The following is a 72,089-nucleotide window of genomic DNA, read 5'->3' as shown; positions in this document are numbered from 1 at the left end:
CTAGCTTAACCAGCTTCATCCGAAAGAACATGCTGGTCAACAAGCTTCACTAGCAAGAACCAGCCTAAACCAGTATGGGAAATGCATGCTGGTTTAGCTGGCCTATTAGGCAGGGCCATGTTAAAAAACATTTATACTGAAATGACACACTGCACTCTTGTCTGAGACATTCAACATTGAACAGTATCCATTTGGGTGACAGAATTAAACTTGAACAGATACATTTATACTAAATACAACTAAAATAATAATAATAAAAAAAAAAAAAAAACAGAATTTAAACAGCATTTAAATAAATATTTCACCAAAAAGCAAGTAGACCTATAATCCCCAGCAGGGGCTTGAATCAGTGAAGCGTTTATTAAATTTTTTCATTTACATGAAAACATCCCAACGAACAAATAAAAGTTGAATGAAACACTGGAATGGCCGAAACGATTAACAAGAAACAAAAAGGCATTAAAACAGCAGGGTATAGCATTTGGTTATATTTCACCATGGGAAAAAATTGTTATTGGACAGTAGCATGACAACTACTGCCATGCTACTGGAAAATATATTCAGTTGCATTGCTACTTTTAATTAAAGTATTGACTCCCCATTACTGGTATGTAACATGTTGTTTAACTGTGTACTTTGGTTAAAGACGCCTCTCTAAAAATAGATTTATTGGTTTGTTGGTTAGCAGCATCATTCAAAGCAAATAAATGATAAAACCTAAGGTAAACTAGAATTAATCTAACATTAGCAATTCTGCTAGCTTTATTGAGGTATTCACCATATGCACCAGAGAAACTAGCGCACAGCCATCTTGAACATTTTGTCGGAACTTCCGGTCTAGCGGTTGCTTTATAAATATCTATGGTGTTGATGTCAAAGTGTAATAATTAACTAGCGAAGTGGATTTATAGATTGTAGAGCTGCCAAAATGTATCATGAGTGTTCAGGGATGTCATAACAACTAAGCAGAGAGGGGAGATTTTAAAACAAGTGTACTTCATTTATAATTCTACAAGATCCTACCTTCACGCTGTGAACGTCATGACATGGCTCTGTGTTAATGAAACTTTAGGGTAGGGTTGCACCAGCTCTGTGTAAGTACTCACATAAGTTGGGATGTAATGTACACACTAAGGGCTTAGTAACTACTAGATAGTTTTTAACTAAGTCAGTGCTTAATTTGGTTGCACCACCTGTTCTTAAGGCAAGACTTAACTAGTAGGTCGTAAGCTCTCCATAAATTAATGCGTAGTCGCATAATATGACGTTTAACTTAACTGATACAATAAGCAGCCTTGAAATGTGTACACGGAAGTGTTAAAAAGCCGGGAATTTCAGTCTGATCATGTTGCGGTTGATGTTCAAACCTTGTTTGCTCGTGTAACTGTCAGCTGCATTAAATTAAATCCCCATTAATATACTATATGTAATAAAAGTAGATTTGAGTAAATAACAACATATAGGAACTGTATCTAAAATAAATAAGAGGTGATAAATAAATATGAATACAACAGGCCGGAAAAATAGTCATGTATTAATTTTAATATCCTATATATATATTGATTGTGTTGAAACTTGACACCGGGCGACACATTCTGAAAATTGCACCGTTTGAACTGTTTCATGCTGAAGAGCTGTTTAAAAGTATTTTTTATACTGTATGTCAAAAGGATTGAAGCCTGTCACACAAAACATGAGCTTTCTCTGTAAATTAAGGCTTCAATCCTGACTTTAAGAATAGATTACGTGCTCGTGCACAGGAATGAGTTACGTTTGCAGCGCACAACCAATCGTGTGAGAGAACGTGATTCACTTCTCACGAGAGACTCAGCGGGATAAACCTCTCTGCTGAAAGCTGATGATTCTGAAAATAAGAATTTAAATTAATTTAAACTGTGCACAAGACATTGTTTTAAAATTCAAATGCATTTACAATGCTCAAGAGTTCAGCATGAAATCATTAACATTTAAAACACATGATTTACACACTACAAGGGATAACTGTAAAATTATGAAACAATTAAATCATTTACACAACAAGAAGCAGCAGCAGCTGAGAGCTCAAGAGGATTTCTGCAAACAAATTCTTAATGTGATACAAAAATATAAAAATGTCTAGGTTATGGATGTAACCTCCATTCCCTGATGGAGGGAACGAGACATTGTGTTGGAGAAGCGACACTAGGGGTCTCTCTTGAGTGCCGAATATGCCTCTGAGCTATGAAAAAAAGCCAATGAGAAGTTGGCAGACAGTATTTGCATATCCCGCCCCCTGACATAATGGGTATAAAGGTGAGGAAATACTATGAGTTCATTCAGGATTTTTCTGAGGAGCCGGAAATGGTCCGGCCACTACAGTGGCTCAGCTCAGTGATGTGGCCGGGAGGACACAACGTCTCGTTCCCTCCATCAGGGAATGGAGGTTACATCCGTAACCTAGACATTCCCCATCTGTCGCTCTCTTGACGTTGTGTCGGAGAAGCGACACTAGGGGTCCAATTTAAATCATGCCATGTGCTGAGCCATGTACGTGTTCTGCTGACTTAGGAGTGGGCAGGTATTTTACATGCACAGGCGACCAGCTGTGTCAGACTGCACATACCCTTCCCCAATGCCCCAAAAAAGTTGTCGGAATTCTTCTGGTTACCCTAGACAGTGGAACAAGGTGACGCTTGCCAACCTGGGAATGGGCCGAGACTGGCTGGGCCTCTTTTCTCTCTATGTTTCTCGCATAGAGCAATAAACGGCCGGGGCCCTTACATGCATCAAGGGAAGGGGGTCTTACCCAGTTTCCTATTCTTTCAGGGGGAAAAGACCCTGCGGAGACCACACCTGCCCGGAAGGGGAGGTAAGAGTGGTGAATATGTCACATGGGTTATTAGGCGACATGTGGAAAGTGGCGTGGTGGTAGATCCAGCCTCAAGGAGGGGGGAGTTGCTACAACACGGCGACCAGAGGACAGCTGGGGACTGCCTAAGGAAAACGCGGTTCCACTTTTGTAAGGGGACCGTACCGCGGATAATACACACAGGGGGAGTCCGCATAGGAGTCCTTGACCCGTGGAGCACCTATTCCAGTACAGGGTAGATTAAGTACCCATAGTGGACTGGGTCGGCAAGTTCCTCCACTGAACTGCAGACCCAAAAAGGGCTAGGGAGGAATAGTCCATGGATCCTATAGAGTGGGATCTCCTGGGAGAGAAAGCGCACAGTTTTACCTCTGCCAAGGGAAATGGTGCTGGGAGCAAGCGATCCACCCGACCAGTTTGTCAGCGTGCCACCGAGTTCTACCGGCTCGGACCTGAGAAGACACGGGATGAAACTGACTCAACCCGGAGATTGTAAAATCTTGCAAAGGTATTAGGTGTTGCCCAACCCACAGCTCTGCATATGTCCACCAGGGAGGTACCCCTGGCCAGTGCCCACGAGGACGCAACACTTCTTGTTGAGTGTGCTCGGACCCGCAAGGGGGCACGGCCTGGGTGAATGAAATGGCGTCCATGGCCCAGTGGGAAAACCTCTGTTTGGAGACAGCGTTCCCTTTCCGCTGTCCACCAAAGAAGACAAAGAGCTGCTCAGAGCATCTAAAGCTCCGCGTGCGGTCCAAATAGGTGTACCGGACACAGCAGCGAAGGGGCTGGGTCTGCCTCCTACCGGGGCAGCGCTTGCAGGTTCACTACCTGGTCTCTAAAGGGCGTGGTAGGAACCTTGGGCACGTAGCCTGGTCGCGGTCTTAGGATCACATATGTGTCTGCCGGACTGAACTCCAGGCAAGTCCCCGACCCTCTTGATGGAGGCGAGTGCGATCAGCAGGGCCGTCTTTAGGGAGAGGGCTGATTCTAGCGGCTCGAAGGGGGATCTCTGAAGACCGGCGAGGACCACCGAGAGAGCCCAGGAGGGTAATAGGCTTGGCCAGGAGGGATTTAACCTCTGGGCGCTTCTTAGGAACCTGATGACTAAGTCGTACTTACCCATAACTTTGCCGTCTACAGGGTCATGGTGAGCTGCGATAGCGGCAACATATACCTTCAAGGTGGAAGGGGACAGCCTCCCTTCCAATTTCTCCTGTAGGAATAAGAACACTGACCTAACAGCGCACCTCTGTGGGTCTTCAGCTTGGGAGGAATACCAATTTGTGAACAGGCGCCACTTTAGGGCGTGAAGTTGCCTGGTAGAAGGGTCGCTGTTGGCTCCAAAGGAGGAGACGACGGGCGAGTCATGACATGTGGCGGGAGCGTATGCCGTCTTAGCGATTTATGTATGCTACCATGGTGGTGCTGTCTGACCTGACTAGGATATGTTTGTCCTGAACTAATGGGAGGAACTTCCACAGGGCAAAGAAAATGGTCAGCAACTCTAGGCAATTGATATGCAAGCGCAGCGGGGCCCCTCTCCAACGGCCCGCAGCTGCTTGCCCATTGCATATGGCGCCCCAACCCAATCTGGAGGCGCCGGTTGTGACCAGGACGCGCCGGGACACCTACTGCAAGGGTTCTCCTGCCAGAAGAAAGCAGAGGTCTGTTCAGGGTTTGAATGTCTGGCGGCAGGCGGGGGTGATCGTTACCCGGTGTGTGCCGCGGCGCCATGCTCATCTCGGGACTCGAGTCTGAAGCCAGTGCTGAAGCGGTCTCATATGCATCAACCCCAATGGTGGGACCACCGCGTCTCATTCGGGGGGGCAGGTGGTTCATGGGGATGTAAACAGCGAAACCGAGCCCGCTGCCATCCCCAAATCACCTCCATCGTCAGCCGGGTTGTCCTCAATCACGTGGGAAGAAGGAGCGACACAGGGGGCGGCTGGAGTGGCGTTCCTTTTTAGAAAGGAAAGCCATGACCGTAATGTTGCCATGGTGAGGTTCTCGCAGAAGAACAGGAACCATCCACAAACGCTGCCTCTGTGTGATCGTGGCCCAGACACACAAGGCAGCTTCTGTGAACGTCAGGAGTGGAGGGAACTCAACTGCATCTAGGAACTACACAGGGGCGGAAGGGCATCTATATAAAGATGCATCCTGAAAGGACATTCAATGCCGCTGTGTATTCTCTTTTATGAAATGCGCTGTTGAAGCACCCAGGAGCAAAGCTGCAATGCCGTGCTGAGAAGGAGAAAGCCGCTGATATAGGCCATAGAACCAACAGCATACGCTCTTGTAGAGAGAAAGTGAACAGTCTTGTGAATACAGCTCGCTGATCACACAACCGGTTGGCTCCAAAGAAAAATTCTGAATGGACAGAAGCATATCCTTCCCTTTATACCCGTATGTCTGGTGGGCGGGACACCATTCTCAATGATGGTTACTGATTATTCATCTTGTTGACTGAAAATGGTCTAGGAATGACTTGTACAAGATTAAAGCTAGAAAAGCTATGATTCAAGACCTTAGGGACATTTTGATAGTTTTATTTCATGCTATTTTAAATTAATTTTTCACTCCACAGTCATCCATTTAAAATTTAAATATGACAGAATGAGGTTAATATAAAATAACTTTTGACAAAGCCAGTTCCTGCATCTCATATTCACAATATGAAATTCTTGAAGGGCTCTACACTCAAAAGTCTTCATTAGGCAATTTTGGCAAGGAATCTTTTCTCCATCTGCTGCTGTGGCAATATGCACAAAACTGCATATTAATAATAATAATAATAATAATAATCTCCCTTTATTTTGACCAAAAATCACAAAGATCTCAATATGCTGTGACATTATCATGGATGGCTTCTTATCACCTCAAACTAAACACTGACAAATTTTGCTGCTTCAGTATTTGTGTATTATTTTTTCACATGTTTCTATGGTATACTGGAAAACAATGATAAGCATTTCATAAGTTTGAAAGGCTTTTATTGGCAAAAACATTCAATTTATGCAAAGAGTCAATATTTACAGTGTTGACCCTTGTTCTTCATAACCTCTGCAATTCGCTCTGGTATGCTGGATATCAGCTTCTGTGACAAATCCTGACTGATGGTGATCCATTCTTGCCTTATTAGTGCTCATCTGCTTGTCCACTCGCCTTTTGAGGATTGACCACAGGTTCACAATGGGATTAAGATCCGGGGAGTTGCATGGCCACAGATCCAAAATTTCAGTATAATGAACTCCGAGCCACTTCATTATCACTCTTGCCTTGAGACGTGAAAATGCACGGATCATCACCAAATTGCTCCTGGATCATTGGGAGAAGTTGCTCTTGCAAGATGTTTTGATACCATACTTTATTCAAGGCAGTGTTTTTGGGCAGAATTGTGAGAGAACCCACTCCTTTGGATGAAAAGCAACCCCACACATGGATGGTCTCAGGATGCTACACTGTTGGCATGACACAGGACTCATGGTAGTTTTCACCTTTTCTTCTCCGGACTATCGATTTTCCAGATGTCCCAAACAGTCGAAAAGGGGCTTCATCAGAGAAAATAACTTTGAACTAGTCTTCTGCTCTCCAATCCTTGTACTTCCTGCAGAATTTCAGTCTGTACTTGATGTATTACTTGGAGAGAAGTGGGTTCTTTGCTGCCCTTCTTGACACCAGGCAATTGTCCAAAAGTCTTCACCTCACTGTGCATGCAGATGCACTCACACCAACCTGCTGCCAATATTGAGCAAGCTCTGCACTGATGGTGACACTATTCCATAGCATACTCCTCAGGAGAAGAGGGTCCTGGTGCTTGCTGGATACTCTGGGATGTCCTGAAGCCTTCACAGCAGTTGAACCTCTCTTCTTGATGATCTGGTAAATGGTTCTTTCAGGTGCAATATTATTTGCAAAAATTTCCTTGCATGTGAGGCAATTTTGAATCAACGTGACAATGGCTGAACGCCTTTCTTTATAGGTAACCATTGCTAATAAGAACACAATGATTTGAAGCACTTCTTCCCTCCTTTTTATACTCGTTCACACTTTCCCAGGTGCTGCTGATATGATTAGTGAAATTATGTTAGCTGGTCATTTTGTGCCAGGGCCAAAAAAACAATAATTGTTTTGTTTTATAAAGTAATTTTTTTTTTGGCTTTTTGCTATTATTTAAAATGCATCTGATCACTCTGCACAATAATCTAGAAACAATGTGAATCAACACCACAACTGAAACATTTATGTCACTGCCAATATTTTTGGCCATGGCTGTACATCTGCTAACTGTGCTGACGTAACTTGTTCAAATTGAGTCAGGCAGCTGGACGGGTAAGGAATCAGTGGTTGATCAAATTGTGCAGGTACAATTGCACCTTTAATCTTCTCAAAATTTGTAAAGAAGTTGAAAACATTTTCACAGGTCTCTTGGGTGGCATCAAGAAAATAATTTATAGTTCAGTTTAAAACAGAATCAATTGTTTTGAACAATACTTTTGGTCGATTTGCGGTATCAGAGATTAAAGTAGAGAAAAATTTTGCTTTCGCTTCCATTACGGCTCTCTGATAGTTAGTTAAACGCTCCTTTAAAATGTCATAAAAGGCTAATTTCCACTTGTGCTCAGCTTTTCTACACTCTTGTAATAGAGTTTCATAACAAAGTTCGAGAGGAGTATGTTCATTTAATCTCACCAATCTCATCGCCAATGTAAGCATATATAAACAGCTCCTTACCTCCATGGTGGAAACAATTCTTCTGGCATTAAGCCCCACCCTAACCTGAAGACGTCCATCGAACTTGAACTCTTCGCCTCTGATGAGGAATTCTTGACAGTTCTTCACACTTTACAACAGCTTGATGAGTCCTGGATCATCTCACCTTCTCCCCAAAGCTGTTTCTCAACCTCCAGACGTGAGTCAGTGTCGCCAAGCCATTCGCTTGGAATCATCTATCCTCTGGCGCAGGAACACATCTTCTCCTCCTCCCTCGAGATCTTCTCAAACCTCCATGAACACCACCTCCAATGTGTCCAATTACCCAGCCATTCTTAAAATTTCCAAGTGGACCATTAATGGCTTGCGACATGCTTTAGCCCTTTCCCCGCACCAGGTCTCATTCCTTTTTGTGGTGAAGCATTGTAGCGACTGACTCAATATTCCTACCCAAACACATTGCTTTCTGTGTTTCAGGAGGCTCCGAAACTATAGACTCGCTGACAGGTCTTGGCTTCTTTGGGGGGGGTATTTGAGCTCTGGTCAAGTCTCGAGCCTTGAGCCCTCCTCCAGGGACAACGAGCCAAACTCGTTTACACTATAATCACTGCAGGATTAAATGAACCTATGAACTACTGAACTGATATCTTTCGTAATTCGACATTGCACTGGTTTATCTGTATTTGTATCTGCCATACAAAGCCTTGAGTCTACTCAAAACCCTTGTTGCCTGAATTTCTCAAACTCTAGAAATTCTTAAATTTAGGTTTGTCCCTCAGCTGCTTATTTCTGCCAGAATCAAATTCAAGACACTGCTGTTGGCATACATTTTTTATGTGCATTTCTAAAAATTAGACTAAAGAAATTATGAATCGTTGCACATTTCCATCCACTACGTCATGTGCATTATCTTGAGGGAGCCTGCCTTTTCTTGATGGAGAAGTTGAATGACCTCCTTTCTTCGAGGAGTGTTTTATTTGCATGATTAGAGCAATTGTACCTTGTTTTGGTAAATGCTGCCAGGAGACACCACAGAATAAATGTAATATCTGATATAAAGGGCTGAAATGGATGCAATGCCTATCCGCCGCCAGCCTTCACATACCTGGGAGAACCCACTCTCAAACTGTTCTGGCAGATTATGAGGACCCACTTTAACATTCAGCTGTAGGTTAAACACTTCCGAATGCCAAGGGCTATGCACAAAGAATCATGTGCCAATGTTGGATCTTTTGTTGGGCCAGTCACATCAAGGTATCGCACACTCATAACATGTGCATGAATGGTCAAAACACTTAATCGTTTTGTGAATAAACTGTTTCCTTAATGTGAAACTCTTGAAAATCCACCTCCTCTTATCGCATTCAATTTTATGCGAATTTTAAGAGTTTTCGCATATCAAGCATTTCCATTTAAGATTTCTTGGAATGGAAACCCAGCTACCGATTTGATGTCAAATAAACCCTGGCATGACATGTCTTCATGCATCATATTTGAATGTATGAGAGCTTGAATTTGCCCCACAACAATGGAATTTTCTGTAGAAAATAGAAAATAATTGTAAAGTAAAGCTAGATGTTAAATACATTTTACAGCTCTATTCAATCAAATGCGACAAATGGCTTTACTGTGGGCCAAAGAGATAGGACAGCCTTGGATCAATGCTATTTCCTCAAATAATTACATAATTGTGTGGACAAATTGCTACTATTTGCAATTCCTGACAGCATTACCCTCTTAAATGAATCAGTGCTGTGTGGTTTGACTGGGCGTGGTGTGGAGTATGGTCTAGTGGGCAAAGGAAGCAGTCTTATTAACACATCAGAAAAACAAACACAGCACCTGCCTGTGGCTCAGCTGGCCCGGCTTAATTCACTTTATAGCTGGGCTCATAGGAGGGGGGTAACGTGCCAAGCAAGTGATTATAGCCTTAGCACTGTGGGAGCCTCTCTCTCTTTTCTCTTTCTACTTGCCTTGACAATTCAATCCCAGTTCACCATTCTGAGTCCAAAGTTTTAAGTCAAAAAATATAATTTGATGCTGTTATAAAGAAACACATTAGTCCAAAACCAAATTTGTATATGCTTGACAGTATGAACTGAATGTCCATGTGCAAAAATCTGTTTTCATCTGTGTAAGAGGATTACCTCTATCAAAGGAATCATAAATTGTACCTTTCATCCCTTTTTACATTCTTTAACTTCAAGCGTTGTCCCAATTGCAATTACAATTACAATTGTCAATAACAATTTAGATACCACAGCAAGAATTGTGAATATGCTATAGAACTACTTTAGCTTCTTAACAAGTTAAATATCAAGGTAAATAATAAATTAAAACCAAAGCATGTTTCCACTTATGGGTGCCTTTGCACTTGGTTCGACTACATGGACCGAACCCAAGATCAATTCCTCCCCCTCCCGCTGCCCGCACTGGTCTGAGTTCACATCATATTATTTGGGTCCGATTACATTATCAATGTAAGTACAAGAGATAATTATTCACCACTGTAATTAGGTAACTCAAGAAGGCTTCACTGTGTTAAGTGAAATATTAAAGTTTGTCTATTTGGATTTACCACGAAAACTTGCCATGCACAGGACAACACTTGTGTTTGTCTCCCGCAGATGCATTGAATGCGCAATGATGTGATGAATGTAAGCGTTTATCTGCCATGATCCTGCGGATGTGTTGCAAGAATTCCCTCTCGAGAGGTCTCTCCTATTGCGCAAGTAGCTTACGCTATGGGAAAACTCAGTTTCTCGAGAAATATTGATGTCTTTATGTAAAACGCATTGCAGCTGCACAGCATACAGCAATGAGCGAGGCAGCTCGGTCATAGGCTGTGCTGCGGCAACTTGCTCGAACCAATGACGGGGCGACTCTGAACGCGCGACCAATGGGCACGCGCTTCGCGCTCGCGCGCTCAGAGCCCGCCAAGATGGGCGTGGCTAAGGCTATATATTAGGCGCCCCGTCATGAGAGTTCTTTAGATTTAATCTCCTTCAGCAAAGACCTTCTCTTCGCTGGATCCTCCGGATTGTTGGAGTCTTTTCGCCCGCCGTTGACAAGCCTACAGCAGGACTGCTAAGAGGACGCCGGCGCCTTCAGCCACCTTCGAAGCCTTCTGCTACGCCATCCGGAGCGCATCACTGATATCCTTTTTTTTACTTACAAGTGTTCGCCTCTGTGACGCTTTTGATTTAAGTAAAAGAGCAATTTTCGAGGCGTTGTTCCAAATGCCTTTAACCTGCGCCTCGTGCAGAGGCCCTCTTCCTGACGGGGACCGTCACGTTATCTGCACTCGCTGCCTGGGACCTGACCACGCAGAAGCTGCTCTCATTCAGGGCGGATGCCCCGAATGTGACTCCCTGGGCCTCGCCGAGCTGCGCTTCGCTTTGCGCCTTCGGCGCAAACGAGCCTGCTTCCACCGTGCTGCCGTCTCCTCCGTTCGAGCCGCGCAAGAAAAGCGCCGCTCACAGAGGCTGCCAGAGCACGCGGAATTCAGTGACGTCACACCGGGCCAGTCCCGCGTGCTTCACCACTACCCAAGATCTCCCGCCGCCAGTCCATTTCACGCAGGCGGACCAGCACCCCTCCAACAGAGCGGTGGGTCTCGTCTCGTTCGGCGCGTCAGGGGACGACGGTGAAAAGGATGACAGCCTTTCTATTGACGCTGCATCCGATGACTGGCCGGGCTCGGCCTTCGACCCCGCGCCGTCGACATTAGCGGACACTAGCACGGGCACCAGCATGGACTCTGAGATCGTCCGCATCCTGTCCAAAGCCGTGGAAGACCTCGGCCTCGACTGGTCTTCTCCGGAAGAACCCGCCCGCAGCCGGCTGGACGAGTGGTTCCTGCAGGGGCGCCGGCAGGCCCCTCGACAGAGACCCTCCCCTTTCTTCCCCGAAGTTCACGACAAACTCACAAAGTCTTGGAAAGCCCCGCACTCTGCTCGCCTGAAGCCTTCTTTCTCTTCCTCGCTCTCCTCGGTGGACGGCACTAGAGAAAGAGGCTACTAGGGAACCCCGCCCCTCGAGGAGGCTGTGGCCAACCATCTGTGCCCACCCTCCACCGCTGGATGGAAAGCCAAAGCTTCTCATCCCTCGAAGCCCTGCCGATCTACCTCAGCTCTTGCCGGCCGCGCATACGCCGCCGCCGGCCAAGCTGCGTCAGCGCTTCATTCCATGGCTGTTCTACAAGTTTATCAGGCCAAACTTCTCCGCACCATGGACGAGTCGGGACCTGAACCTGAGGCTTTCAAGGACCTGCGCAGCGCCACTGACTTAGCCCTGCGAGCCACAAAGGCCACCGCCCAATCCATCGGCCGGGCCATGGCTAACCTGACTGTCCTTGAGCGCCATCTGTGGCTGACGCTAACAGAGATGAAGGACGCGGATAAGGCGCCATTTCTTGACGCGCCTATCGCTCCAAGCGGCCTGTTCGGATCGGCGGTAAAAGAGTTTGCTGAACGCTTCACTGAAGCTCGGAAGGATTCGCAGGCTATGCGTCACTTCCTGCCCAAGTGCTCCAGCTCGTCTCAGAGCCGCCAGAGACCGCCTCAGCAGCAGCAGCGAGCCAGGGCGGCGCCTCCCGTCTCCCAGCCAAAGAGCAGACCTGAAATGGATGCTCGACGCCGCTCGCATTCCGCTAACTGAAGGAAGCCGCCTGAGCAACGGGGTCCTCGGCCCAAGATCGTGCTGAACCCGGAGCCTCGTAAGTCTTCCTAGCAATAGGAAGAAAAAGAGAGAGTGCGTGTCTCGCAAAAGCCGGACCACTCTCTCTAAATGTGTGAAACATTACCCAGTCCCCTTACAGGCGGCTGGAAATGTCTGTACAGCAGTCAATGGGCTAGTCACAGAACTCGCTCACCTGCAATCAAACGCCGTTTTAACGGCAACACACAGAAATCACAAAAAGAGTCATTTTCTGCCTGTGTCACTAAGGGGTCACGTGTCCACCCTAAAGTGTGCATTCCCACGTATCAATACTGTCCAAACAGTGCCGAATATTCCCCAGCTCCAGCTGGACGCACCATATATGTGTGCCTATTGTCATGTATGCACCACTACACGCAAGCACTGTTCCCACAGTTATAAACACTTCCCCAGTAAAAGCGGGAAATACTATAAAGGTAGCGCGTGTGCCTGCTGTCCTGCATGCACCCCTACACACAAACACTGTATGCATAGCCAAAAACCTGGCTTTATGAAAGTGGCGCGCGTGCCTACTACGGTATATGCACCCCCACCCATAAGCACTGCCCATACAGTTTCAAACAGTTCTCTGTCTCATGCCGCAAGCATCACAGATGCGACGCGCGAGCCAAGAAACTCCCCTCTAAGAGCGGGAAGCTTTATGAAAGTGGCACGCGTGCCTATAACAATGTATACACCCCCACCTGTAAACACTGTCTATACAGTTTCAAACATTTCTCTGTCTCATGCCGCAAGCATCACGGATGCGACGCGCGAGCCAAGAAACTCCCCTAGAGTTTCTCCCCAAGAATATATGAAGTCTCCAAAATGACGCACTTCTAACTCAAGCAGTCAAATTTTTCTACCGTCTTCTCATGCCATGGGTCTTGCTCCTCCCCCTTCATGTAACTCACGTTATGACGCAAACTTATCATGCTCAACAGTCACTGGTCAACAATAGTACATTTACATTCAACACAATTCTCATTGGATATGAAACAAAAACATGTAGTTGTATCACATTAAAATAAACAAATAAAATGAAAAGCACAAATTTCTATATATTAAAATACTTCAAAATAAAAGGCATAATTATTTTAGGGGTCCCTACACAGGTTTTTACAGGCGCTATTTTCTCGTCCCGAAAAAGGACGGTGGCCTCTGCCCCATCCTAGAACTCAGACATCTGAACAAAGCTTTAATGATTCGCTCGTTCAGAATGTTAACGACCAAACATATCCTCGCGCAAGTTCGCCCCGGGGATTGGTTTCTATCAGTAGATTTGAAAGACGCTTACTTTCACATTCCGATAGCGCCTCATCACAGGCCTTTTCTGAGATTCGCTTTCGAGGGACAGTCAGACCAGTACACAGTACTACCATTCGGCCTATCATTGGCCCCCCGTACATTCACAAAATGTATGGACGCAGCACTTTCCCCCCTGAGACAGCGGGGAGTGCGAATACTGAATTACCTCGACGATTGGCTAATCACAGCACAATCAGAGAGTCAGTTAACGACGCACAGATCTTGGATTATCAGCCATCTAGAATGCCTGGATCTGAGAATCAATTTTGCAAAGAGCGTGCTATCCCCCAGCCAGAATATCTCCTTTCTGGGAATAGTGCTAGACTCAGTGCAGATGACGGCGCGCCTCTCATCAGAGCGCGCGCTCTCTATTCGACGCCTTGCAACATCATTCAGACCGGGCGCGCGCGTCCCATCAAACGATTTCAAAGGATGCTCGGTCTCATGGCCTCGGCATCAGCTGTACTCCAGCTAGGATTGTTGCACATGCGTCCTCTCCAATGCTGGCTCAAGAGCCGTGTCCCCACTCACGCGTGGCGCTCGGGCCACTTTTTAATCAGAGCAAATCACGGCTGTATAAAAGCCCTGACGCCCTGGAAAGCCGTCGACTGGTATCGAACCGGCGTGAGTCTGGGCGTGAACACACGGAGAAAAATGATCACGACAGATGCCTCCAAAATAGGATGGGGGGCCCTTTACGAGGGCAGGCCTGTCTCCGGCTTTTGGTCAAACCCGGAAAAGCGCCTACATATAAACTGTCTGGAAATGAAAGCGGTCGCCTTGGCTCTCAGAGCCCTGCTTCCGTACCTGAAAAACTAACACGTCCTGGTCCGAACGGACAACATGACGGTAGTATCATATATAAATCGCCAGGGTGGACTCAGGTTGAGCTCCCTGCACTCTATGGCCAGGGAGCTCATCTCATGGTCACAGCACCACTTGCGCTCGCTGAGAGCAGCGCATGTGCCAGGCGTCCTGAACCAGGGAGCGGACATGCTGTCCAGAGACAAGGTTCTCCCAGGAGAATGGTCTCTCCACCCCCTGACGGTTCAGTGGTTATGGTAAACCTTTGGCAAGGCGGAGGTCGACCTCTTCGCCTCCAGGGAAAATGCGCACTGCCCCCTTTTCTTCTCAAAGAGCACGGACGCGCTCGCCCAGGTCTGGCCGAGCCGCCCCTTGTATGCTTTTCCCCCGATCGCGATGCTACCTCAGGTCATCAGTCGGATCAGGGAAGTGAAATGTGCAGTGCTCCTGGTAGCCTCTCTCTGGAAAAACCAGACGTGGTTTCCAGAACTGATGCAGATGATGCAATCTGCCCCCTGGCCAATTCCGCTGAGGCTAGACCTCCTCAGGCAGGCCAACGGGATGATTCTTCATCCCCGCCCCGATCTGTGGGCCCTCCATGCATGGCCCCCCAACGGGTTCCCGAGAACCATCACGGAGGTGCGAGCGCCCTCTACGAGACGCTTATATGCCCAAAAGTGGAAAGTGTTCAGTGACTGGTGTGATACCAAGAGCTTGAATCCCAAATCGTTCGAGATACCAAGTGTACTCACCTTTTTGCAAGAGCTGCTGGAGGCGGGCCGCACACCCTCCACGCACAAAGTCTATGTGGCTGCCATAGCAGCATCACAACACAATCCTGAAGTCAGTTCGCTTCAGTCGATTGAACCTAAAGAACTCTCATGACGGGGCGCCTAATATATAGCCCTAGCCACGGCCATCTTGGCGGGCTCTGAGCGCGCAGCGCGCGCCCATTGGTCGCGCGTTCAGAGTCGCCCCGTCATTGGTTCGAGCAAGTTGCCGCAGCACAGCCAATGACCGAGCTGCCTCGCTCATTGCTGTATGCTGTGCAGCTGCAATGCGTTTTACATAAAGACTTCAATATTTCTTGAGAAACGGAGTTTTCCCATAGCGTAAGCTACTTACGCAATACTCGTTCCCTCCTCTCAGGGAACCGAGGTTACGTTAGTAACCGAGTCGATATGAAGTGTGAGCGTATTTAAATGTATGTTCTTGCTTAATAAGCCGACAATGCTTAATAAGCCGACAAAGTGTGCGGTCATGTAAATGCAATTAACCTCGTTCCTTAAAGCCATAAATGGCTTAAGAATAACCCGACTGACATGGTCGTCGTGTCATGTAAAGACCTTACCTGGTGTTCTTACCAGCTCATCCAATGTTTGCATGTGTTGAGCACATGCCTCTTCAAAGTTTGATGTCAAATGTAAAAAATAACACGATTATTTTAAATAAAATTTAAATATGGATTTCTTGCCTTGTCAGATTTTTTAAATAGGCTGATTTTAGAGAGTAATCAGTGTATTGGTGTGCATGCAAACGGGTTCAATGTGAACTGCTCGCTAAAGGCAGTGTATTTGGACACAAGCAGGTAGGAGAAATACATTATATCATAATAATTGCGATCAAGAGCCTGCAAAGAAGCGAATTATACATCATCATAAGCAGTTCACATCCGCGATTTGGTAAGATTGCATTCACATGAACCGTACACCAGACCACCTTTTGAAGTGGACCCTGCACCGCACCACCTCGGTCTATTAATGGACTATGATCTTGAAATGGAATACATAGACTAACAATTGCCAACAAAAGCCTTCATCAGCCAATTAACAAGGACTATTGCACCTATGTGAAATTCTGCAGTTAATCCAGGATGGACTTCAAAGACATTGGTCATTAATCTTACAGTTCAAACAAAATCTATGTTTAAACACTGACCCTTAACACTTACTTAGATTAATAATTTTAAACCATGACTTTAACTATACATAAGTAATATTTACATTTACATTTATGCATTTGGCAGACGCTTTTATCCAAAGCGACTTACAGTGCACTTATTACGGGAACAATCCCCCCGGAGCAACCTGGAGTTAAGGGCCTTGCTCAAGGGCCCAACAGTGGCATCTTGGTGGTGCTGGGGCTTGAACTCCTGACCTTCTGGTCAGTAACCCAGAGCCTTAACCACTGAGCCACCACTGCCCCATTTTTAATAATAATAATGTGTATTATTATTTACATTATATTCATGATGTTAGCAAGAGGGGAACTGACCCCCACAGTGAGTCTGGTTTCTCCCAAGGTTATTTTTCTCCATTAATCAACATCTCATGGAGTTTTATGTTCCTTGCCACAGTCCCCTTCAGCTTGCTCACTGGGGTTATTAATACAATTAGTATTTAATTACTTATTTTTAAACACGATAAACAATCATATTTTATCTAATTACACAATGATGATTAATCGACATTATAGACATTAGTTTTATCGTCTGTTAATGTCTGATCTTTTGTAAAGCTGCTTTGAAACGATGTGTGTTGTGAAAGGCGCTATACAAATAAAATTGACTTGACTTGACTAATGTGAAAGCACCTTAAGTGTTTCTCAAATAAGTAAACATTGTAAACAGTATTTATTAAAGTTACATTTTAATCAAATTTAATATTAGAATAATCATTTTTTATATAATTTTTTTTAAAATAATTTTTTACCAAATGAAGCGCTTCTGTAAAGATCCTCACAGCATAAAATTTTTTGTTTTTATATATATAAAGTGCTGCAAAACAGAGCATCACATTATTAAAGGAATAATGAAAAGAAATATTCCTTTTAATACATTAATGAAAACTTAAATTCAGTACAACAGCACTAATGCTTGTGATATATTCACATTATTATTGTAGTTATTACTTATTATTATTATTATTATAAATTTTTGTTGTTGTTGTTTTCATACAGTAATATATTTCTTCGACAATTTCTTTAATTTCAAGTGTCTAGCTTTCATTTTGATTCAAGCTTCTATTTTGACTTGTGTTTTTGATGGAAGCTTCACACTTTCAGATAAACAGTTTGCTACAAGGCCCAGCGTTATTATGCTGCAATTTAATTATATAAAAACATATACAATGCATGTGCTGCTTGCTTCACAATGATTGAGCACTCTGTTCTGCCATCTCCTACAACATTCAAAGTGTGCATGATTTTCTTAATATGTTTTCAGGGTATTAGTGGCTGGTTCCACACATTCACTTTGAAGGGTGGTTAAATAATCACACAAGGACATATCACAATTTAATTTAATAAATTGTGCATTATTGTTATCCCCCAAATATGTCAAATTCATGTGTGTAAGCATTTCAAAGCAGTCGTGTGTCAGTCAAACATGGGTATCGAATTGGTGCTCAGTACCACAGAAACACTGGTATTGTGACATCTTTTTTATTTTAGTATCAACTTGGTACAGAGGAATCTGTACTTTTGACATCTCTCGTCACATCTCCAAATGACTTCATATTCCACCCACCTGACCTCATTCAGGTTCTATTAACTGCCAACAGCAATAAATGTGCTGTTGAAAGCTGTGTATCTAATGATGAAACCTGTCTTCGCATTTGTTCTTCAATTGATTCACAAGAAAAATGGGTTTGATTACATGCCATCTAAGGAGCATTTTATGGAGCTAAATTCGTGACTAAAGTCTAATGCATAAAAGCATGGTGAATTGCTCTAATTGGACAAATAAATGCATTGTATTATTATTGCTTGTATTTAAATGCGTTGAATTTACAGTACTTGCATTTAAATGTATTGTGTTTACAGTGCTTGCATTTAAATGTATTGTATTTACAGTTCTTGCATTTTGGGAGGCTGAAATTTAACCTGGTTGTATTTTTAAGCATGGAATATTACATTTGGAAACATTTCACAACTCATTTCAGTATTAAAATAAAAATAAAATAAATAAAATAAATATTCACCTTCCAAAGTTCGTTTCCAAAAATATTCAGTTAATTTGAAAATACTATCTAGATTTTTCAACAGGTAAAATTCAGCACGTTCTATTTTGCTTAACAAAATTAACTTCCTCAAATTCAGTGGTTCAAGTTTCAGTTGGAAATTCAACCTTCCTCATCCGGGAACTATAGGAAAAGAAGCAGAGTACCGATCCACAATCTCAACCTGGTGCTATTCATTCTCACCAGTATGTGGTGCAATGCGGGTGTTACAAATCGGGTGTTGACTATTGAAGACCAAAACTACAGTTAGAGAGAACAGCCATGTGCATTTTGATATTTGATATAATTGTTTATGGGTAGAAAATAGATAAATATTCCACATGTGGGTGTGTATTTCTACTGACTGTTTACCCCACATCATCATCAGTTCCTCAAAGCCGTGCAACAGAATAATTATCTACCACTGCTCAACTTTTAATGCAACTACATATTATCTCTCTCTCATTAAGCAATCGGTCTAAGGAATGCCTGTGACACAAACCGTAGTAGTTAGGGAAGGGTCTATAGACAGGTCTTCGTGCCAACATTCTTCTGCGCAGGCATGGGTTCTTCAACCTACTTGTGCCAGAGAAATATTAGTTGTCTGTTTTAGAAATAGCCTATTGATGTCCTTCACATCTGCATGCAAATTTACTTAGCCTACTTCTTAGACACACAGCCTACTTTCAGCTATCAAAATCTCTATCAAAAGGTGTGGTGAAGCTGCAATACAGTGCAATACAATACATTGGACTACACAGAGTGGATGCATTTATGATGTAGTGAAGTGCTGATCATTATGGATGCATTGGCTTTTAAAAATGTCGATACATTGTCCAGGTTATTATATAACTGAGATGTTTGAAGAGCTGATTGTTGTGTAAGTAGGCATGATGTAGGGTGACCAGTCCCAAATTGGAAACTTTTTTCTCATTTCACTTATTTGTCAATGACTTAAGTAGAAAATTAGTATCACTAAAGTATTACTTAATCTCTTCGGTGCATTTCCCAAAAAGCATCAAAGTAGTAAAGTAAAAACATTACTACAAAGTAATATTTAAAGAGGGCTTTGAACCACTCTAATGTCAGAAGTGCAACTTAAATGTATCTTTCTCCCATTTTCACAGTTTATCAGAGAAAAAAAGAATGATTCACAGCCAATCATGCAACAATTTACTGTGCTCATATCAGATTGCTGAAAACATGGAACAAAAGATAAAAGTCCCGAACTACAAGATCCTTCGAAAATCTCATAAAAATATATTATTTGAAAGCCATGGCTTGGGAGCATAAGAGTACACAAGTACACAAGCCAGGTTAAAATAAACTGAAAAATGAAATTATTTCAATGGATGACAAAGCTAATCATAAACCATACCTAAAAATATTTCAGTTAATTTTAATGAAATTATAAAAAACAAATAAAAACTAAATTTGCATCTGGAATTTACTGTAAAATTAACGTTAAAAATGTATATTATAATTAACGTTAAAAATGTATATTATGTTTAACAAGAGAGTACATGTACATTGTACTGTGAATTATTGTTAAAATGACGGTTAAAAAAAACAATAGTCAGGCTTTCCCAGAATTCCCTGCATAACCAAAAAATGTCATTATATTTTATGGGATAAGTTGTTTCTTCTTATTTTTTATATCAGTTATGTAAATTGGGTGTTCTGTGTTATATCTGATGTAGTTTAGTTAATGTTTACTGCATTATTTAAATTTCACATGTGTTATCCTGATGGTGTTTAGTGTTTGTGTGAGTGAGACTGAGCACTCTCTCTATATGTTGATTGGTCATTGCTCTTGGTGAGGCCACTACTGATGAACTTCATGTCATCATGTGCCCTTCTGTATATACTGCTGTGAATAACAATACATTATAAATTGAAAGGCAGATTTTTGCAGTTTCAGAAGGTTAAAGTATTAAGTTTAATAATATAAACGGTAATGCACCCTAAAATATACAGGCATCATTACTTCCCGTAAAGCCTGAGGCGTGGTTACCGTATTTTTTCCAGTGAATTTCTGGCAACCACATTTGCCAGTTTTTCAGCTTAAATTTAACAGGATTTTTTTTTACAGTATATGCAAATCAAAAACAAACAAATCAACAATAAATTCAAGTGTTGTTTTTTTATTTATCATTTGTTTAGCTCATGTAGCAACCGATTATGATTCAACTAACTTCTATTATTTATCTTACTATCTGCTGATTATATGAATTGCAACAGTTAAAGGAACAAAGTGAGCCCAGTTTAAAATTTGGGGTCAACTGCATCTTAATTAAAAAGTATTGACAGGGCACTTCTCCTTGAGATCAGGTAAAACTGATCCAAAACGACTTTGGTTAACAAAATTTGTGTTTACTTACGTTGGTTTTAGTAAATACAAATATGTGTGTGTGACTTGGCGCAACCGCGACCCACAAAATGCATGTACATTGAGGGAGCAAGCTTTATACATTTCTCTTAATTTATGTTCGTTGTTTTACACTATTTTCTTTGCATACCATTTCTTTCTAAGCTTGCTTTGCTTCTAAGCACTTAAAACTGAAATGGAGAGCACTCCCAGCGCATTAATCATGAGAAACAAAGGCTTCTTGCTTTTCCGATAATTATGGGTCTTTTCCGATAACTATGGGTCTTAGCTCTGTTCTTTCCTTTTTCACGTGCGTTTCCCAAACCTGCACTTAACACGAACGCGCGATACACTTTTGAGTGCTTCTTAACAGATGCCGTCCATTGTGAAGTGATGAAATATGACCGTATAGTGTCGGTCATTCATAGATTTGTGTATAACTTTAAAAATACTTGTAATTTTGCTCGCGGAGAAATGTTCAAAGTTATTTTCTTAAATAATCAAACTAATTAACTACATAAATAAATATATAGATTTGTCATTGTTTTTCTGCTGAACTCTACGATCTACTGTTTTTACACAATCACTGCTTTGTTCATCAAATGTGCGTTTGCAATGTTTTATTCATCATCTGTGGGTCGACCATCAGTGTGAAAGCTTCTAAGGACTATATAAAAAGTATAAAAATGTTAACATTTTGGCAGGCCAATTTATAGGGTTAGTGTACAAACATTAACTGATTAAGTGGATATATGCACTTTGCGTCCAAACTGATCATCAGTGCATAACAATGTGCATATGACAGCGCCCTTCGGTGTCAGAGAGAAAGATGAGAGTTTGTAAAGAGGAATGTGGGAAGACGTGCCAAGATAAACAATTTCCCCTACTTAATTTTTCTTTCTTTCATTCGTTTATTATTTTTATTGTAATATATTATTTACTTGTTTTCTTGTTTCTGATAATTTCTTTTCAAATTGAAAAACAAACTATAAAAATGTACACGGCTGTTCTCTACCTGTAACTTTGGTCTTCAGCAGTCATCACCTGATTGTATTGCACCACCTATGAGAATGAATAGCACCAGGTTGAGATTTTGCATCGGCACACTGCTGCTTTTTCTGCAGTTCCCGGATGTGGAAGGTTGAATTTCCAACCGAATTTGAGCCACTGAATTTGAGGAAGCAAATTTTGTTAATTGAAATAGAACAGGCTGAATTTTACCTGTCGAAAAATCTTGATGATATTTTCAAATGAACTGAATATTTTGGAAACAATTTTTTGAAGATGAGTATTTATTTTAAATTTTTAATAATGAAATTGTGAAATGTTTCCAAATGAAATATTCAATGATTAAAAATACAAGCATGTTAAATTGCTGCCTCCCAAAACGCAAGCACTGTAAATGCAACGCATATAAATGCAAGTACTGATAATACAATGGATTTTTTTTTTTCGATTAGAGCAATTCACCATGATTTTATGTTTCAAAGACTTTAGTCATGAATTTAGCTCCACAAGCATTTTGAATAATTAGAAACTTTCCAGATTGATGACTGTTCTTACATAGAATGGCATACATTTCAATCAGGAACATTTAGTGCAATTTACGGAGCTGCTCACTCACTTTAAAAGTTAAGTTATTTTTAACAGGCAATTTACTCTGCTAATGAGGCTTGAAGAATTTTAAGTGAAACAGTTATTTGCTGAATCTTTTTATATTGAATAAACGTCAGCTTCCCAAGTATAAAGTTTTCTCTTTAGTGGCTCTCTGTTTTTAGAGGACACTCATTTTCTCAAACTTTATATGCAGCACTTGTATTTCTACCACATCCATCCTCATATGTGATTGCAATGCAGAGAAGATATCCATTATTAAAAAATTTGAAATATATGACTAGTCTCCAAAACATTGTGCATCAAGCATCTTAAAGATCTAATCTGACTTTAAGGCCTTTATTGCATGTCTAAATGAGTGGCCTTGGAAATTCTGACAGTGTTCTGTGTGGCACAATCAACGCAGGCATATGAATTATAATGTGACCCTGTTCCTTCAACCATGTTATTTATTTTATTTTCAATGCATTTATTATTGCTGTTAGACCGTAAGATGACTCCTAATTCCAAAGAAAATGTTGATAACGGTCAAACGAAATTTTCAGAAAACGTTTCAGAAAGCTAAGCAAAACGCTCAAGGGGTGACGGGTGACATATTGTTCTGTGTGTTCTGTGTTCATGCACGAAAACACTTTTTTCAGCCGTCTTTGTATGGGCTCACATGCATTGTAAAGCAAAGTGTTGCATGTGTAGCCGTTTGCACAATTTCAAACATTTGAGGCCGTTTAAATTTAATTTAATATTTTAAAAAAGCAACTCATAGAATCACTGAAATGTTGGGGGTTACAGCATTTCACCAGATTTGTAATGAGGAAGATTGTAAGCTGTCAAATATAGTTTGACACTGCAGTGCACTATATTGTTCAGCAGGGCCGTTTCTAGCTATTAGCGGTATAAGCGACTGCTTAGGGCCCCCGACTCACCGGGGTCCCTCAAATCAAGGTTGTTTTTTATACTTAAAGCTGTCTCTCGCATCATTTATGTGGGGTCTGGGTCCATGTGGTGGGGGCCTCCAAGTAAGATTTCACTTAGGACCCCCAGATGCTCAGAAATGGCCCTTTTGTTCAGTCAAAATAAAAGCTCCAGGTGAAGGTGAAGTAAATAGGATGGAAATATATTATTATTGTATGAAAAAAATCCTCAAAATAATAATAAATCAGTAGCATTTTATATTAATAAGTTTGAAAGGACAATAATATTAATATTAATCTAGATTTCAAAATATAAGTGATTAAAGTTGTAGTTTTTGCACACCATATTAATAAAAAAAAACGTGTTGTATACAATATATGTAAGTACATATAGATTTGTATTACTGTATTGAAGCATAGATATTATTTTTATTATATTCTAAATTCAATACCATTCTTGTGTTCATTTAGAAGAAAACATGCATTCACTATCTTTAAGTAGATTTTTATTTAATTAAACATTTTGAATATACTTGGGTACAATGGCTATTAGAAATTATTAATCCACACACACACACACACACACACACACACACACACACACACACACACACACACACACACACACATATATATATATATATATATATATATATTAGAGTTGTCATAATTAACTCTTTAACACATTCGTTTGGGTTTCGTAAAAGAAAGTCTGCATTTGAGACAGCATAAGGGTGTTTTAACAGCGTGACCTGCCACATAGCACGACTATTTGCACTGCAATAGTCTAGTAGAAACACTCAAATTGAAGACAAACTGTGCCTTCTTATGTTGCTGCAGTGGCATGGGGTGTAATAATGGTGTGAATGTGCTTTTTTTATGCAGATGACCCGGGTTCGATTCTGCATTTTGTCCCACTTTTTCCATCCTTTTTCATGTCTCTACTCTTAATATTTCCTTTAATACTACTTATACTAAGAAATAAAAGTTAATATAATGGTTAATTCACATTGTAACATTCGTTCAGTATCTCACTATAGGAATTCGCCTCTGGAAGCAACGACACCACGTCCGTCAGCTGATAGACCAATCACAGCAGTGATATGGGATCCCCACCTCCCTATATAAGAAAATACAACAGATCTCTTCTTCATTCTCGTTCTCTTCCCCCATGAAGATTATTGGAAACAATCCTCAGCAGGACTTGCAAGAAGTGGTCGCTAAACAGTATGTTAGATGAGCCCTTCAGGTACATTGCAGAGTGCTGCTTTTTTTTCTTTTGCAAATATATTCACTGTCGAAGTGAATATACTTTTCTGCTGTGTCGATATTGTTTCTCCGGGCATAAACCAGCGTGTCAAGGCGGGTAGAGTTAAAAGCATTTATAGCTTCAACCCTCTCCTGCACATCGTGGTGCTGTAAGGAGAGATCCGGGGATTAACACAGAATCTAATGGCACGTTGTGGTTAACTGGCTATGTGTTCTTGAGCTCAGGATTCTGTAATTGCGACTGTGAGTTCAACGAGCAGTGGAACAAAGGGGAAGGACCCCTCTTTTCTATGCTCATGTGGATCTATGATCTCACCCAACGTTTCCAACCCGCTTTGTTTCGCCTGTCTTGGTGTCAGACATGTGCAGGCTGTGCTCACTAATTCCGAGTGTTGCCCACACCATTCCTTGTTCGTACTGCGAGTTTGGTGCAAATAATCAAATAATATGGGGATCCCTGTTTATCTCTGCTGCCAGCGGAGAAAGACCCCACACCCAGCTGCAGTAATAGATTCAACCTCTTTGAATCTGCCCCTTTGGCGACAGACAGGGAAGACGATGAAGAGGATTGCGATGATGTTCGCCTTTTGGAGGACGATGGCGAGGAGGATTAGGATAATGCGCGATAGACGTGTTCCCTCTCCTGTCTAGAGAAAGCTGGATCTAGATGAAATGTGTAAATGGGCAGCAGCCAAAATCTCCATCAACTAGCCATCACAGCAGGTGGGCCAGGGTGCAGAGAGAGACCTGTATGATAGTAAACAGCTGCCGTCTCGCACTGCCCCTGTAAAACAATTGATTCCTGCAGTCCCAGCGTGGGTCATGGAGATGCATTGTTTTAGGGACAAGCCGTTTTCTTACAGAGTGCCTGTTAAAGGTTTCTCTAAGCTGGATATGCACAGGATGGATGATCTTCCTCTGCTCCCTCTTCATTGTCGGGATGGACGGTGAGATTGTCGGCCTCCATATATCAGAAGATCTGCCGATCTTCAGCCTTAGCCCTAAGGGCTCTTAATGCCACCTCACTCCTCAAATCTTATCAGGCTGAAATTGATGGTGGGGCACCGGACGCGCCGTTGTGGGAGGAGATCTGCGTCATGGCAGATCTCAACCTGTGTACATCAAGAGCCAATCCATAGCTGAGGCCCCAGTATGAGTCTTGCATCGTGAGCGAACAGGCTCTTTGGCTGAGTTTGTTGAGAGAGAGAAGACAGACATCCTGGATGCCACGGTGGAACTGAAAGCCCTTTTCGGGGTAGTGCGATTCAAGGAAGAATGAAAAGTCACTGCTTGAGCTCTGCAGATGTCACATTCTGGGTTCCAGCAGTCAATGCAGGGATGGGCAGAGCCAAATCAGCCCCAGCCGAGAACGAAGGATTCTTTTGTGATGGCGGCTACCAAACATTGCACGTCTAACCAGTGGCAACCTAACCAGTGCTCTTGTTTGGGACATGGGGTGGGTGAACAGCACGTGTGGAGCCTCTGTTCCATTTCTTCCTCAAGAAGAGAGTTTGTTTTCCCCCTCCAGCTGGCAGGGTTTTCGTGTTGCACAACTCTTACAAAAAGAGTTTAAGGAGAGTATTGGCACCAGTTCCCCCAGTGCCCACAGGGTCAGAAAAGAGAAAGGAGGACAGTTTGAATCCAGACAGTTTGCATCCAGGCTCTGGGCAGAAAGTTTGCGTGCATGCACAGTCCACTCCTGGGTTTTATCTACTATAGATTGGGGTTATCACCTGCAATTTGCTGTAAAACCAGCTCTTTTCATTAAGGTGTTTGTGTCAACAGCGGAGGGGGATTCAGCTCTTTTGGAAGAAGAAATAGATAATTTGCTGAGCAAAAGAACTATAAGGATGGTGCCAGCGTAGGACAGCCCCAAATGAGGGGGAGGTCTCTGTCCCATTCTGGATTTGCGGAACCTCAACTAACACCTCAGAAGGTACAAATTCAAAATGCTCATGCTCAGAACACTCTCTCAATTTGTTTGTCTCAGAGACTGGTTTATGTTAGTCAATCTGAAAGATGCATATTTTTACATTGACATTTAACTGTCACACAGAAATTTCCTAAGGTTTGCTTATCAGGGAGTAATCAACACATTTTTGACGGTTTCTTTCAGACTGTCATTAGCACAGAGAGTGTGCAAGAGTGTGAAAGTACCACTAGCGCCGCTGAGGTTAATGGGTCTCAGAGTGTCTGCTTGCTTAGACGATCTAATGCTCTGTGTTCCATCGTTGCTCTGTGTTCCATCATGGCAGCAAGCAGAGATAAGGGAAAATAGTTCACACCAACCCAGACTGAAATGATTCGGAGTGTGAGCGCTGCCTCAACACATTATGCATTCGATCGAAATGGAGTTTGTTTGAGCAGTGTTGTGTACACAGACAAATTGTTCCATTTTATGTTCAGTGGCAGACATTTTGTGTTTTCTTCAGGAACTTTTGGATAAAGCCAGGGCATTTTCTACCATAAACGTTTATCTTGCTGCCATATCGACCTGACATGTGTGAATTGACTCGAGTACAATAGGTCAACTCCTGCTTGTTTGCAGGTTTACAAGTGGTGCTCAGCATTTGAACAGTGTGTCAAAATCACTAATTCCATCATGGGATCTGTCCATGGTTCTGAACACGTTTTCTCAGCCTCCATTTTTGCCAGTTGAAAGTATGGAATTGAAGCTCCTTTCACTAAAGGCAGCTTTGTTACTGGCTCTGGCGACTGCGAACCAAGTTAGTAAACTCCATGTTTTGTCAGTACATCACTCTTGTATGTGCTTTGCGGTGGATTTGTCGAGAGTGTCTCTTAAAATGGATCCAACATTTGTGCCTAAGGTGAGCGACTCCACACTCAGCTGTAAGCTGGTGGACTTCCTGGCCTTTCACCTGCTGCCATTTTCCTCGTTGGAGGACAAGCGGCTTAATTGTCTGTGTCCAGTTCATACTCTAAGTTTGTACATGGAGAGAATTAAGCCATTGAAGATGAGTAATCAGCTTTTTGTTTCTTGGGCTGATTCTCATAAAGGCAGCAAGCAGGCATATCAAGACAGCACCTGTCTCATTGTGTATTGGAAGCTGTTATCTTAAGTTATAATAGTCTGTGGTTGCGACATCCAGAGGGTTTGAGAGCTCAATCTACCAGAGGCATGGCTACCTTGTGGGTGCTGTTTAAGGGTATTTCAGTCCAGGACATTTGTGCGGCTGCAAATTGGGCATCGCCTCAAAATTTTGTCCGATTTTATAGACTGGATGTTACAGAGCCCTCATTGGCTCATTCAGTCCTTGGTGTGGGTAGTCAATCTGCCGATGTGTAAAAATATACACACACAAATCAGCAATAACCCAGTGAAGCACAAGTATGTTATTTTGTTTCCCCCATATCGATTCTATGCATATTTATTAGGTGGGTGTACATTGGACACTACAAGTCGGTTGATGGTCTGCTTCAGAGTTTGCAATATCCCATAGTGAAATACCGAACAAATGTTAGAAAGATTACAGGTTTACTTTTTTACTTTATGTTACTCACATGACCATGGTTCTCTGATAAAAGAGGTGAGGTATCTTACCAGATTTCCCTCCTTGCAGTTGCATGGAAAAGAGATATGTGGAGAATGAAGAAGAGACCTGTGGCGTTGTCCTATACAGGGAGGTGGGGCTCCCTTATCACAGCTGTGATTGCTCTGTCAGCTGACAGGCGTAGTGTCATTGATTCCAGTGACAGATACGCCTAAGGCGAATTCCCATAGTGAGATACCTAACTCCAGTTATCAGAGAACCGGGGTGTGGCAGGGTGGAGGGCGGGGCCGGGTCGTGATTACACACACCCGGTCCCTTATCGGGCTAATTAAGCCTCCGAGAGGGATAAAGGCCGATTGCGGTCGGTGGTGCGGGAAAGAGAGATCATTTACGGACATGTCTGTCATGTGTGTTTGTTTTGTCTTTCGTTTAAGTTGAGCATTAAAATATTATTTATATTATCAAGCCGGTTCTCGCCGCCTCCTTTCCATTGAATTGCGTTACACAGGGTTACGTGAGGAACCTAAAGTTTCCTCACAGTGATTTGGTCGCTGTGAAGGGAGTCAGGGAGAGAAGGGTTTGATCAGGTTAAAATTAAAAAAGGTGTAATTTACGGGTGGGACATGTCCCTATTTCTTTCTGCCTTTATCAATTTTGTCCAAACCACTTTTTATAATAGCTTTCATCAGGTAAGTGTCTAATGCTGAATAAACATCTCCAGTTCTTGAGCATGAGTTTCCATTTAGTTTGTGTGTGTTATAATAAGTTGCGATCTGATGCTAAAATGCATTATTTTTTTATGTAATATTTCATGCTCGTTGCGGCTGTTATCAGTGATGTTGAGTGACAGTGGTCGGTGATGTTCTCTCAGGGCTCTGAGGCATACAATCAAACTGGTACAATCTATGTCCGTGCTTATTTTTACCCACAAAGAGGGGCTGAAGTGCTTTTCATAATGAACCATCTGCTCAAATAGTCTTTTCAGAATCACAATATCTTTATTTCTTATGTTTCAAAAATTCAAAGAATCACAAACTAAAAGTTTAAATCCGATACCGTTGGAGCTGACTGTTTTGATTCAGCGATGCAGCCATGTTTTCTGACGTCAAACAAAGAATCTATAAAATAGTTAGTCTACTTGAGCCTTCTCCCATTCCAGCCATCACACATTCACACCACTTCCGGTGCAACAAATGGAAGCGCTATATTTTAAGAAACACATATGCTTGACAATCTCAGAATCTCATGCTGCATTGCAATTAAAAAAATGTGGCAGCATGCATAGCTGCTATATTCATTATCAAAATCAATCATTATAAACATCTAAAAATCACATTATATGTTTGATAATATATAATCTGTTCTCTAGTCCATCTGCTGTGAGGTGTAACAACGTGTCCTGACCAGATGCGATGCCACACTACGACACACAATAAAAGGTAGCTTTTCCACGTTAATCAGAGTTTTTTCCTAACCAGACGCAACACACAAAGAGTGACAGCGCATTACATTTTTGGAATGTTTCTATTTCTGCGACGTCGCGCCGGCCAAGACAGTTACAAAACGTGGTCTAAAATTATTTTTACTGCATTATATTAAAGTCGGTATCTCACTAGCATGTTCACAATAACTCGATTTTGGCCAAGGGTGGAATATGGAATATTGTTCTTAAGTTTTGCTCTCTTAAGCCGTCGCTGTCACACACACACACACACACACACACACACACACACCGGTTCAGATTCAGAATGGCAGAGGGGAGACATCCTGGCTCATTCAAAATTTCTCTCCGCTTCCCTGTTACATGGAGATAAGCAAAATAACAACTGGAGTACCAAGTGAACATAAACAATTGTAACAGACTGAATAAAGATCCGATTCATAAAGTGCCCTGTGTATGTGTGTGATTGTGTATTAATTCACATACTGAGCTGCAGTGAGAAAATGAATTGCGTTCAATAAACAGACTGTTTCGTCTGTGATTGCTCTGTTTTCTACACTATATTGTCAGTTATCCTCATTTTTGTGTATTAATAATGCTCTTGAATTGGTAATCAAGAATGACCATTTTTAAAAACAGTCAAATGTTATTTGAAATTATCCGCACAAAACCTAAGTAATATTAATGACTTTCGCCACTTTGTGACGTCTCAGCCAAAAAAAACGTCCCCACCACTTTTTAAAGCAAAGTGGCATGCTTGATTGAAGTAATTATTTTTTGTACTGTAGAACTGTGTGTTGTAGAATGCATATAGACATTGTCAGCAAACAGCAGTGGGTTGGCTCAACAGCTGTGTCTGACCACAGATGGGTGCCATGGGGCTAATGTCATTCTGTTGTCCGTAGAACATGCATGCAAATCAAGATGCTCTGTACCACATCAGTTAGAGTCAGCCCTCAGGTCAGAAAATAACTTTGTTTTATGGCTCCAGTGTCCTTTTACTTGCATAAAGAACACAGCAAAGCTGATCCCCAGAGTTCTCGTGAGGAAACATTGCAAGGTTTTGCAAAGATATTTTGAAGGGTAACAAATATTGTAGCTTTGAACCATTCAAACATCTGCCACAATGTGGCAACTGCCAGTGCACAATTACTTTATTCATAAACTTAAATCATTGTGTGACATACATTTTATGAGAACATACTGTAACATGCATTACATTGCAACGGCAGGCCCATCACATTCAGTATTTGTAATATAAAGCATGAGAATCTATGTAGTCATATAAGCAGTAATAAATAGTAAAAAGAAACTTTAAAAATCACAGTAGATTTGCTGACACATTTGCACACTTGGCTGATGGCGCTCTTGCCCATCTTCTTCACAAGCCATTCCTCAGGGACTGAAAGCAGTTTGTCCTTAGCCTCCCCCTTCACTCTGTCAATAATGGTAAATGCTATTTTAATTGCAAGTCTCAGGATTTCATGAAATTATTATTATTTTCTGTTTATCCATCTTTAAATGTTTTATTGTAAATGCACTTTGTTAATGCACTATTGCTTTGCATTTGAAGATGTGGCACAAATGCTTTTACTTTGGTACAGAAAATACAATTGATTACAGTTTAAATTGTGTTGAATTTAATGTTTTTATGTTTCTTATGTGTGGTTAGTTAAACATCTAACAAACACATTTTAAAAATGGGAGTTAATGTTGCAGCCATTACTGGCATTATCTTTTTAACAGAAGAAATATACTCACCTAAAGGATTATTAGGAACACCTGTTCAATTTCTCATTAATGCAATTATCTAATCAACCAATCACATGGCAGTTGCTTCAATGCATTTAGGGGTGTGGTCCTGGTCAAGACAATCTCCTGAACTCCAAACTGAATGTCAGAATGGGAAAGAAAGGTGATTTAAGCAATTTTGAGCGTGGCATGGTTGTTGGTGCCAGACGGGCCGGTCTGAGTATTTCACAATCTGCTCAGTTACTGGGATTTTCACGCACAACCATTTCTAGGGTTTACAAAGAATGGTGTGAAAAGGGAAAAACATCCAGTATGCGGCAGTCCTGTGGGCTGAAAATGCCTTGTTGATGCTAGAGGTCAGAGGAGAATGGGCTGACTGATTCAAGCTGATAGAAGAGCAACTTTGCCTGAAATAACCACTCGTTACAACCGAGGTATGCAGCAAAGCATTTGTGAAGCCACAACACGCACAACCTTGAGGCAGATGGGCTACAACAGCAGAAGACCCCACCGGGTACCACTCATCTCCACTACAAATAGGAAAAAGAGGCTACAATTTGCAAGAGCTCACCAAAATTGGACAGTTGAAGACTGGAAAAATGTTGCCTGGTCTGATGAGTCTCGATTTCTGTTGAGACATTCAGATGGTAGAGTCAGAATTTGGCGTAAACAGAATGAGAACATGGATCCATCATGCCTTGTTACCACTGTGCAGGCTGGTGGTGGTGGTGTAATGGTGTGGGGATGTTTTCTTGGCACACTTTAGGCCCCTTAGTGCCAATTGGGCATCGTTTAAATGCCACGGCCTACCTGAGCATTGTTTCTGACCATGTCCATCCCTTTATGGCCACCATGTACCCATCCTCTGATGGCTACTTCCAGCAGGATAATGCACCATGTCACAAAGCTCGAATCATTTCAAATTGGTTTCTTGAACATGACAATGAGTTCACTGTACTAAAATGGCCCCCACAGTCACCAGATCTCAACCCAATAGAGCATCTTTGGGATGTGGTGGAACGGGAGCTTCGTGCCCTGGATGTGCATCCCACAAATCTCCATCAACTGCAAGATGCTATCCTATCAATATGGGCCAACATTTCTAAAGAATGCTTTCAGCACCTTGTTGAATCAATGCCACGTAGAATTAAGGCAGTTCTGAAGGCGAAAGGGGGTCAAACACAGTATTAGTATGGTGTTCCTAATAATCCTTTAGGTGAGTGTACAACTCCCATGCAATGCATGGCTTATAAAAGCTACCAAAATCACAGTTTGTGACTACCATGATTTTAATGTTTCTTACACCTAATTATATTTAGGTTTGTGCAAATTATCAAATTAAGAAACTAAAATAATTCTGACACAGATAAGAATTAGGCATTAAAGCATTGCTGTAAATCTGAAGGGTGTTATTGATATTGTTGATCTTAAAATTCTGTATCCTATATTAATATACAGAGACAACTACAAGTACAGATTTGGTAGGCTACATTCTGAACAGCCAGACACAGCAACATTAGCTAAACCAATGGTGTGAGTTTTGGGCGGGACTATCTCTTTGGCCGATCAATGGTAGGGGAATGTGTTGGGAAACCGTTTGAAAACAATCCAATTCCATTGGTGTGAGTAGTGGAGCAGAAATTTCAAGTTTTTTTCTTTTGTGCTGAGGATACTGCTTAGAAAAATCTATTACCCCCCGTGATTATCTTTCCTTTTTGGATGGTATATCATCATTCAACAAATAACTTGGATAATACAGACGATTTATATACATTTCTTTGTCCATAGTTTTAATCTCAAAATGTAACTGATGTAGCTCCCAGACCAAAGTCCACCTGGGATGCAAGTTTGAATCTTAAAATAAAGATGTGCCCACTGCAGATGAGGTATTGTTCTTTCCCTTTGCTCCCTTGAAGTGAGTCCGCTCTCAACAGTGTAGAATCTTAATGAAAGCTTTGCGAAACTCTATGTTGAAAGTGGTGTATATGATGGGATTAACTGCGCTGTTCACATAGCCCAACCACGTAAAGGCAGTGTAGAGTTCAGGAGGGACTTGGCAGTAAGTGTTGACAATGTGTGTGATAAAGAACGGCAGCCAGCAGATGATAAATACACCTGCAAATAATGCAGACAGAGTAGGTGAAGTGTATTTGTATCACTTCTCAAAGCAAAATAACAGTCTGAATGCTAGACTACAGTAGTTCCGAATTGTGACAGAACTTTAAGAAAAGAATTATATTTTAAAGTTGACAAAGTACTTGTAGAAAAAACTGATTAAATGTTTTATCCAGGGTTATTGGTTTTTTAAATATTGTTTAATATTGGGATCTAAGAAATGGAAGTGGAAGATGGATGGAACTACCCTACTAAACAGAATATTTTCAATAACATTTTAACAATGTGTAAATATACAGTATCAAAGTACTGGAAAAATTGCTTACCGAGGACAATAGCTAACATTTGTGTGGCCTTCTTCTCCTTCTGCTGGGAGATTTTGCGTTTGTTCAGACTCTTGACCGATGTCTTTGCCTTGGCATTTGGGGAGACCTGGATCTCAAATGCTTTGGCCACTTTAGGAATATTGCTGGTGTTTCCATTTCTTTCATGTTTGACACCAGCTTCAGGTAATGGAGGTAATATTTCAGTCTCTTTTAGATTAGAGTTAACAAGCCTGCTGTGTTGATGACTTGCACCAGATTGACCCTGCTTCCTCTGTCTTGGAGGGTTTAAGTTTGTGATTTCATCCATTTGGATATCATCCCCATTGTTTACCACCTCCTTTATGATGATCTGCCAACAAAAAGAGGTGAAAGAATACTTGATAGACAAAAGTAATTTGTGCTAAATATAGTTCTGAAGTGCACAATATCAAGCCTTGTGATGGCAATATGCTTTTCACAACTCATTTGTTCATAATTACTGGTTCATGATTCAAAATTCTTGGTTCAGTTTTAATATGGAATCTAACATACACTAAAACTAAACCTAGAAAAATTATTTGGTTTTAAAGTATGTTCAGTTTTAGATAGAACCAATTACAGAACATTATCTAGAACTAAACCAACAGAAGAACATAATCTAGAACCTACTCTATTTTTAAACTTATCCATGGAACATCATGCAGAACGTAACATTGAGCGAATCCTTGAACATAATCTAGAACCAAAGCTAGAACACAATCTAGAACATACTCTACTCTTAATCCAAATCTAGAACCTACTCTAGAAACAAATCTGAAACACAATCTAGAACATACTGAATTCTTAAATGTAATCTAGAACATAATATAGAACTAAACATAGAGACATCCTTTATTTGATTCTAGATTATGTTTATTTCTAGACAGAACCATACCAAGAACCTCCTCAAGAACCATCCTTTGTTTTGTTCTACATCCGTGGCCAAAAGTATTGGCAGTGACATAAAGTTTGTGTTTCGCAAAGTTTTCTGCTTCAGTTGTTGTGGTGTTGATTCACATTGTTTCTAGATTATCGTGCAGAGTGATAAGATGCATTTTAAATAATTGCAAAAAGTTTCATTGGCCAAAAATAATATTTATCACAAAAACCCAAATGTCACAGTTTTTTGGCCCTGGCACAAAATGACCAGCTAAAATCATTTCACTAATCATACCAGCAGCACCTGGGAAAGTGTAAACGAGTACAAGTAAGGTGAAATCGCATTCTGATTGGATTATATGAGCTGACTGATTGCTATAAAAGGAAGGAAGAAATACAACAGTGAAGCATCCTGAGACCACCATGTGTGGGGTTTCTTTTCATCCAAGGGAGTGGGTTCTCTCACAATTCTGCCCAAAAACACTGCCATGAATAAAGAATGATATCAAAACATCCTGCAAGCGCAACTTCTCCCAACGATCCAGGAGCAATTTGGTGATGATCCGTGCATTTTCCAGCATGATGGAGCAACATGTCACAAGGCAAGAGTGATAATGAAGTGGCTCGGAGATCATTACATTTAAATTTTGGATCCGTGGCCAGGCAACTCCCCGGATCTTAATCCCATAGAGAACCTGTGGTCAATCCAAAAATTGTGATCAACTCCAAGCATAAATAAGACAAGAATGGATCACCATCAGTCAGGATTTGGCCCAGAAGCTGATATCTACCATGCCATAGTGAATTGCAGAGGTTACGAAGAACAAGGGTCAACACTGTAAATATTGACTCTTTGCATAAATTGAATGTTTTTGCCAATAAAAGCCTTTAAAACTCATGACATGCTTATCATTGTATTCCAGTATAGCATAGAAAACATTTGAAAAAATAATCTACAAATACTGAAAAACGCAAGCTTTGCATAACACAAAATGTATGTCACTGCCAATACCTTTGGGCAGAGCTGTAGAGCAGTGGTTCCCAACCCTGTTCCTGGAGGCCCCAACACTGCCAATTTGTATATCTCCCTTTTCTGACACACCCAAATCAGGTCTTGGAGTCTCCACTAACGAGCTGATGAGTTGAATAAGGTGTTTGATAAGGGAGATATCCAAAATGTGTAGTGTTGGGGCCTCCATTAACAGGGTTGGGAACCACTGTTCTAGAATATGTTTGGTTCTAGACAGAACTAAATAAAGAACCTACTGTAGAACCTACTCTAGAACCAAACCAGAATGTAAACTAGAACCTACTCCACTCTTAAACCAAATCTAGAACCAAATTTAGAACTCAGTCTAGAACATACTCTTCTCTTGAACAAAAATATAAAATATGCAGAACGTAATCTAGAACCAAACATAGAAAATAATCTATAATTTAATCTAGAACATCTAGAACAAAGAAGAATTGAAACTATAACGTAATTTAGAACATAACCTTAAATGCAGTCTAAAACCTACTCTAGAACCAATTCTAGGTCATAATCTAGACCATAACTAGAAAGAAATCTAGATTCTAATCTAGAACATAACCTAGAACGTAATCTAGCACATAATCTACAACCAAATCTAGAAAATAATCTAGAATTGAACATATAACAAACTGTAGAACCTACTTTTGAACCTACTTTAGAGGGAACAGAGCATCTACTCTGGAACCAAAGATTCTCTAAAACCAACCAACTTGCCTTAAAGGGATGTTGTACGTACCCATTTATAGAAAAGGTTTCCATGACCGTGGGAACCCTAATGCTTGTAATATAATAATGCTTTTTAAATCAGAGTGTCAAATTATCATTATATATAGAGGATTTAGAATTTAACTTTTAATATTTGCTTAAACAATGTTGTTTCTCATGTGTCATCCATAGTCATAACTACTGGGGATGAATAAGACAGTTAGCTGCTAAAAAATCCTTTTGAGAGCTTTATTTTGAAAAGCAGAGCTCAATTAGCCATACCACATTTCTGTTGTTCACAGGAAAAGTCCCACCAGACTTGACAATCACAGTGCACAGTTTAACATCATCAGGGTGGGTGCATTTCTGAAACACACAAGGTAGACACACCAGACTGCTTTAACACATTAGGACCAGAAGGGAATTTGTTGTTCCTTAGTTGACATCCATTCATGTAAATGAAAGGTTTGTAATACCATTCTATTACACTGATATCTTTGTAAATGTCCGCTTAAAAGTAATGCTTAGCCAATAGGTAATATGTTAGCAGAGGTTTGCAAATTCTTTATAATTTTAAATTACCTGCTTAATGAGAACTCTAGCCCTGCTGAAAAATCTACATTTTATGCTGGTAGCTGTGTTTTGGAACATGGTATCTGATTTCTAACTAATCCAAACTGGTTACCAGATTATTATTATTAGCTGGTTATTAGTTGTACCAAGCAGGTAGGCTATTTTGATCAAAAACAAACCAGCTTCAGCTGGTCATACCAGTCAAGTTGGTCAGGATTATTTATAGAACATATGGTCAACCAGCTAGTAACCAGCTGGAATAAGCTAATGACAAAATTGGACCTGCTAAAAAACAGATAGTATGTTTCAAAACACAGCAGGTAAAGCATTGTAATCTCACTTTAAAAGGCATAAATGTGGACTCATATTAGGCAGAGATGTGACAAATCTAAAATAATTTCAGAACTAAACCTACACAAGTTTAGTATTTTGAGGCACTTTATATATAGAGGTATAAGAACAAGTGTAGAGGGTTCCAATATGAAGGAAACGGGAGCTGGGGTTGCAGTCCAAGTAAGTGTGCTTTTTATTTCTCAGGTTTAACTCAAAATGTGCTTTTCAGCCAGTCATTTACTTTACACACACAGCTTCAATTATAAGAGTCTGCATAAACTCAAAACAATAACGCAGATTCTCAGCACAGCGCTTCTAGTTGTGTGCCTCATACACTCTCTCTCGATGTGTCGCTCCGGCGGCCTTTTAAAGCCTGTCTCCATTGTCACTGAAACGAGACACAGGTTTTTAATATCAACAATCACCAGGTGATGGCCCTTACCACTTCCTGTCTTCCCAGTGACAGGCAAGACCATGTCCCGCTCCACAACAAGTTTTGCACTTCACAGTGAAAGCTTGCCTAAAATAATCATGATGTTGATCTAAAGCCAGTTTCCACATCAGAATGCTTTAGAGGGGACACTGCAGTGACGGAATCAACTGATAGAAGATGTGATGTTTACTTATGCTGGCAGGATACATTATAAGAACTCCCTAACAACAAATAGTTCTCCATAATGCACTGATGCCCTTATCGAGTCTTAGGGTGGGAAGATAAGCTATCAGGTTTTTTTTTTAATAATGGTATATTGAATTTATTCTGGAGTGGGCATATACTCCGTTGAGAAGCCTGTGTATGTCTGCTCGGTTTAAAACAATGCACAGAAAAACAATGTATTATAATAAAGAGATATGAAGCAGTGGTCATTTCCTGCAGGGTACCCATTGATTTGCAGTTTGTCGGGAGAATCAATAAAAAAAAAAGGTCATTCTAGACACATTATGCTCACAGATACAGGGAAGCTTCCATTCTAGAAACCAGGTGTGGTACGATTCTTGATAATAATTTTTGTATTGTTTTCCTGTAAGAATATGAAAAAATCCTTAAAACAAGATCAATTTGATTTATCTAGTTTTAGAAACAACACTGCATAAGATATTTAGGTTTTTCAGAGAATGTATTTTGAACATGTATATTTTGTCTTACTTGTACTGACAGAGTTTTTTAGTCAAAACAAGTGAAAAAATCTACCAGTGCTGAAGAAGTAATCCAAAATATTTAGAATAAGTTACTGACCTTGATTAATCGAACGTAATACATTACAAATTACATTTTACAGGATGTATTCCGTAATCTGTAGTGGAATACATTATAAAAGTAACACTCCCAACCCTGGGTATGAGCTATGCAGAGCCCAGATACTGTACATTTCCTGAGTCTGTTGAATACTGTCCAACTGTTATACTGCAGATGGGATTTATTTTGCTATGGGAATTCACCAGCTTAGTTTAGTGAACTGATGATTATCAAAGTACTGTAATTCATCAGCACTGCAGATTTAAGCAATCCCAATTCACTTAACTGAACTGGTGTGCAAAGTAAAAAATTAAGATGGTAAGAGGGTAAGGGTCAGTAACCACATGTGAAAAAGATCAATATTTAAGTACTTTTTTACTCTAAATTATTTCTTCCTTTAATCAGCAGTTTGCACGTTCATGAGAGGGCTGAGGTGATGTGGTCGATTCGTGTGACATATTGGCATTGGTATGTTCATGCGAGAAGTCACCCCAAAAGACCAGCGTTGTTTACAACTGAGTAGGAGGAACACTGTAAAGACCAAATGCTGTAAACAAATTGAAGCAAATTTAAACAAAGATGTCAGAAGTTTTTTATTTAAGAGTAAAAGAGGAGATACAAGTTTTTGCACAGACCTATTTATTTGAAACTGAGTACTCTGACAAAGAGCACAAGGAAATGGAGGAGGCTGGAACAACAGCAGCACAACAACTAGCCTCTGAGAGACTGAGAGAGCCTGAGAGCTCAGGAGACATGGTGGTGCACATGTAGACAATGTCAGGCAATGCCAACAGAGGTTGAGATAGTCTGCTGCAACGAATGGAGCGTTGCCATGTCGTCGCTGGAAGAACAACATGACCTCAGCCCTCTCTTGAATGTGCATACTGTTGCTTAACGCATGCAACGACTCATAGTTAAAAGGTACTTAAATAGCAATCGTATCATTTTATAAGACATTCAGTTAATCACTGGAGTCATATGGATGACGTTAATGCTGATTGTCTGTGCTTCTTGGAGCATCAAAAATCGTGTTACCATCCACTTGCATTATAAGGACCTACTGAGCTGAGATTTTTTTTATTTTCCTTCAAATGTTTTCTGCTAAAGAAAGTAAGACATATATATTTGGGATGGCATGAGGGTGAGTAAATGATGAGAGAATTGTCATTTTTAGGTGAACTATCCCTTTAAGATAGTTAAATAATTTTTGGTAGGGGCTGTAAAAAACAATTTGGTTGCGCAAGATGAACTTCAACAGATTGCGGCCTGAGAATTACCTTTAGAAATTCCTTTCAAAAAGTGAACCCCCCCCCTTAAAAAAAGAGAAGAAAGCAGAAACGTTCAATATTCTTCACAATCTAGCTCTGGTTGTAGTAGTACCTTTAAAGTGGAGCTCATATCCACATCCGTAACTGGGAAGGTGCGCTTGTTGCTGACGCGTTTCCGTCTCTTACGCAGCACAACGTAGATCTGCACGTATACTAGCAGTGTAATGATGAAGGGTACGTAGAAGGACACAATTGATGAGTACACTACAAAGGCTGGGTTTGCAATCACACATAGGGCATCGTCATGGGTGACTGCAATATAAGATAGAGTGAAAAATAGCTGTTGGCAAAGATACCCAGCATTATCACAATGTTTATCCATCTTTGCTATCAAATAGAGATGAAGAAACAAAAGAAAACAGTTTTTTAAACAATCAATAAATGTATGTGTGTTAACATGATTTATGTAAACAGTGTGTACTGTAATAATTACCAAGTGATAGCTAGAATTTATGCAGAGGGAATCTATCCAACAAAGCCAAAGAGAGACAGCATAAAGGTATCAATGTGGCAGCAGTCCTAATATTTGTAATCTAACTCTGCAGAATCCCTAATGAGTTTAAACCTCAACAATATTTCTTGAGTAGGATCTTGCAGTAGGATTTGTCTTTTACATCTCTACATGTGCCTGATGCCTCCTCCCACCAAGAGCCATGATGCAGTAGAATGCTGATGAAATTACCTCCTCTAATATAACTTTCAAATTAATTGGTGACCTCACATCATTTTAGCTGCTCCTACCACCAGTGTGTGCAAAAGATAATGACACTAATACTTTATGAATACACACTCTACACAAGTTCAAGCTTTTACATTGTACCACATTATTTTTTTTAAGCACAAGCCATTTCTTCAAGCTAAAGATAATTAAATCTACTAAACAGAGTTTATCCGGCATTTAGCTTGTGGTTATTAATTAGAATGATAATTCATACGACATCAGAAAAAGACACATTTTAATGTGAGTTATTGTAAGTTGCATTGTCTTTGAAAATTCTGTCATTATTTACTCACCCTCTTGTTGTTCCAAACCCATACTGAATGATACAATGTTTTTTAGAAGATGTTTAAAAGAATCTTCACGCAGGCCTTTTTTATAGAATGAAGGCATAATGACAAGGTTCTGTCAAGCACCATCATAAACAAAAAAGTACCAAAGAAGTACAATAAAAGTCCATATGACTCATTTACTATATTCCAAGTCTTATGAAGACATTTGATAGCTTTGATACCTCTGTAATATCCCTCAAATCTCATCTGCACTTCAAAATATTCCAACATGGTGCATCACAACTGGTGAGACAAGTGAGATCCAATGGCGTTTGGCATTACTGACATCAATCAAGGGGCCAGATTCACGAAAATATTCGGAAGAAAAAAATTAAGAAAGTTCTTTAAGAATGTTTTCTTAAGAACATCTTAATTTTTTTGTGAGTGTGTGAGATGGGTTAGTTTTACGACATTAAACGTCAAAGGAGAATTTACTTCCTGCTAACCATTTGCTAACTTTTAATTTGACATGGAGGAAAGAAAGAAAATAAAATAAACAAAAACTTCAATAGACAAGAGCAGGAAGTTATAGTTGAGGAAATGAAAAAGTTCTCCTTAGGAAGCTTGATAATTAAATCACGTCGGAAATGAAGAGGCGGGTAAATGGGAAAGGGTGGCAGAGGCTGTCTCTGCTGTAGCCAGCTCCGATAGGGATGTGGATGGGGGGTGAAAATGAAAGTCTCTAATGCTTTCTAATGTTCTAATTATTATGTTTCTATGAACTCTAAAGATCACGGCGAGAGAGCGCTTTATGTAGCGCATCCGTTTTAATTAGCGTGATTGGTCACCACATCAAGAAGCTTTAAAACAACATTTATTGTTTGAATTTTGTGAAAACATTTACATTGTTTACAAGCTGAAAATTAAAATATAATTAAACAAAACAGTCAAAAACGTTTTTTTGGTCTAAAATAAAATTTCTACTGTACTTAACAGCCCACTGTGACTTCAGACTCAACATGAAAAGTAGTAAATTCATTAAACTTCTTACTACTTAGAATTTAAGACAACTGCGAGGTTATCCTGACTTTAAAATGTTATTTACAATGATATTTAAGAACGTTCTATTCAAGAATTTTAGTGCTTCTTACATTTTTTTCTTCAGAACAATCTTAGGAAAAAAATAAGAACTTTCTAAAGAAGTTTATTTGGGAATACAAAATAATCGTATCTTTTCTCTTAAGTTACAAATTATGAAGAAAATGGTAGTTAAGAAGAAATTTCTTCTTAAGAACTTTTGTGAATCTGGTCCCTGATGACTGATGTTTGAATATGTGCAAGTATGAATTAGATTTAAGAACTACAGATTTCCAGAATGTTTTTGTGTTATATGAAGCAGCATAGCCAGAAAAACACTACACTACAAAACTTAAAACATGCAAAAAACTAAAAAACTAAAAATCTTATTTTATAAAAAACACAAAGCATGTGTTTTCTGTTAACATCTCTGTTTCTTTTATCAATAGTGAACTGCTATCTAGCTTTCCATACAGTATAACTTTATTTGGACATAAGCTGAACAAATGCCTACCTATATAACAATTAGGCATGATACTGAATGGATTGAAAAAAGAAATACAAACACATAAGTACGAATAGGCAAGGAGAAGTGGCAGCTTGCAAGAAAAATATGCAGTAGCCTCTCTACAACTTTATAAAATATGCACTGATGCCAAACTAGCAAGAGTTCCAATGAAATAATGTGAGTACAATCATTTCAGAGGCTATCTTCAGTCACCTAAACACTGTATAAAAACAAATGACTTAGCAGGCATATGAATAAAAAAAGCCTAAAATCCTGTGATCTGCATCTTTATTCTGTTGAGGGGCTGTATGGGTTGAATGAGTTGAAGGCGTCTGGACTTCCAGAGATTACAGTGAGAGTGAATGGACATTCATGCACTTTAGCTTTAATTTTCCACAACAGAGAAGCAGCACATTAAAGTTGTTCGTTTTGAATTTCGGGACTCGAGTGGCATTTTGAGGTATTGTCTTTAGTATGTTTTTAATGCTGGGCTCAAATCTCACAGTGAGTCTGAATATTTCCAAGGCATGAGGTTCTTTCTTTAAAGCAGCTTTCGTATGATGTGTATCTTCAAAAGTGCAATACAAACAGACTTCTTGATTTCTGTAAAGTTACTCTCTGTGCATTTGAGGGGAGATCATCCATTTTGTGCACAATATGACAATGTCCAGTACCAATCTGACTAAATATGTTAGTTATGCAACTAAACAGTTGTCTTAAAAAAAATAATAATAATAATTAAAATAACTCAATTGTTGTTTGCTTTGCCAGTATGCCATGCTCGCTCTGTCATTTACCAGTGTCATGAACAATAAGTCTGCTTGGGTTGCATTCCAGAAAAAATTTGTATGCCCTTTCCTCTGTAACTTCATTCCATCTCATGGACTTGGAAGTAGATTACTGTTTACGCTGCATGAGTGCCCACTACTAATGGAACCAGTGCAATGAGTTTAAATGGAATGGCCTAATCCCTGAGATGGATATATTCAAGTCAAGTAATTTCTATTTGTATAGCACTTTTCACAGCACACATAGCAGATTTACAGGAAATCATGCATTAAAAAAAATGAAACTATAAAGTCTTAGAGTGATCACTGTGTAGTTTGTAAATTGTATATACAAATTTATAATTAAATAATTGTATTTAGATCTCTTGAGAGCAAGCTGAAGGTGACTTTGAAAGACATATAGAGCCCCTAAACCAACCCTTGCCCTGACCCTTACCATGGTTGGAAGTGCTGCCCACTTTTGGATTGGGCCCAACCTCCTTCTGGTTTAACCCTGCCCCTTCTGGAGTTTCCCCGCCCTCTGTTGGAGTTTCCACTCCTGTTTGGAGATCTCCGGGTTGCAGAAATACCTACTTGGAATCCCTTGATCTGCTCGTGCAATAAGGCTAATGTAATTTTGTAAATTTAGAGGCTAATATATAAATCTTGTCTGTTGGTAACATGAAAACACAAAATGGTAACATTACAATGGACACACAAAGGCTTTGACTGTGTATCAAACAGTCAGCCTAAGGTAGCTACAAGTATTGTGCAGTTCAATCTCAATATAACTCCTCTAAATAGTTTAATTTACCTAACTTCACTTACAGCTGTCCCTTCCATCATACACTAAAGTTGTGTGGGGTGTGTGTAGGTTAAGCATGATCTGCTGTCATGTCACAATCAAGTTACATTTTGGGATATGGAGCCTCCTGAAATGTACATATGTGTAGGCTCACTCCCGTTCAAAATCAAGGGGTTGAGGGACTGTCAGCAGAAACCTCCCTTGCCCACTTATGGGCTTTGGTGGCTCAGTGGTTAAGGCTCTGGGTTACTGACCAGAAGGTCAGGGGTTCAAGCCCCAACACCACCAAGACACCACTATTGGGCCCTTGAGCAAGGCCCTTGAACCTATCTGCACCAGGGGTGCGGTATCATGGCTGACCCTGCACTCTGACCCCAGCTTAGCTGGGATATGTGAAAAATAAATAATTTCACCATGTATATGCAGAAATGTATGTATAATGTGTGACAATTGATCAATAATAATAAAAAAATAAAAAAAAGTGGAGCAGATTTCCAAAATTGTGGGTTTATTGATTTTATTATGTATAACATCTAAAGAAAATTTATTGTTGTATATACATAGTTATATACATGATGAAGCAATTTTGTAGGATTTATAATAAGGCACTGAATAGAGTACCCATTAAAATGTATTTCAGTCAATAGAATCGCAACGGAAACTGAATTATCCGTGGGAACTCAATTGTTCTCTACACCGGCAGACTACTGTTGTCACGATCCCTTGTTGTCCGCACTGTGTTTTCTGTTTCACTCAGCACGTCACACTACATGTCACGTTTCCCTGTTGTCCGGCCCGTGTTTTCACCAGTCCTTGTCTAAGAAAACTACACTTCCCATCTTTCCTTGCCCTCACCACCTTCCAGCACTCACTCATTTTTTTCACCTGTTTATCGTTTAGTTCCATCACCTCGTGTATTTAAACCCTGTTTGTTTTCCTTTCCCTCGTCGATTGTTGTATGTGATTGTGGCAGGGCGGAGGGCGGGGCCGGGTCGTGATCCTACACACCCGGTCCCGTATTAGGCTAATTATGCCTCCGTGAGGTTTAAAGGCTGACTGCAGAGGGCCGTGCGGGAGAGAGAGATCGTTAGCGGACATGTCCGTCGTGTGTGTGTTTATGTCGTCTTTTAAGTTTCTCATTAAAATATAATTTATATTGAAAAGCCGGTTCTCGCCTCCTCCTTGCCCATCTTTTAACTGTGTTACACTGGTGCCGAAGCCCGGGAAGGAGGAGGGATACGCCGTAGTAGAGTTCTCGCCACTACCGTCCACCCCAACGGAGCAGCCGCGGCCATCTGCCGGGGGACGAGGAGCCCAGCCACCTGAACGAGGACGATGGCCGCCGACCGCGAGGGGAGGAGGGACTCCTAGCCGACCGCCTGGAGCAGTCAGGGCCGCTGCCAGGGGCGGAGGATTCGCCTACCGGCCGCTGAAACACGGCGGGGTTTAAGACCGCCGACCGCGAGTGGGGAGGGGCTCACTGCCGACCGCCTGGAGCGAGAGAACCGCTGCCAGGGGCGGGGGAGACCCCTTCTAGTCCCCGAGAACGCGGCGGGGTGTTCCATCCGCCAGGGGCTGGAGGACTGCCTCAGATCCGCCTGGAGAGGCGCGGCTGTCGTCCGATAAAGGGTGGAGGAGTGGCCGAGGAACAAGCTGCGGCGTATCGGAGAACTGGCGAGTAAGTTTTTTTTTTTTTCATCTCTCTCTCCTCTCTATCTCACTGTCGCTCTGCGTTTTTGGGGGGGTACTACACCGTTACAGGAGTACCCTCCCATTTTAATCATTTCTGTTTCCCTCCTCTTATCCCCTCCCTCGTCCAGGTAGATGGGGATGACCTGCCGGCAGTCAGTGCGGAAGGCGCGCCCTCCCCCAGGGAAAGAGGGGGGGGGGGTGTACGTCAGGCCGGGGGCTCCCCAGCCTGAGAGAACGAGGGAGGAATGTGGCAGGGTGGAGGGCGGGGCCGGGTCGTGATCCTACACACCCGGTCCCGTATTAGGCTAATTATGCCTCCGTGAGGTTTAAAGGCTGACTGCAGTGGGCCGTGCGGGAGAGAGAGATCGTTAGCGGACATGTCCGTCGTGTGTGTGTTTATGTCGTCTTTTAAGTTTCTCATTAAAATATAATTTATATTGAAAAGCCGGTTCTCGCCTCCTCCTTGCCCATCCTTTAACTGTGTTACAGTGATGTTTCATGTTTTCCAATGTTTTATGCCTGCTCTTGTTCCCATGTTTGTTCGTTCGAGGATAGCCTTGCCCTTCGTGGATGTTTCGTGTTCGTGTGTTAATTTCATTTTCCCACTGTGGACCTTTTATTTGTTCCAGTGTTAGTGTTCTTTTCACCCATGTGTTAGTTTGTGTTTGAGTTACTTTTCCCATCGTGGAACTTTTATTTTGTTCCAGTGTTTTGTGTTCCTTCTATTATTATTTAATAAAACCGCAATTGGATCAAAACCACCCGTCTGCCTTCTCCTGCATTCCACACGTTCATAACAACTGTGCTGAGGATGTTTCTAGTGGAGTTGATTGACAGCAATGCAGCCAATTAAATCAAATTGCCATTTATATATGTTTCTTTATTTTATTTTCTCAGTTTCACAAATTTGGTGCGATTTGTTTGAGAACAGACTTTAAAAAATATGAATTTAAAAACAAATATATATATATATATATATATATATATATATATATATATATATATATATATATTTGGGGGTCTAGTGTCCCTTGGATTCACAAAAGAAAGGTAGTCATAAGTGTTTGGAATGAGGTTGAGTAAATGACAGAATTTTCTACTGAAATATTGACAAACTAGTCAAAAGTGAATATTTTTCCTATACGTACCAGTATTATTCAGTCCAAACAGCAGTGGACATGATATAGCAAAAGATAAAATCCACACCACAGAAATCATGACAGTGACCCTCCTCTTTGAGCTGTACCGTGTGTTGTATAACATAGGCATGGCTACTGCTGTATACCTGTGGAAGATAACAGACAAGGTGGATTTACTTTTATCTTACAGCCCTGACCTGTAACATATTTCCCCATTTGCATGCAACTTGCTTATAATGACTTCACAGCTCTGCATGTGAACTGTGATGTACCTGTATGACACTACATGTTGGTGTTCCCCAGAGGAGAAGAAACAAAAGAAAACTTGCTTTTGAAGCAAAAAGTTTCAAAAGTGAACGCATATTTAATGCATTTTGGGTCATTTGTTTCTTTTTACATTTTTAGTCTTATTTTCTTTATACGGTAATTTTGTTTGTGGTTTTTCAGGATGTCATACAACCTGTCTATTTTAGCAGATGCCTAATTTGGCTAACTTCTATTAAGTAAAGTAAATAAATCAACATTTGCACCAAAATACTGAAGAGTTTGATCAGATGCCAGCGTTAGACATAAACAACAAAATATATGGTAACCGTTTATCCTTGATTTAAAGTTGATAGTTGCTATCCTATCTATGCATGCTAGTATATTTAGTTGCATTTATTATCAGAACAGACCAACGACCCATTTTGGGTTTTTTATTTACCAGTTGAATACCAATAAAGGACACATGTACTGTATATATGTATATAGTATTTATATAATAAGTATTTTCATCAACTTATATAATATTGTTTAGTTTGTAATACAGTCCACATAAATACATCCTGAGCACCAGAATTTGTTTATTTTTAGGTGTAAAAGCTGAGTTTTTCGGCCTTTTGGGTAGAGGAACCAAATTTAGTCTCAGTCAGCATTAGTCTGAACTTGTAATATCAGAGAAGCAACACCTACCTGTCAATACTGATGGCACACAGATTAAGTATGCTCGCTGTGCACATCATCACGTCCAGGGTGACAAAGATGTCACAATGGATTGTGCTGAACCGCCACTCTCCCACCACCTGGGAGAACAGAAATGGATGACAAAAAGCTCTTCTAATTATAATATAATAGATCTGAATGCAAACCTACACTGCACACATGTTTTTGACTTTACTGACACTAGAGTTAGTGACTTGCCAGAAACACTCTGCAAGCATTCCATAATAAACTATATATATATATATATATATATATATATATATATATATATATATATATGGCTCAGGAGTCATAATGGAGTTCCTAAATATGTTTTATTTAATGGGATACTTCAACAAAAAATTTACATTATGTCATTCTCTATCGGAGAAATAAAAATAGACACAAACAAGACAAATACTGACACACAGTAACAGTATGGAGCTATAAAATGAATGTGGATAGCATAGCTCAGATAATTTGGTTTTGCTGCTACAGTATTTTGTAGAAACAACGGAGATTATGAATGCTCTTTCCTATGGGAACCACTTGCTTGTCTCGTTTAAAAGTCTGGGAGTCAATTTGCAATAGTTTCAGCCACTACACTAGGTAATGATGATTTAACCAATAAAATATTGGCGTTCTCTCTGGTTTAGGCGATAACACTGGCAGAGAAGCAATATAGCACAGATCAGCCTCATGCACAGTTTGCAGCTCCCAAGTTGGCTGGCAGAACTCTTGAGCTGTGAGCTGCTTCTGATTAATGTGTGTCCGCAGGCAAGCTGAGGGACACGCATACCTCTTGATGGGCTTATAGGTCCCTGACTCTGGAGTTTACATCGCTGTCATTGATTAAAGAATTATTTGACACCTCTAATGAAAGCAGCTGTGTGTTGCCGGAATCAGTTCATTACCATATCGCCTAACTCAGATGAAATGAGCCTCACTACTCTCATTCTCAGACATAGCTGTTGATAAAAACACTGGGACAGAAAGAGAGAGAGAGAGAGAGAGAGAGAGAGAGAGAGAGGTCCATCCAACAAGCAAACCTTTTTACATAGCTGTGCATAATAAACAGCTAATCTAACACGATAAATCTGATGGATAAGGATTTTCATGACTCATATCTCAGCGTGTTCTGAAGATTTTTTAAAAGTTGTTTACACAAAGCCAAGCATCTTCTGGAGTGACAGCTAATATACAAAAATATCTTATCAGTCCTAAAAAAATAATTGAGGATTTATATAAGACACAACGCAGCAATGTTTTCTAATTTAGCTAATAAATAAGACTCCTTCTCAGTGCAATACAATTATTACATTTCATTTCAACCAACTCTCAGCAGTTTTTGAGTAATGCTATCTAAATAAGTAATGACTGAAACAAATGACTGAGAATGTGGTTCCACAATTCTGACCTATAAAAGAAAACAACATGTTGTAGAATCCTTTTAATATACATGTTATAACAATGAAAAAGCTGTAAATTGTATGTGCTGCATATGAAGTGTTACTTTTGATTTATAGTTCAGACTTGGAGCCCAGTTTAAATAGCATTATCAACCTGATTGCATTAGGATCAGAAAAACTTGAGTCATGGTTATGATCTGAATGTACATTTCAGCCTATAGATTTTGCTTGTAATTTGATAGCTTTAGTAATAAGTATGGCTCAATGATATACACAAGGAAGGTTTCTCTAATACAACCATTGTGATAATGGCAAAACCTGTGGAAATGATGAGATGTGCTAGCGGCTACTACAAATTGATTGGCTGCAATGAGGTTTAATACACTCTGGTGCCTGCAGCTCTTCTTATTTAATTCTCATGCAGATTGACTCTTATGAGTTATGAAGCAGATGGCAAAAGAAATTACAGTCTTAGAATCAGAAATCAATCTGATAAAATTCCCTTGCATTATTACAGACCACACAGGTTCTACTTTTTGGAATAGGTTTCATTTCAATGTAAAATTATTACTGGAACCTACCTCAAGGTATACCACCCATGGCATAACGAGTGTCGCCACGAGTAGGTCTGCCACAGCCAGGCTGACGATCAGGTAGTTGGTGGTGGTTTGCAGGGCTTTCTCCCTGGAGACAGCCATACACACCAGCACGTTGCCAAAAACAATGACGAAAATGAGCAGCGTGAGAAGCATGGCATAGTAATTGTACTGGTGCTTCCTCCCCTGTTCCGTAGCATTGAAGTCCTGGGATCCATTTTCAAAGAAGCTCTCATTATAGGCATACTCTTTGAAGACTTCCATCAGATGTAGATGGTTAAGGCCACGTAGAGGCCCTAAAATCATAGACAAATTAGATTTTTCATTTAAGAAATCCAGTTAATTATTTCTTACAGCTGAAGGGTGTAATTTTTTTTCGATGTTATGGTATTTTAACAGAGGAAACTTTAGTGCTCGGAGGTTGCTCTTTCTTAGTTCAAGAGACATAATCGTAGCCCCAGGAGAACTAAGAATAGACTCAAATAAGACAATAGCTGACATAAGAGTAGGAGTACAGCGCTACAACATTACTGTAGCATACAATTTGTTTTTTTAAGTATTTGATGAGAAATGTTTCATGTTATAATCGTATTAATAATGAAATCTCAGACTTTTGATTGCAGACTTAAGAGTCCTGACCAACCTGAGTACAGTTTGTGTCATTATTGAGATCTCTTCATATGAGAGTACTAGGGTCTTTTTCAAAGTATAATCTGAAAAGCAGGAGACTTAAGCAAACATCTCTATTTCCTCTCCATTTAATCTAATTGCATCTAGTTGAAACAATCACATTAGTGATTTTCTTTTCCAAACATGATCACATATGAAATCAACATGCAGCTTCCAAAAATACGTCCGAATTACTGAAAACGACATCGGCCATCTAAATTTTTGTCTCATTTCCGCTGTGATCACCTTTCCCTCTTGCACTGCTGATAGGAAGTAATTGTGTTCACATAAACAATGGTAAGTGCCAAGGATGTACCCACATATTCAGAATTTAATAATCAACTATGGAAAGAAACCCTTATTAGAAGAGCACTATTATGAATATTGGGGGGTTATGTCCCCCTATATATCTATGGTGGTTATCGCCCTGGTGAGTGTGATTCAGATGAAGCATTTTTGCTCTAAAATAACATTTTTACTCCACTGATGGTTAGGTTTACAGTTGGGATTTGCATTAGGGGATGAAGTTAATTATACATACAATCTTGCTGACTATATTACATAATTTACAACTAAAAATACTACTCACTTTTGGTGCAACTCAGTGGTGCCTGCAGCTGTACGGCTGTACGCACTGTTCATACCTTGACCTACCTGAGAGACATTTTCACTGACAATATTGCAGCAATTATTACATGTTTCCTATATTTCTGTTGGCTGTTTCATGAATGAATCATTCTTTTGAGTCCAGTGAATTGGCCAGTTAAACTGGACAGTAAAACAGTATTGGGATACTTAACAACACAGAGAACAAACGGTGTTGGATGAACTGGATACCTAAAATCAACAGAAACAAAAAGCAACATTTTGAGAAGTAACTTTCATAAAACTGCAACTTGTGCTGTGTCACGTAAATTAGGGGAAGTTTACACAAGACGTGTTTTTCGCGTCCATTAAAGCTCCGCAATCGCTCATGGACAATTTACAGTGCATCCGGAAAGTATTCACAGCGCTTCACTTTTTCCATATTTGTATATGTTACAGCATTATTCCAAAATTGATTAAATTAATTATTTTCCTCAAAATTCTACAAACAATACCCCATAATGACAACGTAAAAGAAGTTTGTTAAAAATAAAAAATGTTTGGGGTGCTCTGTAGCATATTCCGTTTGAGCTACTGTCACTAAACTTTGAAAACATATAGATCTCATCAAGCCGGACAACTTTCGTGCTCACAGTCATAAGCAGGAACAGGAAGTCGGCCATTTTGGATTGTTGGAAAAATGCATGCTCTGGAATTTGAAATACTTCTCCTAGGGATTTCATGTTACAGGTACAAATGTGGGTGACATCATGCCAAGACAGTGATGATGCTAAAATGTGAATGGATTTTTGATTTATCGAATGGTTTTGCAATGGCAACATGATAATGTAAAAAAAGGAAAAAGGAAGTGTCTCATATGTTCTGTTTACATCAAAATTGAGCCACATTTTTGGCCTTATGGGCTGATTACATTGATTGGCTATTGTGGGTTACGGTCGTTACGCCACCAACTGGTGGAAGTGTGGCACTTTTAACAGACTTACATCACTCTTATGTCTCAAGACAGTGCAGATTTAAAATTCTGAAGTGATACTTGATATTTTAAACAGTATTGCCATGGCAATTCATTAAATACAATTATTCCTTTTTTATGTATATTCACATGTTTTTGAGGTACTTGGAATGCCTGAATTTTTATGATATACTCCCATCAGAGTTGTCAGCCATTAGGCCTGGGCAAATGTTAACACATGGGCGTTGCTGGGGAGCACTGTAATGCAACCTTTTGACAAAAGTGGTGTGGTCAATTTCTTCTACGGTCACCAAACTTGCTACATATATTGATCTCATCAAGCTGGACAACTTTCAAAATTACAGTCATTAGCTCCACCCAACAGGAAGTCAACCATTATGGATTGAATATGCATTATTTGAAAATTCCAGGCCCTGAAATTTTGAATACTCCTCCTAGAGGATTCATGTGACTGGCACCAAACTTAGTATTAATTATCTTATATTTACTCTTAAATTTTTTCAAGCCTTTTAAAATATAGGGTGTCAAATTAATTTTGAAAATTACAAAAGTAATTTCCTTTAATGTTATGAACATGCATGTGAAATAATATGAGCTGCAAATTATTAACAAGTTGAAACCTAAAAAATTAAGCAGAATTGCACAGATAACAATAAAAAGTTTTTATCATGAAAAAGTGCAATGTGTCATAGCTGTCTGAATGTGATCTGCCTGGTCCAAATTACATCATTGGGCATCAGGAAAAACTAACATATACAGTGACAGAAAAACACCTCACTCGCATTTTCATGTAATAAAGGGGTGATGTAGACTCACACTGTCAACTCTTGGTGAAAAATACTTTCTCTGCTCTCACACCTAATCCATTTTGATCGACTCTTCTCAGAAGCTTCAATGCAAACCTGAGGTTAAGAGACAAAACATGGAAGTGTGGAGCACTGAAAAGGGGCGGTGCTGAATAAGGTGAATATAAATTATCTTTCCCCCATGTCGTCTTTTATTATAGTATGATAGATCTCAGACAACCTCGCCCCTAAACACCCTGTAATGACAAAACCTAATGTGATTGGTTGCTTTACGTTTCAGTTAGATGGCTTTTCCTGTCTAAGTGGGCGGTTCTTTGAAAATTTAAACAGCTATAGAGCCCAGTTCTGGCTATGCGAGACTACACACCCGATAATATTAGTGTAAGTGAACAGAACTGCATATACCATTTCATAACACGCTCACTATGATGCTGTGAATTCTTTATTTACTATCGCCTTTACTAAGTTAAGTTATTAGCTTCAATATAGCTTGGTGTTGTAATGTATGACCTTGTCTTGTTCTACTGTTTCCCCTTTGTCTTCCATTTTTGTCACTTTCGTTACTCCATAGTTTTCACTTTTGACCCGTCTGTAACTCCACAGTCTTGTTAGCCCTCGTGTTCATTGTTCATTGTTTTCACCTGTCCTCGTTAGTTTCTCATTGGTTTCTATTTAGCACCTTGTCATGTTATTTTGAGTTCTGTTTGTTCATTGGCCCTTTCATGTATTTATACCCTGTCTGTTTGTTCAGTCACTGTCAATCGTTGTTTTGTTAGTGAATGTTTAGGTTTGTAGTTAGCCTGGTCTGTGGTCCCTGCCCTTGTGCTCTGTTCATGTTTACTTCCCCATTGCGGGTGTTCCTTTGTGTTTATCAGTTAATAAAGATACTGCAAGTGGATCCTCAACCTTCGTCTCTCTCCGCTATCTCTGCTCAGCGTAACAGGTGTCCTTGCTGATGTTCATTTGGGAATAAGGGCTGACACAGTTTAATCTACAGTAAGCTCTTCTCAAGATTTAAAAAAGAAAACATTTAAAAAAATTATTAAAAAAATTATTTCCTGGATAATTTCTATAAAATTCTGAATAAAACTACTCAAACAAACATTACTCCTACAGATTCTCATTGTAAAAAGCAAGCGCTTGTCCAGTGGTGGAAAGAGTACTGATTTTTTTTTTTTTTTACTTAAGTAAAAGTACTGCTACTGAAGAAATAAATCACTTCATTACAAGTAGAAATACTGGGAAATATAATGACTCAAGTAAGAATAAATATGTAGTTTGCCGAAAAACTATTCAATTACGTTACAAGTTACTTTTTGCAAATTATATTATATATAATATATACGCTTCCATTTTTAGAACACACAGACATTTTTGATGACTTTCACCAAGGATGCATAAAACTGAACAAAAATACTGCCAAATTCATTAACTGCAAATAATTTTTATGGTTTGAAATATTTTTTTTAAGTGGTATTTATCTGACTGACAGACATATGCCCGCTTCCCTTTATAACTGTATATCCGCGCGTTGGACATGCAAATTCTGTCTGCCAATTGGCCTTTTCTGAAGTTCAGAGGTACACGAGGCTGCCAAGGAAGACCCCTTGTGTCACTTCATTTGACACAACATCGAGTAAGTGACAGAAAGGGAACATGGAGATTTATTTTTCCCAAAAAACATGTTTTTTTTTTTTGTTGTTGTTGTTTTTACTTTGTAGTTATGGGGATAAATAACTGTAGCGAAGTTGAATACTTCACTTTTAATCAACTCAAATAAATGTACTATTATTTATTTATACTTAAAAAGTAGAAAAATTTTAAACATGTTCTCAAGTACTGTAAAGAGAGTAGTTGTAATTTATTACTTTTCACCTGTAATTGTCAGAGAAATGGTGGACCCTTTCACGAAATATATTAATCATGGCTAATTAATTGCAAAAAAGTGCAATTGTATCAATAACTCTGAGAAGTTCTTTTTTTGTGTGATGCTACATGTATGCTGCTAGTTGCCTGCGCAACATAAACACAAATATAACTGAGTGCACCTTTAAATCACATTTTCTTGTCACATTCACCAGATTAAGCAGAATAACCCACCATGTTTTGCCATGAAAAATCAATCTTCTATATGAACACCGGAGTACAAGCTTTCAATAGAAGGCACAGGGCCATGGCCTTACACTGCAGATACACTGTGCAAAGACCATCCTTTACTTATGGTTAATTGTTCACGCAGCTGTCCTGGAAAGCCAGTGTTTGAGCTCTGGATGTGACTTGACTAACTAGGACAGAAGTCTCCTCCCTCCTTGCTGTTCTCCTTGTATGCTGTCCAAGCATACATATGGAAACATAAGCAGCATCAGCTAAATAACTGTTGGACACAGGGAGGAAAAAGTGTTTCATAAAATATTGCAACAAAAGAGCCTGTACTACATGCTGTCTCAGTAAATTGGAGGAAAAATGTGCTCTACAGTGAGCAGTTGTTAATCATTACATATATGGATGTGTGAGCTTTAGCAGATTTTACAAAATTTGAGTGAGATCAGCATGTGCCTTATTATAGCCATAATGAGGAAATGAATGGAATGAATTTGCATTGGATGACAAATGGATCCATTCTGGCCATCACAATGATATCAAACTCAGAACGGAGGTCTACTTGTCTACTCAAGTTATTTTGTATGTCAAAATAGATTTTGTGGTCAATTATTTTAGCTTTAATATGGAAGGGACTGTAACATAGGCTGGCAAGCAATGACAGGCAGGAACAGATGATGACAATACCTGACCCTGATACAATGGAAACATGAGACTTAAATACATGAGGGAAACAGGATCAATCACATGACTTGACATAGAAACAGGAAATCACATGCCATGGCAGGGAAACAGGGAATAACATGACATGGAACTACTTTTCAAAATAAAAGACATTAACACAAAACATGAACATGAACACATCTAGACGTGACAGGGACAAGATAATGCTTTGGCTATATGCTCTCACTGAGCACTTTTTGCAATTATCTAATTAGCAAATCGTGTGGCAGTAGTGAAATTCATAAAATTATGCAGATACAGGTCAGGAGCTTCAATTAATGTTCATTTCAACCATCAAAACAGGGAAAAAATGTGATCTCAGTGATTTCAACCGTGGCATGATTGTTGGTGCCAGACAGGCTGTTTAGAGTATTTCTGAAACTGCTGATCTACTGGGAATTTCACGCACAACAATTTCTAGAGTCTACTCAGAATGGTGCCAAAAACATCCAGAGAGCTGCAATTCTGCAGACAGAAACAACTTGTTGATGAGAGAGTTCAAAGGAGAATGGCCAGACTATTTTGAGCTGGCAGAAAGGCTACGGTAACTCAGAGAACCCCTCTGTACAATTGCAGTTAGCAGAATAGCATTTCAGAATGCACAAGACAAAAAAACCTTGAGGCAGATGGTAATCAAGAGCTGAAGACCATTTCGGGCACTTTAATAGGACCACAGTGTTCTTAATAAAGTGCTCAGTGAGCGTATATCATTCCATAAAGTAGAAAAATAAATAATTCCATAGTTAACATAAAAATGTGTCTGTTTAACTCATAAGCTTGCATTATACATGTTTGGATGCAGCAAAACAGTTTCCTGTAATCAACTATGGATAAATGTTTATCATCACAGGAAACCTTCTTTATGCAACATAGTCAGACATGATTTTAACATGAGGCTTGTGTGGCAATAAAACAGTGCTGGATGATGAATACTGACATTTTTAATATGCTTTCCTGACCATATCTATTTTCTCACAGTGACTAAAGCTAATTTTGATGGCAACACCTGACTCTTTGTTTTAAGAATTGTGTATTGCTGTAGCAAATGCAATTTGAACAATGCACATATGAATACAGTATAGTGATTTTGATTATTTTACACAGGCTTGACTGCTTTTATGTCAAACAGAAGGATATAAAAAGGAAAAGAGAGAGGCAAGATGACTTGAACCTGAAATGTAACATCGGTCAGGTATGTGTATATGAACAAATGTTAGAAGGCAGAACTGCAATATCAATATATCACCTGTTAAAATATTCAGTATTTCTGATGTTACCAGCCCTTGTGTAAATGGACCAACACTAAACCCTTATTGGCTTTTTTCCACCTAATTGCCTCTTTAGACTTCTCAAGTGTCAGTCTTGATCATAAAATCTTGACACTGCCTGCAAAGGAAGAAATATGAATCACTGCTAAACTACATCAAGCTTTTTCATCCTTATTTTCCTCAAAATTCAGGCTTATAAAAATCTAATTTCAACCATTTGGCTTGCATTATAATTTGTGATTGAGTTTATGTGTGTTGGGTTTATGACAGGATTTTGAATCAGTACAATTTAGTAGCTACATTTATCTCTAGATAAGTGTGCAAACACATTTTAATCAAATCATAAAATCAAAAGCTGAGAGAGGGTCTTACACTTTTCGCTAGGCTTGTATCCGTTATAACGTGTTGTTTTTGGCCAATTAGAAAATAATGATTGTTTACTGATGGCTTTAACGAAATAGAGCACTTAAGCACGCTCAAACTAAGAAACAAAATAATAATTAGGGAGGCAAATTGAGTGGTGTGTAATTATTCTTTAATGATGCAAAGTTCACGATAATTTAAAAAACGAATTCATATTTAGAAACGAAAAGTAGTAAATATCGTAACAAATTGTTTCAGCCCTATTGCCTCTCCCTTGCGCTCTAGTCTCTCTCTCTCCCTCTATATCATATAGTCTCTCCCTCTTTCTGTCACAGACACACACAACATCGCTCGCAAAGATAAATAACAGCTATTTTGTTACTTCAGAAAGCGCTTGAATTATTTGGAAAAGATTACAGTCAGTCAATACGAATTCCAAAACGAATGTTTGTTTTTTTTATCAAGCAGTGGTGTAAAGTTCGTCCGAAAGTGTCTGTATAATGTGCTTAATAACTAATAAACAGCTGTTAATAAGTAACTGGAAAACTACAGTTCACAAACGAAACGTACCGTCAAGTCGCAACTTTCATCCAAGAGCTGGAGTATCCAATTCCTTAACATTTCAATCCACTTTTCTCCATCGTATACACTCGTCCATCCAAGCAACTGAAACTGTATTCCTCTTCTCTATCAATAACGGCTCCACGGGTGAATACAACCACTGTCAACCGGCTATCGTGACTACTTCCATGGAAAAATGTCATTTTGTTTATTAGAACCAAGTGAAAATGTGATATTGTGGAGGTGTTAAAGTACAGTGTGCAGGAACACGAGCATATCCAGTTCGGTCCAAAGCAGATCGTGTGTGCAACATGCGCGTGTGAGCGCAGCAGCATCTGAGCGCGCTTTACGCACGCGGTGTAACCTTCAGCAGGGACGATATCAGATTCAGAATGAGAAGGTACAAAAACGAGGCGGGGCAGTGAGAATAAAATACAAGTTACATTTTTAAAGCACAATCTCTTTTCATTTTACAACCCTGTAAGCAAGCTTTGTATTGTTTTCTCCTGCTTTTTCAATAATGCATATTTCACCTACAGACTGTAAACTCTGTCTTTTGTTTAGTGTGTGTGTGTGTGTGTGTGTGTGTGTGTGTGATAGATAGATATATAGATAGATAGATATATTTAGATAGTTAAATAGTTTAAAAATAAACTATTTGGGAACAGACACTTAAAGTGATTTGCCCACACAAATCACCATAGTTTTACAACAGTAACCATAGTTAAAACATTGTATTTGTAGTAAAATCATAGTAACCACAAAATTAACATGGTGACTGTCATGGTTACAATACTATTGTAAATCCAAGGTTACTATATGGAAACTACAGTATGACTCTTGTAACACAATAGTTAATTGTATCAAATGATTTCTGCCAAGAAAACAGTGGTGACAGCTGTCATTGTTACTTCAGTCCTTGTTACTTCAGTATAATTATAGTAAAGCCATGGTTAATTTTCGTTAGGGTCCTTAAGAAAAGAACAAAAACAAAACTCAACATTTTAACTTAATACCTGAATTATTACGCTACATGCATCAACATAGAGTAAATTTTAAATTCAACTCAATGTTTATTCAACGTTCAGATTCAGTACATCACTATAGAAGAAATAAACTTGATATTAAAATGAATACGAGGATGGATGTCGTAACACGATATACAGTATAAATACACATACAAATATGTTTGTTTTGAGTGTAATAGATAGACAGACGGACGGACGGACGGGCAGACAGACAGACAGACAGATAGATAGATAGATAGATAGATAGATAGATAGATAGATAGATAGATAGATAGATAGACAGACAGACAGACAGACAGACAGACAGACAGATAGATAGATAGATAAGGTCTATAACCTGGATCTCAAAATATATTTTGATTTCTATCAAAAATATTATCTTGGGGGCAACGGGCAAGGAAGGTTTGAATTGCATACCCTCAAATGCTCTTCATGACTCTGAGACACACACACACACACTCTCACAACCACAAAAAAAAAACAAGCCCCCACTCCCTACAAAGATGTGAGAGAGTACACAAAGCTGATTTGAGGGCTGAATCTGAGTGCATGGACCTTGGACATGGTGAGTGTTAAAGTTCACAAAAAATAGATATGGTGTCATGACCTTAATATAAGTGACATTTGGGCTAATGGACTACAAGGCCAATGGAATGAAACAGTAGTAATTGTATAAGTAAATAACAACACCTTGTGTAAGACTAATGTGTACAATAAGGTACTTCAAAGATTTTTTAATCATATTTTATTGTAGGGTTTATACTGTCACATACTGTATGTAATCATCCCCCTTCATTGCATCACTGGTCAGCCAGAGGATAAGCTATTTTTCTTAGAAGGATGAGAAGATGTGGATAAATCAAACAAGCCTGTTCCCTTAGAAACAGGCAACAACAAATACCCATTGGTATTTATTTTATATTTCTCTGATACCATTGATTTTATGCACAATCCAAAATGCCACCAAGATAAAGAATGCAGTTCAAACAGCTCAGATGTAGTTTGTTTATAACTAAAGCCATACTGTATTTTGTAAACTATTAAAAAGTGGCCTAATGCTTTCCAGTAAGTTGAAAAGTTCTGTGCTCAAATAGCCTGATGAAAAATTTTGTCAGCAGGCTCTGAAAGTCACATTTGAAATGGACTTCTGACATTCACTTTCCTTTGGAAAAGGCAATTCAGACCACAAATCTATCAGTTACTCAAGCAAATAGAGTGGGTATGAATGAAGAGCCTTCTTTTGATTGGCCTCCTTGGAACTCTATGCATAAATTAATGTTGTAAATGCAAGGACGTTCTCAATAAGATGAGAGTGTCAGAGGTTTGTGAATGAATTAAGTGAGGAGTACTTAATTAAAGCCATTTACAGAAGGCACAGTGCATTAGATGTCATTGAGTAAGCACTGCTAATATACTTGAAAGGTCTTTCTTTTCAGCAAGACCAGGCAAGGTTTTGAATGAATAACGAATTAAATTTCAGCCTGTTTTTAACTCAAAGCTATAATTTGGCTTCAGAAAACTTGGAATACAAGCTGAATAATGTTTGTGTAGTGAAGTGAAGGAGCAGAGAAGATTAAGTAATATTTACATTTAATAAGTTTAAGCATGAACTTGACAATATTAAGTAAATTCAAAATTTTTACTAAATTCTTACATGTAAAAGTGAATGCTCTGGCTAATAAGTAAATATTATTTATAATAGTTTGTTATCTTTACAGTGTGAATCAAATACCCATTCTGAAATAGAAAATAATTATTTGCTAATTTGAGTAAATTTCACGGGTAAATTAAATAAGTACAATTTACATACATTTTCGAAGCTGGTATTCCCAGCAATTGAATGCTTGAATGGTTTCACTGTTTGCACTTTTGTGAAGTCTGGAGTTGATTTTCTACTCAAAATAACCCTTTCATGATCAAAGAAATTATCTGTTGATTGTTACTGTCAATGTTTTTTGTGCACCAAGTTATCAGGTCTTTGTGTGCAGTGCTGGATCTTCTTCTTTCTATTGCCATTAAAGCTAGGTGAAGTCTAATAGACTGCATACATGTAGCATGCATGAAACTTCCCTGTGGAAGGCTTACGTGTGTCATGTGCTACATGACTAAGTATGTTAAAAAAGGATTGAAATGTTAGCACTTTTAAAAGCATGGCTTAATTCAGTGCTACATTTGAAGTAAAATGCGCTAACAAAGAGTGAGTAAAATTTGCTTAATAAATTGTATTAAAAGTCAACTTTACTTGAAATTTTCTAATTAAAGTTAAAACTGTGCTTAGCATTTACTTGAAAATAATTTCTGAGTGTTTTTTTATGAAACTAGTGTATTTGTAACCCGCACACACAAACACAAGACGAGACAGTCACAATGTCGGAGAAAACTGCTTTATTCCAACAAAGCAGGCAACAGTACAAAAACAGGGCAAATCCAGTGAAGAATGGTCAGGGTGAGCGTTAAATCGAAGCCGGGGAATCAAGATAGGGTAAAGGGGCAAATCCAGGAGAGAGTGGTCAACGAGAGCGTAGGGGGTCAAAGCCAGGGTAATCAGAATAAGAATAACAAGTGGGAGCAAAAGACAGGGGAACAAGGGGAGCTGGCAAGCTAAGAGGTGAACGAGAGGAGGTCAAAACTAGACGAGACTAGCGGGGGCAAAGACACGGGAAACTAAATACAATAACCAACAACCGTGAGACAAAAGGGTAGTGATATATATAGGGGCAAGTGCAGGTGTAAACCATGACAGGTGATGAGACGAGTGCAGGTGAAACTAATGTGCAGGAGTGCAGATGACGCGAGTGCAGGTGGTCATAATGTTCTGGGGGATTGGAAACACGTGAGAAACTCGAGGAAGGGAGATTGCAAAGTGGGCATGAGGGCTCGAGCGAGCAAAAAGAGCGTGCGAGCTCGAGGGGGCGGAACGAGCGTGGGAGCTCGAGGGGGCGGAACGAGCGTGGGAGCTCGAGGGGGCGGAGCGAGGGAGCGGGGTTCGTGACAGTACTCCCCCCTCTAAAACGGACGGCTCCTGACGGCCGCGCTCGGTTGCGAGGAAGTGGTGCTGGACGAACCCAACAAACAAAAAATCCTGAACAGACAACCCACAAAACACACAAACAAAATTGAGGGCAGTCCAAGGGGCACAGAGGGAAATGAGACAGTCCATGGGGTCAATGGGCAGTATCAAGGCAAGGTCTGGGGGAACATAGCGGACAGGCAGGTGGTCGGGAGATCTAGGGGGCAGCCGTAGGGCAGAGACAGGGTCAGGGGGTCTGGAAGGCGACTGGAGGACAGGGACTGGGTCCGGGGGTCTGGAAGGTGACCACCAGACAGGAATAGGGTCCGGAGGCCAGGGAAGAGGCCACAGGACAGGGAGAGGGTCAGGAAGTCCGGGCTGAGCCGTGAAAGGCAGTGCCGTCAGAGGCGGCACTGTAGGCAGCTCTGGAGGTGGGGTTCTGGAAGGCTCTGGAGGTGGAGCCGAAGGAGGCTTTAGGGGCAAAGGCCTGAAAGGCTCTAGAGGTGGAGCCGAAGGAGGCTTTAGGGGGGAAGGCCTGGAAGGCTCAGGAGGTGGAGCCAATGGAGGTGGCGCCATGGGAGGTCGCCGAGGCGATGACCTGGCAGGCTCTGTAGTCTCGGGGGGTAGAGCCGTAGGAGGCCCGAGAGGCGGAGCCATAGAAAGCTCTGGAGTCTCTGGGAGTAGAGCCGTGAGAGGCTCGGGGAAAAAGGTCATGGAAGACTCGAGAGGCTCTAGAGGTGGGGCCCTGGAAGACTCGACAGACGAAGCCCTGAGAGGCTTGAGGGGAGGAGGAGCCCTGAGAGACTCGAGAGGGGAAGCCCTGAGAGGCTTGAGAGGGGGAGGAGCCCTGAGAGACTCGAGAGGCGAAGCCGTGAGAGGCTTGAGGGGTGGAGACATGAGAGACTCGAGGGACGGAGCCCTGAGAGGCTCAAGGGGAGGAGGAGCCCTGAGAGGCTCGAGAGGCGAAGCCGTGAGAGGCTTAAGGGGTGGAGCCATGAAAGACTCGAGGGACGGAGCCCTGAGAGGCTCGAGGGGGGGAGGAGCCCTGAGAGACTCGAGAGGCGAAGCCGTGAGAGGCTTGAGGGGTGGACACATGAGAGACTCGAGGGACGGAGCCCTGAGAGGCTCGAGGGGAGGAGGAGCCCTGAGAGGCTCGAGAGGCGAAGCCGTGAGAGGCTTAAGGGGTGGAGCCATGAAAGACTCGAGGGACGGAGCCCTGAGAGGCTTGAGGGGGGGAGGAGCCCTGAGAGACTTGAGAGGAGAAGCCCTGAGAGGCTTGGGAGGGGGAGCCCTGAAAGACTCGAGAGGAGAAGCCCTGAGATGCTCGAGAGGAGGAGCCCTGGGAGGCTCGGGAGGAGGAGCCTTGGAAGGCTCGAGAAGAGGAGCCCTGGGAGGCTCGGGAGGAGGAGCCTTGAAAGACTCGGGAGGAGAAGCCCTGAGAGGCGGCACTCTGGGAGGCTCGAGAGACTTGAAAGGCAGAACCCTGGGGGGCTTGGGAGGTAGAGCTCTGGGAGGCTCGAGAGGAGGAGCCTTAGGAGGCTTGAGAGGAGCCCTGGGAGGCTTGGGAGGAGGAGCCTTAGGAGGCTTGAGAGGAGCCCTGGGAGGCTTGGGAGGAGGAGCCTTGGGAGACTCGAGAGGCGGAGGCCGCGAGGGCTCTGAGGGGCGAGCAGAGGCTGGCAGAGCCATGGAAGACTCTGGGGGCGGAGCAGAACCCGGCAGAGCCGTGGAAGACTCTGGGGGTGGAGCAGAACCCGACAGAGCCGTGGAAGACTCTGGGGGTGGAGCAGAGGTCGGTAGAGCTGTGGAAGACTGAGGGAACCTCTGCGGTCTTGAGCACAAGACGAGACTGGGGAGAAGGGGCCCTCTTCCTTCTCTTGCATCCTCGGCCAACAGGGGACGTGGCCATGGGGACGGTCGAGGCTACAGGCGCTGGCTCGCCGACCGTGGCAGGCATGGGCGCTGGCTCGTTGGCCGTGGCGGGCATGGCCGCTGGCTCGTTGGCCGTGGCGGGCATGGCCGCTGGCTCGTTGGCCGTGGCGGGCATGGGCGCTGGCTCGTTGGCTGTGACAGGCCTCGGGGCTGGGGCCGTGACAGGCCTCGGGGCTGGGGCCGCGACAGGCTTCAAGACGGGGGCGGTGGTAGGCTTCAAGACGGGGGCGGTGGTAGGCTTCAAGACGGGGGCCGTGGTATGGAACGCTGGTTCAGTTTCTGCCTCCCCCACAGTAAACGAGGAACCAGCGTACAGTAGGGCGAGGTCAATAAACTGAGCCAGGTTGAGAGAGCAGCGACCACCAGGCATGAATGATGAGGCTGGCTCATTCGGTCCAAATTGAAAAATGTCTTTCAGAGCCACCTCATCAAAATTCACCTGGTACGCCAGGGCACAAAAATCCATAATATAAGCCTCCAAGGGTTGGCTCCCTGGCGCAAACCCAAGAGTCGGGCCGCTGGCTCCATAATGTCAAGGACGGGGTTATGAGTTACATAACCACTGCCTTGCACGGAAAACCCTTGGTTCGCGTCCGATGAGCCATAAAACCTCTCCGGGGATGGAGAGCATACGGCGCTCGCGGATGCGTGGAAAGCATCAACGGGCTCAGGGGCAGACACAGGTGAAACAGGGTGAAAAATTTCAGACATAGAACATACCTGCTGCCCCTGGGCCGCGAGCGCTTGGTCAAGTTTCCACACCGTAGCTCCTCGCGCTGAATGTGACGTATTCCTCCGCTCTAGTGAGCTGCGCGAATCCCCAGCACGACGCATTGTGACTGTCTTCGGTGAGGTTGATTATTTTGTAACCCACACACACAAACACAAGACGAGACAGTCACAATGTCGGAGAAAACTGCTTTATTCCAACAAAGCAGGCAACAGTACAAAAACAGGGCAAATCCAGTGAAGAATGGTCAGGGTGAGCATTAAATCGAAGCCAGGGAATCAAGATAGGGTAAAGGGGCAAATCCAGGAGAGAGTGGTCAACGAGAGCGTAGGGGGTCAAAGCTGGGGTAATCAGAATAAGAATAACAAGTGGGAGCAAAAGACAGAGGAACAAGGGGAGCTGGCAAGCTAAGAGGTGACCGAGAGGAGGTCAAAACTAGACGAGACTAGCGGGGGCAAAGACACAGGAAACTAAATACAATAACCAACAACCGTGAGACGAAAGGGTAGTGATATATATAGGGGCAAGTGCAGGTGTAAACCATGACAGGTGATGAGACGAGTGCAGGTGAAACTAATGTGCAGGAGTGCAGATGACGCGAGTGCAGGTGGTCATAATGTTCTGGGGGATTGGAAACGCGTGAGAAACTCGAGGAAGGGAGATTGCCTACGAGCATGTGAGCGAGTAGGAGCAAAGTGGGTGTGAGGGCTCGAGCGAGCAAAAAGAGCGTGCGAGCTCGAGGGGGCGGAACGAGCGTGGGAGCTCGAGGGGGCGGAGCGAGGGAGTGGGGTTCGTGACAGTATTGCATGAGTTGAATGGTGTTTTTTGAAATGGTGTTTATCATTTTGAAGATTGACAGCCTCTGGTCAGCATTCACTTTCATTATATGGAAGAGATCAGTGTGAACATTCTTAAAAATTCCTTGTTAGGGTGCACCGGCAGATGAAGACAAAAAGTGACAGGGAAAAGCCAATGGATATAGTCCCAAGATTATTTCTTGGTGCAAAGATAGTGAATGTCCAGAATAATTTGCAAAAATACATAAACATTTAGAAATATATATATTTTTTTATGTGTAGAACCCAAGTGCAGTTTTATTAAATAAACATGAAATCCAAAACCCTAACTTTAAATGAGAACTAAACTGGACATAAACATATATATGAATAAAACATGGCTAAACATAAACGTGGCCTGACTTAAACTCAACCTTAAACTAGACTTAGCATGGCTTAAACATGACATGAACTTTGAAAATGCTACCAAACAAACATTAATACTAGACAAGAGACAATGGCAAACATGAGGGCTTAAATACATGGACATGGGGAAGCATAAGCCAATGACCAAACAGAACTCTAAACAAGATAACAAGACAATAAACTAAAACCAATGACAAGCTAGAACTGATAACAAAGTAATCAAACAATGAACCAATGAAAACAAGACACATGAACATGGAGGGAAACAGGAAGATCACATGACAAGTAAACAGGAACAAAACATGACATGAACCTTTCAAAATAAGAGGCATGAAAAACAGGAACCAACAGAATAAACATGACAGCTTTAACCACCGATTGGCTGATTGGGCAATTGCCCAGGGGCCTCTAAACCCAAAGGGCCACAAGCTCTCAATTAATTATTTATTTATTATTTATTTATCTGTTATAAATCCACATAAATGTCAGTCTTATATGAAATAACATTTGTTCGGCCAAATGCGTGCTGGAAAACAGCAACGCAAGCACAGACAGTCAAGTGCACGCTCAGGGAATCTGCGTCTCACAGGTGCAGAGCGATTATTTGAAGGACTACAGAGAACAGTGTCTGATTTACAAAATGCTTCCAAAAACAAAGATAAGGTACTGTTTACCCTGGCTTTGTACAAAACTGATGGTCATAAGCGACAGAATTTGTGCAACAGTATACAGGACTTTAAAATGTTTAAGTCCTGCATGCATATAATGTTTAATAATAAAGGGAAAGATGCCTTAATACCCTAAATTTGAGTTCATGAATGGTTATTGTGTTATTTGGGAATAAAGAATGTTTATTGCCATGGATGTGTCAAACACAATCTCAGATAGGGCAGGGAATAAAGTGCACAGTGAGCTATGATCCTAAATAGCACAATACATGATAAAATGACATTAAAGTCGAACAAAAATAATCTGTCACAGCCTGCAACATAGTAGGCCTATCCTTAATCAATGGAAAATGCGTAAATCTCTCCAGGCAGGTTCACTTTCCATGAGACAGCGAATGCTACGGATTATAGGACTTCTTCAGGGTGTTTTGATTTTTGAATGATTAATCATTTAACTTGTGCAATTATTGTCTGCAGACCAGAGCAAAAAAAGGAAAAATCACTCATTGTTTATCAAGTGCTGAAAAGTTGCCAGGTGAAAAACAATCTGGAATCATGTGTATCAGTCACATTAAGTCCTCTTTGCACCCTGAACTTCATCAGAATGGCGCTTTGTGACACCAGTTCTGAAAAAGCTTAATGCAATAAAATTTGAAATTATTTTTAAGTTAACAGTGTCTAAAAAATGCAACAAATTATAAAACAGAATGCTTATGAGTTTATAAATATTATATTTATTTTAAACTTAACAGTCTCTTAAAAAAATGCCACGGTCCTACGTGGAATGCTAAAAAAAGTGAGTTTTGGCACAATCAAAGACGTCCGCCCAGTGCATGTTTGCATTGCCTCGACGCACGTGTGAACAGCCCGTAACTCGCCCTGTAGCCTACTTGAAACAACTGACCCGAACCTGGCCCAAAACCTCTAGGTTTGTCAGGTACCGTGGGACTCAGCTCGGGTCGAAGACCTCTAAACAGTCCAGAATAACTGAATAGTGATTTTGATATTTGAAATCCATGCACATCCCTATTATTACCTCATGATTTTGGATCGGTTCACAATTAAAAAATACATATAACTGGCCGTGTAAGACACTGCTCCAAACTTTTCTTCTGTCAATTTGAAAAATCTAACCAAATCAAGCTTCCTGTAGTGCATAAAGGTGAACGTAGTCACATGACACGTCATGGGGTGCCTCCATGGTGTACCGGCCCATGGTCCTCTCAGTTATTAACCCGTCCTTGGTTAAACACAGCATACACGTTAAACATATTAGACATGACATTACACAATAGCAAAATACACTCAAAAGCTAAACAGATCTGTGTATACTTGATGTCCGTGCCGGCAAACATTTAAACTGGTGTCTGTGTATGTGCGTGTGTGATATGGGTCTGTGTGTGTGTGGTGCGTTCTCAGTCCTATTAATTACTATTGTTGTAATTAAAAGTCATATAGGTTTGGAACAACAAGAGTAAATGATGACATCATTTTTTAACTGTGGGTGAACTAACCCTTTAAATTGTCATGTGTCCAAGACTATACAAATATATATGTTTTATGTGCAGTTTTGATGTTCACCGTATGTGCAGAGCACCATATAACAGTGAATTCCTTAAAAAAAAATAAGATTGTTGAGCAACTTTACAGAGATTTTTGTGTGTGGACTCAAAATCTAAAAATGCCATCTAAGAAAGATTAAAAATCACCATGCAATACACAGAGCTGCGAACTTTGAGAGACTGATGTCCTTTAAAGTGTGTGAGGGACGGCCTTACATTACCCAAACGAGTTGGTGCCATGCCTCCGGAGAATTCAGTAAAGTCTGATCAGGAACATTTCCAACACTTAAAGGGCTACATCATAACAATGAAACTTCACAATTTAAATGTCTGACCCTGGGCTTCAACAAATCATGGGAGAGAGAGAGCCACAGGGCTAACATTATAACACAACTCAGGCTGAGTGGCCTCTATTAACTCCTGCTGATGAGCAGGCTTATATAGAATGCAAAACAAATCACACCAACTTCAATGGGAGCCATTTGGATTTTAAACTTTTTATTGAACTTTATATACTATTAATGGCCATAAATTGCTATGAAAAGACTCTTTTAATACACAGTCTTGTGTTGATGTTGCAACTTCTGGAGACCGCAGGTTGAAAAGCTGTGGGAAGTGAGATTGGCTGAGGCAGGAGTTCTCTGGAGAACAAATGGTTGAAAAAGTTAATTTTTTTGACTCGGTGGATGTGAAGAGTTGACAATGGCACATTCAGAACATCCAGAATCTGTCTAGCGAGAAGATGTGGTGAGCTTTTGGCCAGCACGCCAACACATCTCTCATTCTCTGCATGTCTTTATGAAAACTTTCCATCTATTTTAAAGCTTAATGGAACTTTAAGTCACCATTTTGTGGTCCGGTCAACACGGTTTCAAACGTCTCACTAGCTAAATAATGTATATATGAATCTAAAAATATCTTAAAGTTGTAGATCTCCCAAAAATGAAAATAATGTTGTTACAAACCTGTATGACTTTCTTTCCTCTGTGCAAAAAAAAAAAAAAAAGAAAAAAGAAAAAAAAAGGAGATGCTAGGCATTACTCTTTATCACCTTTTACTTTTATTGTGTATTCCCTTACAATGAAAGTACTAAGTGACTGAACTATCCCTTCAACCAAAAGCAAGAAATACTCTACAAAGAAAATGTGTTTGTTTTTTTGTTAATTTAAACAATTTCACTATTGATTTCATCCAGAAGAAGCATTTGCTGCATTTTACAGACATGCTGAACAAACCTATTAACATTGATTTTCATCATTTTAGTTGATTTAACTGCACTTTTTAACATTTGTTTTGAGTTGGCATGACAAAAAGTTATGCTTATTTTACCCTATCAAACTTTTGTGGTGATACACTTAAAAATATAAATAAATTTAGCTTAATTGCTGGAATAATTAGTAAACGTAATAGATATAAATGACATGCGCAAATAATTCCAGAGTCTGGCTCCAAGGTGAATTAAATTAATGCTTGAGCTGAGTCAAAAAACAGTATTACTAATCTTCATAAAGATACAGGTCATCACTCAAGGTCAAACTCTGACAGGCCATGGTGACCTTAAGTATTTAGCTAAAAAGTATTGCAGGAAACTATTCATCTCAATGAACTTTCATACTCCAGTGACTAAAACCAAGACTGCAGTTCTTGCTCTTAAAGGGATAGTTCACCCAAAAAGGAAAATTCTCTCATCATGTACTCACCCTCAAGATTTTTATAAGAATATTTCAGCTCTGTAGGTCCATACAATGCAAGTGAATGGGTCGCAACATTTTGAAGCTCCAAAAAGCACACATAGGCAGTATAAAAGTGATCCATACGACTTCAGTGGTTAAATCTATGTCTTCAGAAGCAATATGATAGGTGTGGGTGAGAAATAGATCAATATTGTAATGCTCCTCCATGACCAGTAGGTGGTGATATGCACAAAGAATGTGAACAGCCTAAAACTAAAGTAGAAGAATGTGAAAGTGAAAGTGGAGAATTATAATAAAAAATGACTTTTTCTCACCCACACCTATAATATTGCTTCTGAAGACATGGATTTAACCACTGAAGTCGAATGGATTACTTTTATGATTACTTTATGTGCTTTTTGGTCCTTCAAATTTCTAGCCACCATTCACTTGCATTGTATGAACCTACAGAGCTGAGATATTCTTCTAAAAATCTTTGTTTGTGTGCTACAGAAGACAGAAAGTCATACACATCTGGGATGGCATGAGGGTGAGTAAATGATGAGCATTTTCATTTTTGGGTGAAGTATCCCTTTAAACTCGAGTCACCTATTTCCATCAAGTGCATCTGGATGGCTGATGCGATATATTAGCTAACTACAAGCATCCAGTTCACGAGTTTATTGATATACAAGTTTAAGTATGATCAGATTAGATCCTACAGTACATATTCAAAGACATTAATTTGAGATAAAAAAAGAGTTTTGCTAAAGGTACAGCCATATATAATACATATTCTGTTCCTGACAATTAATCTTCTGCAGAAGGAACAAAATACAATTGAAGGATTAACAATAGAGATTTTAAGTGAAACAAAAACCAAGAACCATAAATTTGGCACAGAGGCAAATATTGATTTCTTCTTAATTAAATCACTCCTTTGGTTTTCAGAGTCTTTGTGGGGAATTTTCTGATAGCTGGGGGAAGATATAATATTTTAATGTGAAAATATTTCACCATTTAAAACAAAAGAATTAAGAAAAATTAAGAAAATAATTAAAGATTACTTTTTTCCATTTAAGCCATATTGACTTTAAAAATTATGATTTGATCAACCTGCATTTCTTAAATTCAAGACTATCAATCAATCAATCAATCAATCAATCAATCAATCAATCAATCAATCCTAATGTTAATCATTAAACAGGCTCACCTACATGCCCTATATTTTTATCTCATCACATTCTAAATAGTATTAATTTGCTTAGGATAGCTTTCCAGTGGAGATCATGCGTAAGTTTTGATAAGAGAACCTCTGCCAGGCACCCCAGATCTTCCACATCACATGCAGGTCTTTGATCCAGAACATGGTGATCTGGCTCTGACCATGCATCTGCCTTTTAAGCCTGTTTAGCTGTGCTGTGCTGTGCTGTCAAGGCTGTCAAAGTGTGCCTGCTGCTCCTAAACGATAAGAGCTGGATAAATCTGCACAGACAAAATACTCTGAAAGAGTTTTCTAAGCAAATCTAAGATATTAAAGCTCAAAAAATTAGGATGAGGTGATCAAGATAATACAAACACATATGCTTGATTTTTTCCACTTATCAAATTATTATCAAGAGATCCTTACATCTATCATGATTAACCGGGTCAGTTACCATAGATGCAATGAGGCTTCTAACACAGCTAATGAGGGAGTGACAGTCAATTTGGCCTGTTTCTCTCTTCTTACTGCTGTTATCCAGTGCTGTATATTTTTGTCTTCTTTTGAAAAGTTGTGAAAGCATTATTTATTTATTTTATTTTGCTGTTGGATCAAACAGGGAAGAACATTTGTTATTTGCTGTGGTCCCACATTCACCGCCATTCAAGTATAGCTAACTATGACAACTTCCGCTGTTGCAACCATGTGAATAGGTTCCATCGTTTGACAGCAGTGCAGTACATAAAATAATGCAGATATGGGCCGGGAGCTACATTTAATGTTCACATCAACCATCAGAATGGGGAAAACAAATTCAACCGTGACATGATTGTTGGTGCCAGAGGCGTTTCCAGCATTGAAGGACATGCGGGGCTTAGCCCAGACAATTTTATTTTCACACAAGCAACCACTTCTCTGTAGTCCAAAGCTGGTGAGAGGGTATTCTTTGAGATTTGCTCTGGCTGGGCCTGTTTCTACAGTTCCTAAATCTTCCACTCTAGTACTATCCTCGACTAACTCATCCTCTCTCCTCCCTGAATCATCTGTGATGCAAAAGAACAGATACAGCACATAACCTATTGCAAATCAGCAATTAATCAAGTGCTACATATTTCAAAGTGTAGACCAATACCATTGAAGAAAATGTATTGGGAAGAGCAGATCAGTGGGATCTATCATGATTCTTGAATTTTCATGTTCATTACCATAAAGTCATCACAAAAGAGTTATATTATAGTGAGTAAAGTGAGGTAAAAAAATATTGAATATAAATAATTTATAT

General features: G+C 40.5%; 1 protein-coding gene across 1 annotated transcript; it reads right to left on the bottom strand.

Moving 5' to 3' along the window:
* Positions 1–33,166: 33,166 nt before the first annotated feature.
* On the bottom strand, positions 33,167–52,828 carry LOC127629746 (D(2)-like dopamine receptor). Its single transcript, XM_052106963.1, has 9 exons — positions 52,797–52,828; positions 49,718–50,028; positions 47,719–47,828; positions 46,774–46,910; positions 39,839–40,038; positions 37,873–37,875; positions 36,598–36,681; positions 33,681–34,017; positions 33,167–33,354 (listed from the first exon to the last, which is right to left on the bottom strand). The coding sequence occupies exons 2-9, from the start codon at positions 49,994–49,996 to the stop codon at positions 33,167–33,169; spliced, it is 1,338 nt and encodes a 445-aa protein (XP_051962923.1). The 5' UTR covers positions 49,997–50,028; positions 52,797–52,828.
* Positions 52,829–72,089: the final 19,261 nt, after the last annotated feature.

This window comes from Xyrauchen texanus, chromosome 36 (assembly GCF_025860055.1).
Source record: "Xyrauchen texanus isolate HMW12.3.18 chromosome 36, RBS_HiC_50CHRs, whole genome shotgun sequence".
NCBI lineage: Eukaryota > Metazoa > Chordata > Actinopteri > Cypriniformes > Catostomidae > Xyrauchen > Xyrauchen texanus.
Note: the sequence above shows the minus strand (reverse complement) of the source record. Positions and strands in the feature narration are given on the sequence as shown.

Excerpts from the sequence above, each read along its gene's own strand:
- LOC127629746 (XM_052106963.1), bottom strand. The coding sequence starts at position 49,996 with ATGGAAGTCTTCAAAGAGTATGCCTATAATGAGAGCTTCTTTGAAAAT. Across the intron at positions 40,039-46,773 it reads GTTTGGACTGAATAATACTG|TCACCCATGACGATGCCCTA; the intron begins GTACGTATAGGA and ends CTTATATTGCAG. Across the intron at positions 33,355-33,680 it reads AATGTTAGCTATTGTCCTCG|GTGTATTTATCATCTGCTGG; the intron begins GTAAGCAATTTT and ends CATTATTTGCAG.